Source organism: Coturnix japonica, chromosome 4 (assembly GCF_001577835.2).
Source record: "Coturnix japonica isolate 7356 chromosome 4, Coturnix japonica 2.1, whole genome shotgun sequence".
Lineage (NCBI taxonomy): Eukaryota > Metazoa > Chordata > Aves > Galliformes > Phasianidae > Coturnix > Coturnix japonica.
The window spans coordinates 2778867-2840213 of record NC_029519.1 but is presented as its reverse complement, the minus strand read 5'-3'; the positions used below and the strand labels follow the sequence as shown (position 1 = coordinate 2840213).

At 42.8% G+C, this 61347-nt stretch overlaps 2 protein-coding genes across 10 annotated transcripts in view; both read left to right on the top strand.

Moving 5' to 3' along the window:
- Positions 1-2034: 2034 nt before the first annotated feature.
- LRCH2 (leucine rich repeats and calponin homology domain containing 2) lies at positions 2035-36623 on the top strand. 6 transcript variants are annotated; one of them, XM_015860156.2, is made up of 22 exons: positions 2035-2365; positions 14462-14606; positions 16863-16989; positions 18303-18408; positions 18500-18636; positions 18845-18978; positions 19308-19395; positions 19715-19826; positions 20123-20220; positions 20311-20378; positions 20557-20661; positions 21627-21704; positions 24847-24915; positions 25870-25918; positions 26947-27063; positions 29881-29925; positions 30326-30376; positions 31465-31522; positions 32405-32517; positions 33004-33141; positions 33454-33531; positions 33951-36623. In XM_015860156.2, exons 1-22 carry the CDS (start codon positions 2077-2079, stop codon positions 34068-34070), a joined length of 2325 nt encoding a protein of 774 aa, XP_015715642.1. In that variant the 5' UTR covers positions 2035-2076; the 3' UTR covers positions 34071-36623. The 6 variants fall into 6 exon arrangements, with proteins under 6 accessions (XP_015715642.1, XP_015715640.1, XP_015715643.1 ...); XM_015860154.2 differs by having other exon boundaries at positions 19305-19395; XM_015860157.2 differs by lacking the exon at positions 30326-30376 and having other exon boundaries at positions 19305-19395.
- A 10281-nt stretch (positions 36624-46904) lies between these two features.
- IL13RA2 (interleukin 13 receptor subunit alpha 2) overlaps positions 46905-61347 on the top strand; it is a 14968-nt gene continuing 525 nt past the window's right edge. Inside the window, exons 1-11 of one of the 4 annotated variants that reach the window (XM_032444431.1) lie at positions 46905-47076; positions 47246-47305; positions 51806-52410; positions 53371-53544; positions 55753-55904; positions 57288-57441; positions 57582-57702; positions 58757-58941; positions 60021-60178; positions 60746-60890; positions 61049-61151. In XM_032444431.1, coding sequence (XP_032300322.1) covers positions 53430-53544; positions 55753-55904; positions 57288-57441; positions 57582-57702; positions 58757-58941; positions 60021-60178; positions 60746-60890; positions 61049-61151 — 1133 coding nt within the window. In that variant the 5' untranslated portion in view covers positions 46905-47076; positions 47246-47305; positions 51806-52410; positions 53371-53429. Of the gene's footprint in view, positions 47077-47245; positions 47306-51366; positions 51768-51805; positions 52411-52487; positions 53545-55752; positions 55905-57287; positions 57442-57581; positions 57703-58756; positions 58942-60020; positions 60179-60745; positions 60891-61048; positions 61152-61347 lie in introns of those variants that run through there. The other 3 variants (XM_015860256.2, XM_015860257.2, XM_015860255.2) reach the window with 3 other exon arrangements.

Genomic DNA, 61347 nt, shown 5'->3' with positions numbered 1-61347 from the left:
AGGAGGGAGGGGAGGGAGGAGGGAGGAAGGGGAAAAAGGGAAAATAGGAAAAGGGGGAATAAAAAAAGGTGGGGAATAAAAAAAAAAAGGGGAGGGGAAAGGGAAAAAGGAAAGGGGGGAGGAAAAGGGAAAGGAATGGGGAGGAAGGAAAGGAAAAGGGAGAAGGGAAAAGGAGGAAGGGGAAGGAAGGAAGTGGAGTGAAGAGGAAGGAAGGAAGGAAGGAAGGAAGGAAGGAAGGAAGGAAGGATAACCATGCAAAAATCATGTTAGAATGATCAGCTGAGGATAAAGTCCCTATGGAAAGAGCACTGCAAATCTTCTCATTAATGGATCTGCTGTTTTATTGTGGTCTGTACAAAAGACTTCTAAGAACAGCTACTGCTCACCAAAGCAGGCAGATGGAATCCTGCTTGCTTCTTTTCTATTGGAGCATCAGATGCTGGAGTATTTTGCATTATATCTAGCTCTTTCAAGATAGTGTTTCAGATAAATCACTGCCATTTAGCACTCCCAGTGTGGCACTTGCCTTTCAACCTATTTGGTTTGTTTGCTTTGCTTTCTCAGTGTGCCAAATGATAACATTTTAGTCTGGAATCTGTTTATTTGGGGATTGTTTTATCTCCCTGTGTAAGGCTGTGGACATTTGCAGGTCTTGAAGAGGAAGAGCAGTATCAGTTAGGAAGAGGCCATACACTGATGTACAAAGAGAGAAGAAATTGAAGAGCAGACAAGGAGATGGCGGAAGGATCATGTGAGTGCTGAAATAACCATGTGTGTGTTATCTCTGTGCCTCACACATGTCAGAGGACTGAGGCTCCTCCTAATGAAGCACAGCAAGAACATTATGAAAGCTTTGGCTTTTAATTGCTTAAAGCAAGAAAGACTCTAAAGGCTGAAAAGAAAGGTCAGTGCTGACATCTTAGGAGGATTCCTGTTGCCTGGCTTTGATGCCCTTATCCCTTGTCCAGGTCATGGATCTGACCTGGGATACGACCTGTGGGATGATGGAAGATGCTTCCAAAGGAACATGGCTTGGCCTCACCTTACCCAGAGCAACAGCAACGTAAATCTTGTGAGCAGCCACAGCTTGTGATCCACACTGAAAGCTGGGCAGATCAAAGCCTTATCTAGATCTCATCCCCGTAGGGCACTAACGCTGCCTCTTGATGTTTGTGCATGTCATCTCTTGGTGAGTTTCTATCTAGAGAGGATGTGGGTAACCACAAAGTCTTTCAAAGTGGAAGCTGCTCGTGGGAGTGGGGGGTTTGGGGTGGCTGTCAGTCTCTGTACACACAGCCTCTGTCTGTGGTGTGGCAGCACAAAAATAGCTCATCCTGTGCAGTCACACTGCAACATCTGAGCGTTGCCACATCTTCCTGGATGCCTTTTTGCTGTCGTGTCAAGCAAGAAAACACTCTCTGCTCTATAGAAGAAACCAAGGGATGGCACGGCCATGGCTTGCGGATCATTATGGCATGGGGGTCTGAGGAGCCTCCTGCTGCTGGATACATGGCTCTGGTTCTGCCTATTGCTGGTTCTTAATGTAAGGGAGAGCAGCAGGGATGGGAGGGAGGGCCCTATGGGTCAGCCTGCACGAATCTATAGCCGAGGAATGTGCACTGCTCTATTCCACACCGCCTACAGGGGCAGCTTCCCTTCGGTCACCATATTAGACACGATGCACGGCTACACGTGGAAAAATACTACATATCTTCCCATCCTTTTGAGATCCTCCTTTAGAAGAACCACAGCATAAAAGCAGGTTCTGCTTATCGCATTAAAACGCGGGTCTAGGAGGCTTTCTTAATGACGGCTGTGGAGGTATTTCTGACAGATGAATATGCAGCACCTAACAGGAGCAGATTACACGCTAATACAGATAATTACTCTTCCTATAGCATCTCATTAAGGCAGCGGGATCCACCGCATCCCGCTCCCCTACAGCGGCACCGAGCGGGCGCCGCCCCCCCTCCGCCGTCTCCTCTCTCCCCCCTGCAGGCCCGGCGGCGCATGCGCAGTGGCGGCGGCTGGCGGCCCCGCTGTTGTTATTGTGGGGCTGGGCTGCGCCGCGCGAAGATGGCGGCCGGGCAGGGGGGCGGCGGCGGTAACGGCGGTAACGGCAGCAACGGCAGCAATGGCAGCAATAACAACGGGCCGGGGGGGCTGGGGATCCCCGCTCACCTCACTCTGTCCTTCTCTGCCGGGCCGCATTGGGGGGCGGCCACCCTTCCTCAGCCTCACACGGTGCGCAGCTTGGACCGGGCCCTGGAAGAGGCGGGCAGCTCGGGTATCCTGTGCCTCAGCGGCAGGAAACTGCGAGACTTCCCCGGCAGCGGCTACGACCTGAGCGACACCACGCAAGCAGGTGGGGGACAAGGACAAGGGGGACAAGGACAAGGGGGGGCTGCCATGGGGCGAACGCATCGCTGCGGTGCTGTGGCCCCACGGCGCTTTGTTATAGCCGGGGTTTGCTTGCTGCTGCTTGCGGAATAACGTGAGTGAATTAACCCTCCTTGAGTGAATGAACCCCGCGTTAGGGTGGTGGTGTTTTGTTTTGGTTGTGAATGGCTGCGTTATTGTTGTGAGTGCCGCCTGCCCATTGTGGCACCTGATCCAGCTCTGTGCTGCTGCTCCATCACATCCGCATTCTTGGTGGGCTTTGTTGTGGGCTGCGTTTGGTGCATGGAGTTAAAGGATGCCGCCGTCCTTGTGGCTGCCGTGGGTATAAAACACGGGAAGGGTGGGTTTATTCACCCCAGTCTTGTATCCATTACCTTGCTGATGGCTTATTGGCTTTTTTTTCCCCCCCTCGGTGTGTGTGATGCATCCCTATGTGCACCACAGAACTGGGGGTAGGTAGAAGCGTGTTGGTTATTTCAGAATGCAGGCATGAGGTTAAATGAAGAACGTGTCCCGAGGAATAATAGCTCTGTCCCCACTAAACACATTCAGTATCACAGTGGGCCGATTCGCCGGGTAAATAAATGCTCGCTAACCAAAGCGTTACAATGACACGTTCTATACAGGGAGCATCACTAACAAAAGACTTTCTGCATCCTGAAGCAGGTGCATCGAAGATCCCGTGTTTGCTTTGCCTCTCGTTGCATCTGGGTTTAGTCTTTAGCTCTGGTTTTGGGTGTAGTTGAGTACAGTGTCTTTTAGAAGGCAGCAGGGCTCTCTCAGCACCACCACCTTCGTGAAGGACATTGTATGAAAACACTCCAAGGCAGCATCTGACAGGGGTAGCCGTAGTGCTGCAGCTTCTGCAATCACTCATTGGGCTCACAGGCGTGAGCCTGTGCGAAAGCATTTTCACCACGGCACTGATTGATAGTAATAGTGATTTGCCAATTAAATCCATGCAATATGAATTTTAGGTGCCTTTCAGAAGCTCGCTGGTGAACTGAAGATGTGTAGCCTTTATTTTGACGTCTGTTGGCTGGGTGGATGGGGCTTTTCTTTTGATAAGTGGGTAAATGATATTCTGGTGATGAATCACTGACATACTTTACGGTATCAGTATGGCACAGATCTTTGGATGTAGGATCAGCTGCTGCCTCATAGGCAGTCATTTGTTGGCATTGTAATTAGTTATCGCTCCTTCACAATGCAGTGTATCCATGAGTGAGGTTGTAGGTGCAGGCTGAGGTATGGGGGGGCAAAGCCTTGGGTCAGAAATACTGCCACCGTTTCACTTTCAGTTTAAGTCATTTCAGCCGCTGAAGTTCAGTGGCGTGAAACAAACATTATAGAAACAAACAAAGCCTTCCAAAAATACAGGATGCCTCTAACAAGTCTGGATACAAAAGCTGATTGTACATATCACAAGTCTATGGAGTAGCATAGAATCATACAATGGGTTGGGTTGGAAGGGACCTTTGGGATCTTGTAGTTCCAACCCCCTGCTATAGCAGGACACCTCCCTCTAGCCCAGGTTGCTCACAGCCCCATCTATTCAGCCTGGGAGGGGGCACCCACAGTGCCAGCGCCTCCCCACCCTCACAATAGAGAACTTGAAAGCATCTGTAGCATCGCTGTAAATCCAGAATGTTCCACCTTCATGACAGTAAAATAACTAGAAATTACTTTGTTGCTGCAGTTCTTGGTGAGTTTCATACCTACAGAGACATACGTGCTTATAACGCATGGCTGCAGTTGATGTGTATCCTCAGAGATACCCGTGGACTTGTCTGGCCATACTTTGACTTACGTAGTGGTTTGCCAGTCCATCACTTGCAAATAAGATGGTACATTTTGGGCATCTTAAATGATGTGATCAGACTTAATGCTGGGCTGTAAGTATGGCAGCCTGTATCTGGCCGTTCAGCTCAGACCTTACATGTGTCTCCTGTCTCACGTTAACCCTGAGTTTCCTCTCTGGCTGTTCAAACAAATCTCATGCATCTGTTAAATGCACTTCTAGGAGGAGGGGAAAAAAAAAGTCACAAGATATCAGGAGATGTATGAATATTCCAGTCACTTTATTAACGTGTGTGTAATTTTGCTTCTTGCTGTGTGAGCAACATTAAGCCCCTGGCAGTTAAGTAATTGAGTAATCACATCAATGTAATCACTGTCTGCTTAGCTGAGGAGTTGTGTGGTTTCTGTTCTGCTTTTTTTTCCCTGCTAGGTTCCTGTGCTGTATTGCCGTCCTGACCCAAGGCTGCCTTTGCCTTTAGGAATTGGCTTCTTTCTTTCGTAAGCAGTGCTTCAAAACATGAGCAAAGTAAATATGAAATGTATTGAAGTGACGGCTCACTAAACTATTTCTTTACTCCGGATAAATGCACAGATGCCCCAAAAAGCCCTCGATTCCCAGGTTTTAATGCAGGAGGAACCTCGGGCAATTGTCATCAGCCTGTAAATACATTAACTTGGAAATTTCTCCTTGCTCACCACCTGCTGCCTTTTCATATGGTTGAGGAGGAACACCAGTCTATTACCAGTATGGCTTGAGAACAAGGCCTCCTGTCATGGCTAATCACCATCTTATTGCCAGCAGCTCAGTTCCCAATTGTGGTTCCTGGTGGGGCTGGGAGAAACATGCATGTCTTTGGCAGTACCACTGCCTACGTTAAGTGCACAACTTTGCTTTTTACATCATATTTCTGTCCTTTCCGAGGCATTTAGTCATCCGTGCAATGACAGTTTTAAAGCAACAGAGCCTATGGGTTAATAATATTCAATGTCTATTGCATGGGAATGATATTTGCACTGCTCTTCTGCTGCATACGCTTCTAAAGCAATTCTGTTTTCCTGTGTGAATGAAGCTGTTTGTTGCTGGTACCAGTGTTGGTTAAAGTGATGGCAAGTAATTGAACAACACCGAGTCCCACTTGGAATTTAAGAGACATACAAATATGAGGTGTATCACAAATGTAGGTTACCTTCTAGAGATCAAACACCTTGAAAGATGCGGTTCTTCAGTACTGACTTCTTCACATTTGAATAGGAACAACCTCAGGTTACATGGGTTTTTTTTGTAGTGCTGTTTTGCTCAGACCTGCATCAGATGCAGGAGCTGGAAGTGACACCACTAATAAGAAAGCAGACATGGAAATTTCCCTCTGTGGTTTGTGAGCCTATCCAGTGCTTGGAAAAAGGCAAGATGAGTTATGTATGCTCTCTGAGGCTTTCTTGCTGAAGCCCAGTAATAAGAATGCTTGTTAAAGATGCTTATTACTATAGACAAGCTGAGGAAGTTCTCAGCTCAATGAGATGAGGTTGAAACAACTGCTTGTTAACCTGCATAGCAAATTGCATTATGAATAATACAGCCTGTATCTTAATGCTGTGTCAAAAGAAATCCGTGTTACATCTTCATCTGGGATGTTGGTCTGTGTAATTAAAGAACGTGAAACATGTAATTTTGGGGGGGACTTTTTGTATTCTCCATCCAGTGAAATTGGATTTGCCATGACGTTGTTTGTGTCTTGGAATAGCAGGAAGGTTTAACCTGTGAAATACTGCTTTCAGTTGGTCTGAAGAGCTTTTTGTGATACCTTATAAGTAACTTCGTTATTTGTTATTAGAGGAAGTGGTCAGTGGATTTAGGTCATGAATTGGTGTGCAAAGCCTGATGCAGTAAGAAGAGCACTAGCCTTTGCTTTTGCAGCTTCGTTGTCCTGTGACTCATGAAGGTTTCTTGGAACTGATTGGGAACTGTATGTTTGTCCTGCTGGCAGGGCTGGCACTTAATGCTGAGATATGTCCTTAGCAATAAGATAACTGTGCAGGGGCAGTTGGAGTGCTGCACAGTAAATGCAGAGCTACTCCATAGTTATGTTAAAGAACTATGTGTTTATTCCTTGGCCGGACAGGGTTATTACTGATATGTTCCCAAGCACTTGGAAGGTTCAGTTTGCCTGTTGAGTCAATGTGTAATTGCCCAGCAAAGATGAATTGTATGTGGCTGAAGGGAAGCCCTCATCTCAACAGCCCCACTTGTTCATAAGCTGCTGGCCAGCAGGTGTAACTTGCACGATGCAAATCCTTCACCATCTGTGTGCTGGAACAAGCAGTTACCTGGATTTGTTGCTATGTTATTTCGTTTCAGCTGGTAGAACCAACGAGCAGCAGAGAAGTGTTGGTATTAAAGATGAAAAAGCCACGTTGATTTCAAAGCAGTGTACTGGGTCTCAATCTCAAGCTTCTCTTGTAAGAGAGCTTCTCATTGCCTGCGCAACTTTTCCGCTCTGCATTATGAGGATCTCTAATTACGTGGCCATGTATGGTTCCTTCCTGCTTTGCTTTCACTGCGTGGCTGAAATTAGTGGGTAACCACAGAGCAGGTATTTCTGAAGTTATTGGATCCAGAACCCAAACACCACTTCCTATCTCTTTTTGGTGTCTTTTTCATTATATTTCTTTAACCCATTACTTAATCACTACATTTGCAGCCCTGTGTTTTTACTGAAGGTGATGTTAATTTACTGTGTGCTCAGTTGTCTATTGCAGGCTGGAAAAAACCTGTTCTGTGTAGTCTTCTCTTACATGTGCTTATGTTCTCTGTATGTTTTGTGCTGGATCTTCTTGGAGACAAGCTACACAGTGCATACAGCATCCAGGTATGGGTGTTCCCTGCTCCTGGCATTGTTTTCTGCCTTTGGGCTTTCAGAACTTAAAGATGGAAAGTAATATGACCACATCAGTGTGAGCTTTGAAACGTCAGTGTGTTCACTTAGTAGTAGTTAAACAACATACTGAAGCTGGAGAAGGACGTGAGAGTGAAATACTATAAACTCCTTCTTAACCAGGTCCTTCCTCTATGAAGTTTATTTCTTAAAATGATCTTGTCTTCCCATAGAGACTTGAAGCGGTTTGTTCTTTCAGCACGTTGGTTGCACGTTCAGATTACATTACTTGCACTATTTAATGAGTTATATGGAGCTTTTCTAGGTGGAAGTTCAAAACTTAATGTTACCTGCAGGCATTCAAGACAAGGCTGGATGTGGCTCTGGGCAGCCTGCTCTGCTGGTTGGTGACCCTGCATATAGCAGGGGGTTGGAACTGGATGATCACTGTGGTCCTTTTCAATCCAAGCCATTCTATGGTTACAGGTGATTTGCAATTACATTTCAACCATGGCAATGTAATAAAAAAAAATCCTCTTAGGGCTTTTAGATGGCATAAAATGAGGTACACAGGCTTAAATTCCGAAGTTATATCTGTCTGCTGTTTAAAAGGAATAGCAGTTCTGCCACTGCTTCCTATTTATGGGGGAGTCTGTGCTGCAGAGTGAGTCCTGGTGTTTGTCATTCAGTCCTGAGTGCTCACCGCCATTAGGAGCCAGTGCTGAGGTCTGGTCTAATCTTTACCATTTTACTATGTGTGTTAAAATGTGGAGCAACCACAAAGATCAGAATAGAAACAAAGATAGAAGAACAGTCTATCTTCATTCTGTTTTATTTGCCTATATGCGCCAGATAAGCATCCATTTAAATCTTACTACATAAACATTTAGCAATCCATTTGAAATGGATTTCAGTGTCCTTGTGACAGGGGAGGTGTGCTGGTGAGTTTCATTTCCTGAGCGATAAGTTATTAGCACATGCATCGAGCTTTCTTTTCTTCTGCTATGTGACCAGTTTGAGGAGAGCCCTTCACCATAGCTCTTAGTGTTGGAAAGCAAACAGGTATATTGGGGTATTAAATTCATTAAGCTTAATACAAAAGAAAAACCCTTGGCAAGTGTGTTATTTAAAAAATAATGATGTTATGTTTTGAAGTTGAAGCAGTTGATGTTTATATACACACTTGATGGTCTTGAAGGCCTTTTCCAACCTGAGGAACTGGGAGGAATGAGGAGTTTCAGGAACCTTGGCTTGTAAATTGTTTGAATGTTAATGGGAAAGGGTAGGCAGCCAATGCAAGGGACTTGTCATCAGAATCCCTGCAAAAAGTTCTCTTTAATCTGTTTCTTCTTTTATCCCTCCAGATGTAGATTTCAGTTTCTGGCTTAGTTGGTTTCGCTTTTCTTTCTCCCTCCTCCTATAATTGGTAGCAGCATAGGAGCACAGCTCTTAAAACACAGAAGGGTTCCATTTTGTTTTGGTGAGGTGGACACCTAAACTCATGTTAACCCAAAGATGAGTATGAACTGGGATTTTTTCCCCTTCCATATACATTCCTGGTGAAGATGGGTGTTTGCTTAATGTTGCCATGTAAATCAATGGCTGTCATGGTTATTAGGATCCTCTGTACCGTGGGTGTCCAACCTTTTGGCTTGCCTGGGTCCCACCAAGTGAAGAGGAATAAATAAAACCAGTGGGTTGGGCGCATATGCTGTGTATGAAGCAGATATGTATTTAGGCACACTTAGCTTTTATAGATGCATCGTTAATTGTCCTGTGTATCATCTGAATGGGCTGATGTTTGAAATAGCCAAACAGTGCTAAGATAGTTACACTTGTGTCATTCAGACTGCAATTTTAAATCCCCTAATAAGGTTGAAAGGGGCCTTCATAGGTCATTTAGGACAGTGTTGTGTTCGGAACAGGTCCAAATAGAGCAAGGTTGCCTGGAATCTCATCCAAGTCTTGTGCGTCTCCACTGATATTTCCATCTTTTTGAAAAGCTTTTTCATGATTATCATAGAATCCTCTGTTCATTTCAGTGCATTAAAAGAGGAGTGGCCAGCAGGGAGAGGGAGGCGATTGTTCCCCTCCACTCAGCTCTGTGAGGCCCCATCTGCAGTGCTGCATCCAGGCCTGGGGCCCCCAGCACAGGAAGGATGTGGAGCTCTTGGAGCGAGTCCAGAGGAGGCCTCTAAGATGGTCAGAGGGCTGGAGCACCTCTCCTATGAGGAAAGGTTGAGGGAACTGGGCTTGTTTAGCTTGGAGAGAAGAAGGTTGTGGGGAGACCTTATTGTGGCCTGAAGGGAGGGGGAATGGCTGTTTGCAAGGGTGAATAGTGATAGGACAAGGGGGAATGGTCTCAAACTGAGGTTTAGGTTAGACATTAGGAGGAAGTTTTTCACGCAGAGGGTGGTGACACACTGGAACAGGTTGTCCAAGGAGGCTGTGGATGCCCCATCCCTGCAGGCATTCAAGGCCAGGCTGGATGTGGCTCTGGGCAGCCTGGGCTGCTGGTTGGTGACCCTGCACATAGCAGGGGGTTGAAATGAAATGATCATTGTGGTGCTTTTCAACCCAGACCATTCTATGATTCTTTGATTTTGTTCTGATCAAAGAAAGCATCATTGCTTAAACACTAAAATTGGTTCTTTCCTACAAAGTGCTGTTTCTGTGGTTAGTAATAAAACCAGATCTTTTCCTTTCTTGGTTTCTCATCAAACATGTCAAGGAGCCTTCCAGTTTTAGTAGATTGTGAACTACACATTTTCCTTCAGTTTTCTTTTTTTACATGCACCACTTGTGTCTTCAATATCAGGCTTCAAAAGACATTGTTTTAAGGTTCATAAATTCAGCTCTTACCCTCGTGTATCTTCTGACTCATGAAAGCATTTTTTCCCTGTCCTAGAATGCTCACATCACTTAGACATACTTACATGATTGCTCTGAGGATTGAAACAAGATAGAAAATGAGGAAATTATTAGTGCCAACAGTGATGACAAATCGTGTTCCTGGATGTAGTTTTCTGGTATGGGAAGAGCAAAACAGAAGTTGGCAGCTTTGCTTTGCTAATAGAACAGAATATATCCGCTTGTCTTGCTTTTTGTTACCTTTTTACTTATCAAAGGAGAAAGATGTAGTACAGAATGCAGTACAAGGGATTTCATTTCTAAAGTGACACACTTAAATGCTTGTAAGGTGCTAGCTGCACTTCAGGGTCTTTCAAAGCTTAGTACTGGCAGAGTATTAAAATGAAAGATGGTATTTTCAGATACAGATAACTCAAGTTTCATGTGAGCTTATCAGTGCTTCTTAATTGCGTTTCTGAGCATCTGCATTTAATTGTTCTCAGTGAGGAAGATGGCAAGACTAAAGGAAATGTGGAAATACAGTTTGTGTAGTGTTAAACACATCTGAAGGGGAGATGTGCAGGCTTGGGATGCTTTTAGGTCTTTTTATCTCAGAAGAGACATGAAAACGGAGATATGGAAGAGGCTGCTGGATAAACTGTCATAAGTCCAACTTATTACAAATACATAGTTGTGGTGGGAGTGGTTGGGTGACAGATTACTGATGACTTTAAAATCAACAGAAACTCATGGTGGTTACAGTGCTGGAATAGTGTATGTAATAAGAGATCTGCTCAGACTTGGAAGCATTCTTACTCTTTGTGAAAAACAAATGTCTTGCTTGAAAGATGGGCGCAGACTGGGGTGTGCTCTGACATTCAGCAGTTATTTAGGATGTTGGTGGGAGGAAAAAAATGGGGGAAAAATAATCAAGTAGGACTTAATGCTTCTCAGTGATGCCAACAGATGGACGTATTAAAGTGACAAATCAACACAGTTTGTATTTTGCAGGGTCTGACTTGTTGATTTCCTGCTCTATCAAATTCTTTGTATCAAACTGTTGTGCATGAGCTGTGTAATAACAGACACTGGAAAGAGCTCCTTCGGATGGAAATAACGCACAACTTGATTGCGGTGTGTTTGCTCAGTCACGATTTGTGCTTAGCTCTATAAAAAACAGCTCCGTGCTTTTGTTTTAGCTCTACATTTGCAGATTGAGCTGTAGATTGCTGCTGAAAACACTGAAGAGTGGATAAATGCAGGTGGGTGTGCTGTGCTCACTTGTGGACATATAGCTGGCCTATCAAAGAGCTGACATCCTTTTCTTCACCGACAGCTACACTGCGAGCTTTCAGATTTTCTGAGTGATGATCTGTGGTCTTGTAATTATTAAAGTAGATGAGAGAAGATAGAACTCTATTAGCAAGAAATCTCCACTACCAGCATAAGAGATGCTGGAGCCTCTGTAAGCATTTTTCCTTGCATGCACCAGGAAACCAAGCATTCTTAAAACATAATAATTCATCTCATTGTCATACATTAATTATTCAAGCATTTTGTAATAGAGCATCATCCTGATATGTAAGCACTGTAATAAAGTTAAATGTTGATGCAGTCTAATTAAAACAAAACCCTCCTATTCCTAAGCATTAACAGGACTGCAGGTGTGGAGTCTTCTGATGGTGGTATTGCCTAGCAGAGGTGTTGCTTGTGGAGATGGAGTGAAAGGGAGATTACTCCTTGGGACTAGGATTTAACCTGTTTTCGGTTGGTGTAGAAGCTTGTAACGCTTTGGTATTTACTAACTCGTATTTGCATGCTGTTATTTCACTACAAAAGTCCATTTACATTTTGCTTTAAATCATGTTATTTCTTTCTAACTGTATAGTTGGAATAATACAAGTATAGTTATGTATAGTTGGAAATAGATAGCCAGAGGGTATCTAAGGAAAAGACTCACCACCAACTCTGAGGCCTTCAGTCAAGATGGATAATGTTGAGGCTTATCACAAGAACTCCACAAACGAGCAATCTCCAGAAAGAGATGCTGCCTTAGTGGCGGTCAGCCCTTAAATGGGATCTAGGAGAGGTGGAGTCAAGCTCTACCCCTTCCAGTAGCACAGCTGAATTACCTTCACCCGTGCTCCTGCGGCTGACTTGTTGCTTGCCTCAGGTGGTTAATCAGAGAATAAGGCTGTGATCAGCAGTTTCCCTTACACTAACTCTTAAAAGACTCTGACTAAGTATTGAAATCATGTAACTTACATTGTGTTACACCCTAAAATAATGCTTGAAGGTAAGAGTCACTTGTACTGTTTCTAAGGCTAAAGAGAGAGAATCTTTCCCTCCTCTTCCTTAGCTGCTCCAGTACAAATAGTGCCCATTGCTTATCGTGGTTAGTTGTGAAGTTAAATGTGTTTGAAGCCTAACATCCTTAGAGAAGGTAATGTTAGCAGAGCCTCAGTCTTGTCTGCGGTGCTCATATCGTTCTTGGACTCTATCAGACAGAATGAATATCAGTTTTCTCTTTGGCAGGCTCTCCTCAAGGCAGGGGCTTGTCTTCCCATTGGGGATATGACAGCAAAAAGGGATAGGGTTGTTTGTGTAGTAGAACAACAGTTGGTAGCACATGTATTCATAGGGTGGCTTTGGAGTGCTGTGCTAAGTAGTAGCATTTGCCTGCCTATATGTCTTCAGTCAAGTGAAGTAATAATCACTGTCTGAATTATAATTAAACCTTTTTTATGCTGTTATAGTTTAATTAAAGCGTTAGCATGACAGATTGCAACTGTTGGTCTCCAATCCATGTTCAGATTGGCTATAAGTAAATCTTTAGGATGAGGTCTTGTATGTACAGTTTAGTTTCAGTCATTAATTCACTTCTGTGTTAGTTGTGCATATGTTTTTTGTAATGCCTGGGCTATATTAAAGCATTACTATAAAAATGGATAGAATTTTTTTAATGTGCTTCAGATTCAACGCATCTCATGCAAAGTCAGGATATAAACATGAGTGCATTGGATTCAACAGCTTTCCTAGCTTCTCCAGTCTTACGCGGGTCTATGTGCGGGTGATTCTCATTGCCATTGGTCGGGGAGATCTAACTTGTTGATGGGGCACATTCTGGCTGGCACCCCAACCCTCTCGCTTTGAGTTGCCTCTTCTCCCTCTCTATCTCGATGTCATTAGCTTACAGCTTGTTCAGCCTTCATCCAGCATTGATCCCTGCATAATGCCACTCACAACTGCTTGGCAGGTTGCACTTAAAGCTGGTGAGCTCTCTCCTTTGAGCCTGAAAGTGACCTTTAGCCACTTCTCCAGCCACTTTCTAGTCCACTTCCCCACTTCATTACAACAGGAGAAACAGTTTATTCTGCTACTACTATTACAGGGGCTAAGCAGAAGGCCAGTGAAACTGAGAACTAAAGCCTGGAATAGCAAGAGATCTGTGTTACTTCTTTCTTTAAAGAGTTTGTTCAGCGTTTTTGAGAAACCACATCCTTTTGAAACATCTTGGGTTGCCAGTGAATTTCAGAAAAGCAGGCTTTCTTTCTAGAGTAAATTCCTATTTTCCATCAAGAAGGTAGTTTCCAGGGCCTGATGGCACAGGTTTTGGTAGTTAAGTGAATAGATCCTGAACTCAAGGTTCGTATTCCACTTGAACTCCTTTATATATATACATACACACACACACACACACACACATATATGTATATACACTCCTTTGTATATGTATCTTTGAAGATTACATGCAGTTAGAGGTGGTCTGCACTGTGTTCTTCCAACTTCTGCATGCAGATTGTCATAATGCATTCATACATCGTATGAATAACCCTACTTAAAGTATTATATTGCTGTTGTCAAAGAGATGGCTGCTTGCTGCTCTTAGGCTGGGGTAAATTGCAGCCTTATTTTTACAGCTATGTACTTCTGGCATCGATAGTGTGAATTTATCCTCTTTTTAGCTAAGTCATAAATGTGCAACTGGAGAATTTCTCAGTTACTGTGCTTACAATAAAGGATGCATTTTTAGATGAGAATGGTAGCTCTTGAGCAAAACAAGCAGGGGTTTCTTTTGCTGACTTTGCTTTAGCATTGCAGATATTGTGCACAACAAAATTAGATTGTAACGTAGCTGTCAAGCAGGAAACATTTAATGTTTACTGGGCTTGTTCCCTTCTTGGCTTTTAAGCCTAGAATGGGGGGGGGGGAAAAAGCAGTTCCATGGGTGACTGGTAGTACAGGGACAAGAAGTGAGATTCAGTTTCATTTTAAACGTTCTTAACTACTAGTGGGTAAAACATCTCTTAATTCCTGACTTTTTTTTCCTATGTTCTGTTATGAATGAGTATCAAATAACACTATTCAGTATTTAAGTCCTCTTGGCCGATTAATCATATGTAATAACATCTGCTAAAACTGAATTATTTTATACTTGGATTTTTTTTGAGCATGTTAAGAATAATGGTGGTTTTTTTAATCTTCTCTTATTGCGGGCAAAATTTTGACTTAAAAGGTTTTTTTCCTTTTACTTCCAGATCTTTCCAAGAACAGATTTACTGAAATTCCTCCTGATGTCTGGCTGTTTGCACCACTGGAGACGTTAAATTTGTATCACAACTGCATCAAATCCATTCCAGAATCTATAAAAAACCTGCAGATGCTGACCTACCTGAACATTAGGTGAGTAATGCTTGTCTTATTGTTTGTATTTTGTTGTTATTCAGTTTCCCTCATTGCAAAGATGGCATCCTGCTTCTGTGAAACATTGTCCTCGTGGCTGTGTTTCTGTCCAGGTAAACACAATAATTGTGCTTGTTGTATCCTTGGTGTTTTAGAGCCAGCAGTTCTTCCCGCTTCCTTTGTGGGCAGGAATTGGCTGCCTTGCAGAACTTCTTTAAATAAACTGTGGTAGCTGACTGCAAGGAGAGTTGTTGAAGTTCTCTTTGTTTTTACTGTTATTCTAACAAACGGTTTAAAATCTACCCTTAGAAATTTACCTTTCTTTGGGGTAAATGGCTCTGGCTGGATCATCCTACTCATTATGTACATTAGTCACATCCATTCTTACTGTTAAACTTGGAAAGCGCCCGGTTGGTTTTTCTTAGAAGAAAAGAAGCTCAACTGGAGATTGTTCAAGTTGTTCTGTGAACATACTGCAGATGGAATTGGCTGGAACCCTCCTTTACAGAGCCCTGGCCTTGTTTTCCACAATATTCCTCACACTTTGAACACTGACTATCTAAAGTCCAGATCAGTTTCCTCAGCTGAGAGCTGTTTAACATGTCAGACTTGATTCCAGGGCTTATTTTGAAATAACTCTGTGAATTAAACTTGGAAAAGAGGAGGGGAAAAGAAACAGCCCCAAACCAGCAGCCCACAACAATCTTTAAACCTCCAATATCTGTTCTTATAGTGATTAAGTCATCTGTATGTGGAGATTCTCCAGAGGATTCGTGATACAATAGAACTGCTGCTGGTGGTGTTGGTGGTTGTTTTTGAAAGAAAGATTTCCTTCATAGGAGCAAAATCCCATTTCTCTTTGGTTGGTAATTGAGGTGTTCCATGCAGAAGTGCAGTAGCATTTAGTTTGAAATGGGTGTTGTGTGTTATTTCAGGAGTCACCTTACCTGAGGTCGTGGTTGTTTCAGTTCTGTTCTTCCTTTTTGTGCTAATATCTGAGTGCTTTTTTCACAGCGCATGTGGTTTGCAGTGGTGAACAACAGGGAAACACTGCCAGACTAGGTTAAATATTTCCTTACAGAAGAGAACCACGTGATCTCCACTTCTCATTTTGTATTTAAAAGACTGGAGGGAGACTGGAGACAGTTCCAAGTTGGCTGTTCCTTTCTCAAACACAAAACAGCCTCAGTGACTTCAGATGAATTTCCAGCGTTTCACTGCTGATGAATTACTTTTTCATTGCCAAGTTTCCGCAAATAAAAGTTTACTCGTGCATGGTATCTCATTCCATCCCACCATAAAAAGCCCGTCATATCTGCCTGAGATAGAAACCCCATGCATGCATCCAAAGCTTCCTATGTTCCACTTGGTGTTAATGAAGTAAATACATTGTTCTTTACAGAGATACTGGTGACAGTTCACTTCCAGTTTGCTGTTACACTTACAGTGCCTCTTTGGAACTGAAACATTTTTGAGTTTTTGTAGGAAAAGAACATTAGGAAACTTTTTTTGACTATGGAAACAGTTGTTCTAATATGTATCCATTGAACAAAAGCAGTTAATATGATTTATTTTTTTCTGACTTAAAGTAGAGGCAATTGATGACATCTTGTAATTTTTTAGGTATGAAAGGAATTGCTTTCATACCACATCTGACCACGGTTCTTTTTTAATGCCTCTTTCCTCAATGTACAAGTATCTTATGAGAACAATTATATGCACTGCTGGCAGTGGCACTCAACAACTACTAGATTTCCTGATGCTGACTTAAAATTGTCAGAAACAATATCTATCTTGTTACCAAAGCAGACTTAAGCTGCTTTGAAGAAGTCAATGTTAATTAAAACCTACCTGTTTATTCAATGAAGTAATAAATAGGTGTTGAGAGTTTTGGTAATGGCATAGGAGCAACACAACCAAATGGCATGGGAAGCAGTGACTTTGTTTAGATCCCCCTGGTTGGGCTTTGATGAGAAGAATATAACTGGTAGACTCCATCAGTTTGGGTGGTCAAAATTCAGCTGTAGTACATTCTCATTTATCCAAATAAAAAGGAGACCTACAGTGTATGTGTTTTAGTTTTTTTCTGGTGAGGAGTTCATGATGAAAATTATAACTTACTAAAGCTTAAATGAAATGATAGCTGGTGGAGAACGTTGCTTTAGAATAGGAGAAAAGCAGCATCTGAGACTTAACATCAGGCTTCAAGAGAGTATTATGATCCAGCCTTGCTTGTTCATTTTTCTTTCTTTCAAGTCGAAATCTTCTGTCAACGTTGCCAAAATACCTGTTTGATCTTCCGCTTAAAGTTCTGGTTGTCAGTAATAATAAGCTGGTCTCCATTCCAGAAGAAATTGGGAAGCTGAGAGATCTGATGGAGTTGGTGAGTATTAACTGTGTTAAGGAAACTATAAGGACTTTGTTACAGCGTAAGGAAAAATATAAATCAATAATGACTTTAAAGTAAGAATGCAAAGTTCATTTATTCTTTAATAAAGATTAAGATTAATTAAATTATAAATAATTTCATTTATTCTTTCCTGTTTATTTAATTCATACTCATATAGAAGTTATGCCAGCCCATTATTGTTGTCCCCTTATGCATTCCAAGGCCACCCCAGCCTTTCCTCCTTCCCTTGCTTTGGTAAGGTTGAAGAGAGTGATTTGTGCTATTCCCAGTTCAGGTGTATCTTGATCACTGCAAGTAAACCATATCCTGTTTTGGGAGTAGGTGTGTATGCCCTGGAGATCTTTTAATGTGACCTAATTTATGAGATAAGACAACATTTCTTTCTCAGTTTACAAGTAATACATGATTCTGATTGCGAGGCTTTTTTTAATGTCTTCTTCTCGTCAATTTGGTGAGAAGTTTTCTATACTTCAGTGTTGTAGAGATTCAGCATCTCATCAACAATTGATGCCAAGCAGCCTCTGAGGTATTATGATTTGAGGTATCCAGCTGTGTGCAGTCATCTCTCTTGCTAACAGCTGAAGTTTTGGAGCTGTGTGATGGGGAAGGAGGCTGGCTTAAGGCCTGGCTTCTGGTTGAGTCCTAGCTGAGCGAGTAACTAGAAGCTAGCCTTCAAAATCAGCTTCCAATTCTTCATTATGTAGATAAGTATCTAAAATGTACTGGTATTTAGTCTAGGAAATGAGTCACTGCAGTGTATTTTATTGAAATTATTACTGGAAATAGAAAAGTTTAGACACTGCTGATTATATCAGTGTGATTATTGATTACGGACCGCATAGATGGTGAGTTGGAGGCAGAAGTAGCTGTGGGCTGTGCTCATTTGGCACTACTTTGTTACATTCTAGGGCTCGAGTCCAAAGTACTGGTGAGCCTAGCATTACTCTGTACATTTTTGTTGCTTTGATTGAAGATTTTTAAGGAAAAAAGTATTTTTATGAAAGGAGCAGATTATAAATCACTTGCCTGCAGTGATACAAGAACTTTGTAGCTGACATAGAAACTGCAGCAGGATCCTTTGTTTCCTGGGGTACAGTTTTAGTTTCAAAACCAGTGTTCCATCATTTGTTGTTTTAACCTTTTGAATTGGATTTCAGAAACATGAGTCACTAAACAGTGAAGAAACGACGTGAGATCTGCCGTGGATGCTTTATAACAGATCTCATAGCAGTTTGCTTTTGTTTCATTTCATTACAGATAATTTGTTCATTGTATTTTTTATCTAGGATATTAGCTGCAATGAACTTCAGGTTCTTCCCCAGCAAATAGGAAAACTGCAGTCACTTAGAGAATTAAACATAAGAAGAAACAATCTCCATATGTTGCCAGATGGTAAGCTGCTCATTGCCATTTCTTGAATGTAGCTAAATGAGGTAAAGTGTTAATTGGATATCTTATTCTTTTTTTCTTTATCCCCATACAGAATTAGGAGACCTTCCATTGGTAAAGCTGGATTTTTCTTGTAATAAAATTACAGAAATTCCAATTTGTTACAGAAAGTTACGTCACTTACAAGTCATAGTTTTGGATAACAATCCAATGCAGATACCACCAGCACAGGTTAGTATGGAAAAATTCTGCTTCAGTAATTGACATTAGAAGAGTTTCCTCTTTAAGGTCCTAACTTAATACCAGTCAGGTTTTATTTCTTGGCTGTATTTCTGCTAGTAGGGATTGTGAGCACAAACTCATCAACGTAGGAAAGAATTTGTTGGCTTGCATTTTCTAAAGACATGCTATGTAATTAAGAACTATTTTTTGTTTCCAGATATGCTTAAAGGGTAAAGTACATATATTTAAATTCCTCAGCATTCAGGCATGCCTCAGAATAGATAAAAAACCAGATTCCTTGGATCTTCCATCTCTGGGTAAACGAATCCCCTCCCAGCCGCTCACAGATAGGTGAGTATGGGAGTTTTGTTTTGTTTGATGCTTTCATTTAAATTTATTGTTTAGCATTTGCTATGCAGTGGTCTTTGGGGTGGAGAAATGAATGTAAAACACTTATTCTTGCAGTTCAATAGCTGCAACTTCAGTCATAGAATTTACTTTTTGAGGTAATATTTCTGGAGTCTTAAATTGGATCGGAGTTACTGAAAAATCTCTGTTATGTCAAGTAAAGATTTACAGATGAATATATAGAAAATATATATAAAAGTATGTTTATCTTCTTTTCTAAAAGCAAAACTACAGTTCCTTTCATTCATTGTTATTCTTTAAATTTTAAGTAGCATAGAGGACTTTTATCCCAATAAAAATCATGGACCAGACTCTGGCATTGGAAGCGATAATGGAGATAAAAGATTGTCCACAACAGAAGTAAGTGTATTTCACTGGTGAATTTCTGTAACCTGTTTTATAGAATTTTCTTTGCTTCTCTACTTCTTATAGTTTGGGAAATGCTTAACAAAGTACACTTAACACCCTTTAAATGTTTGTACAGGTTAAACCATTGAGCTGATAGTATCAGTCAGTGTTCCCTAAACTGTTATTCTCTTAAAAGAAATAAGAAGTTTCTGTGTTGGGAGCTATTCCTTGTGATATGGGTGTGTCATGTTATAACTCGTGCTTTATTAGCAAATCATCTATCAATGTGGTTTATATGCAAATTCTGTATTTAGTGTGATTGTCTTTGCAGCCATCTGATGATGATACAATCAGCCTTCACTCCCAGGTATCAGAATCAACAAGGGAACAGACAGTGAGGAATGACAATCATGTAATGGGGAGTAAACTCGATCCTCAGAAAGGTAATATCTGTAGTGCTTCTGTCACTTTAAGTAAAAGAACTGCTTTTCTTAAGATAATTTGGGAAAATGGCACAAAATGATATGAAGGTATATTGGAATTCTGTCTTTGTCAATTCAGGAAAAGAAAAAGTAATAAGAATCATAAATGAAGGAAGATGGATCAGGGAGATGTGATTTAATTGTATTATCTTTATCTGTAATTTTTCATTGGTACTTCTGACTGTGACTTTTCTCTCGGCATTTGATTAAGAGAATTGTTAATACTATCTTTTCTGTTCCTAATCAATCTTCACTAGACCAGGAGGTGTATGATTACATTGATCCTAATGCAGAGGAGGGAGCTGTTCCTGAGCAGGGAGATGTGCAGATTGGACCATTGTTGTCTTACATAAAGGTAGCATAGCTTGATTCAAATCTCAATCAACAGACTACTTTGTGTGTGTGCATTAAATTGAAGTCTAATTTGTTTTTCATCCTAAACCAGGAACGAGGAAAACATCCTGAGAAATCCCAAAAGATAGAGCACAATGAGGACTGGGGAGATGAAAAAAGGTAAATCTTTACAGTCTTTTTTGATGAGGGCTTTTACTTATAAACTCATTGCATATAGAAGTCTGTTAAACACAGAGCTCATCTTCTTGAGCAGGAAAAACAATGAGGAGCTGCTTGTTGCTGTTTCTGTATCTTGCTCTACTAAAGTCAGGCAAGTCACTGATGTTTAATTTTTCAGGCTCCAGAAAGAACAGCTGCTGGCTGAAGAAGATGATGAAATCAAGGAAGTGACCGACTTGAGAAAGATAGCTGCACAGTTACTGCAGCAAGAACAAAAACACAGGTATTAACAGTGTTAGTTAACTGTGTTACAGTTAATGTCTTTTTTTTAGCTCATCTTGCACTTAAAAGTTCTTTGTTCTGGGAACAGTTTTGTCCAGTTGAACAGCTGAAGCAATAGGCTGTCCCATGTTTCTTTTAATAACATTGCTGTCTTAAAGAAGGAGTGATATCCCCATGTGGAGAGGAAGACACAATAGGGAAAAAGTGTCTTGATTTTGATGGTTTGTATGGCAATCTATTTTTTCTTTCTCTGACCAAGATAGCATGGCCAGATGTCATATAAGTAGACTATTATCTGCATTTAACATGTGGACATATATCTTCTATAATGCTTGTGTATATTGCATGTGTGTCTTGTCTGGTTAGCTTTAGAATGTCTTGGTTATTGAGTTGTTTGAAATTCTGAGCCACTGGTATGCTTCGAGTTAAGCTTTGTCATACATTCTTCTCTCTTACTGCAGTGACCTTGTCAAATGTTTTACTTTGCTCTTAAATTGATCCTGTATGTGTGATCTCAGTAATTAAATTTTACTTCTTAGTTTAGGCTTTAAATATAAAGCTTGCTTATGTATCTTTAGATATATGGGGGGCAAATCTCCAATATAAAATAGCATTTATTTGCAATTAGTAAAGTGAAACTTAGACCTGATTTTGTACCTGTGGCTTGTGGATTTGTAGCTTCTTGCCATAAGCAGCAGAAAGAATAACATTTCAAAGTTGAATTGACATATATTTGGGTTTGTGGAGAACTTGTAAAGCCTGAGTAAGCAAAATGCTCAGAAAAGAGCATCGTGAAGTAACTCCTTACTAATTGCATTCCTGTTCGTTCAGTGTTTGCTTTTAATATTACGCAGTGTTTCTTTTCTTTTTGCTTGCTGTGCTAATGACTTCCCTGTCCTTTCCCATCAACCTGTTCTGCTTCCTTCTTCCGTCTTTGGCTTTGATGTACATGAAATATGAATACAGACGAAGGCCATTAAGCTATAGAACTTCATTCAGTGAAAAACTCTTCCAGAGGACGAGGGCGGCAGGACGTGCATCCAGGTATACAGTGTTTGTAGAGCATCAGATTTTCTAAGACAAAGTGTGGAGAGCAGAAACGTTTCTGGCCATTTTTGGAAGCAAAGCAGAAAACAGGGGCTAGCTATGTTAGCCAGGTTGCAATGTATTTATTGTTAGTTGAGTTGAAACATTCTTTCAGGAAATATTTAATTAGGCAGCTGTGCAGAGCACATTTAAACGACCCCTGACTAGAAGCCTGTTTGTTTTGTCCCTATCACATACTTTATCTCCTTTGTGTTTTTCCCTTTTGTTTTTGAACCTAACAGCTCTTGTATGGAACCTCAGGGAAAAGGTTTGTTTCTTCAGAGACCTCTTGAGTTTAGTGATTGCTTTTATATTAACGTGACCGATGAGAATTTGTCTTGTATTTGTCAGCCGTGAGTGAAGTAACAAGTACACAAAACTCACAGGAACTCTGGAATGGGACTGGGTAGGTTATACTGAGACATGTAGGTGATGAACTGAGTTCTTTCAGGTTTAGTCACCTTAACAGTTAACTGTAACTTACTCTGGATGCTTTCTGCTGAAGCAGACCAGGAGTAGGATAATTAATTAATTGAAATGATCTTCTCTGGTACTGAGTGGGTGCGTTTCACTTCTTGTGAGCGTTGGGTGTAGGTGCTCCCCTGACAACAGGAACTGTCTGAAGCTTTAAAGAGCAAAGCTTACAGTGACAGCATAATACATGAAGGCATTAGACTGATCCTGAATGAGTGGAGTCTTTCTCTTGAGTTTAAAATCTGTTATTTTGTCTTACAGTGAAAGATTTCTACTGTCTTTGTGAGCTCAATAGACCCCCAGATAGTTCTAGTATTTTAAACATAGTGATGGCAATCCTTTAAGCACCAGTAGCATCATTCGCTTCATTTGATTTCCTTAATTGCAGTATTGTGTTCATTTAAAATATAAACAAAGACAGTTGAGAAGATGCTGCTTTATAAACTCTCAGACCTTGGAAAGTATTTTCCAGTAACGTAACTGAACTATCAGATCTTTCCCATCTCCTCAGCAGTTTGGTTAGTTGTTAGTTTGCATGATTTACAACTAGAAAAATGAGTCAGCATCGATTTTTGAGCTTAATGTATATAAATATGTGTAATTGTGCTCTTGAGTTTTCATGTTTCACGTGGTGTATGTTTTATAACCCTTGCAAAGCAGGAGATGATCTGTGTAATAGCGCAGTGTCTGTGGTCAGTGGGATCTGTAAGTAGGAAATGAACTGCAGTACTCATGCAGTTCTCTTCTGCACATTCTTACACTGGGATTCAATATGAGCATCAGCAAGTCCATTGCCTAATCATCTGTCCAAATCTTTGTGTAGCTGAATTTTGGTAGATGGCAAAAACTAAAAGCAATTGCTGGGCTCTTTGTGCCATTAACATTGCATGTAGAAGAGTATCATGTTAGGATTTGTCCTTCCCTTTTTCACACACTGTTTTGTATTGTATTTCCTGGGAGAAAGATGTAAGCTACCAAGTTTGTATTTTTTCTCAAGATAAACTATTTTGCTATGAATTTGGGAGTCTGTAGTTCTCTAAATTCATATTAATTTAATATGAATTATGAAGTACATGTAGGTTTGGCATAGGTAGGTAGCATATGGCATAGTTTTTCCCTAACACTTCCTTTAATGCTTATGAAGAGGAAATAGCCTTTACTACGTAGAATCATTGGGTTTACAGGAGTTAATCTCAGCATTGGTGAAGCAGTTGCATCAGTGTGTTTGGATCACTCAAATTCCTACATCTTTTCATCTCATCTTAATGATCATCTTATAGATCGCATCACTGCGAAATTCCTCTGAATTTCTTATTGCCTTCAGTTGAAGAGGCAGTGCTAAATGACAAGGGAATTGATTCTAAATTTAATGACTGTAGAGCAGTTTATTTCACGATGGTCGATGCATCCTGTGCTCTGAATGTTAATTTTTGGATGAAACTTGCTTCTGTCTGGACTTCTTTAAGTTCTGGAAGGTGCCTCAAGGTTGTTTCCGTAGACAAAATACAGGGAGCACATGCTGCAAACTGTGAGTTATCAAGTTTTTGAGGCTTAACTTGTCAGTCCTATTAAACTGAATTTCACACGCTCAGATTTGAACTGAAAGAGTGATGAGTGACCTCAGAGTTCCAGCAGTAATCAGAAGTCTGATTAGAAATTAGCCATCATTTGAAGTTCCTTGTTTTACTGCCATACGTAATGATAATAACATATAAAAAGAAGGTGCCTGCAGAATAGTTGATTTTCTTCCTGGTTTGGTTTTTTTTTTCCCCCTGTTCTTAATAAATTCTCCACATAATTTGATGTAAACCTCCTTTGATGTCCGTCCTCTCCAGCACAATGCTGAATTCAGTGTTGGTTCATAATGTCGATACCTCCAAGAATTCATTAATCATTCCAGTTATTTTATCTGATGATGGGTGTGGTATTTTTAACATCTTAAACGTCATCTCCTTCCCATGTGTGTAACCCAATTTAAAAATAATAATCTGAATCTATATGTTAAGATTTTTTTATTGTTTAGAATTGAGGAAAGTTGAATTTCCATTGTTTTTTTTAGACTTAGCTTAGTTCTTAGCTTGCGTTTCTCTTGTTCTCCAGTTTCCCCCTCTCCTTTTCTTGCATTTCTTTTGCACTTGCAATCTTACTCAGCTGCCCTCCTTCCTCCTGCTGACTGATCTGTAGTGCTCAGCCTGTTGTTTTTCTGTCTGCTGTAGTTTGACCATCTTCTCTTCTAATTTTAGCAAACAGTGGGGCCTTTTATGTGGAGGGTGGAGTGGCTTCACACAGCTGCGAGATCAGCTCAGCTGGTAGATATCTAAGGAGAAAAGGGGAAGCTGCAATTTGGTTTGGATTATGATCAATGTCAGTTTGTTAAAAATCAGAACAGAAGTATTACATAAGCTGAGAACTGTGTTGTTGATTTGAATGGGAGCAGGATTGGTCTTGGATCTCCTATCTGTGCGTACACACATACGTACTCCAACTCAATGGAAAATCCTACCTTATTGTTTAAACTTTCATTTTCAGGATAAGTTATACTATGTAAGTAATGTGTGTTCTAAGAAAAAAAAAACATCAACTACAAAACTGTTGTATATAATGCTTTTTTTTTTTTTTCCTATAGGCTTCTTAATCATTCAGCCTCAGTAAGCACAAGGAACAGGCCAAAGCAGCCAGTGGAGTCTGAAAAATGGTATGAGTCTATTTTACTTTATCATAGCTTTTAATATTTTATGAAACTAATTCTGCTATGCTTTGTGTCAGTACTGCCATCTTCTGACCTAGTGTTTTAGCTCAGGATGAAACAACAGGAACAGGTGTGTACACAAAGTACGTGGGTGTTACAGACTATTTGTTGTCTTATTGCGCTGACATACAGGAACTCCAGTCACTTGCTCTGTAAGGAATGTGTAAAGATAATAGAAATACTAATGTATCCATAAGGAATTCATGCATATAGACCGTGTAGTTGCTATAGATACATACTAACAGCAGGACATGATTATTTGTTGTAGCAGTTCCTGCAGTTCTCAGCTGTATTGCTTAACAGTCTAACAGATGTGATTCAGACAGGTCTCCTATGTCTGTCAGCTTTACAAAGCAGATTAATTGGTTTGAGGCAAACGTGAAGAAAAAGGAATAGAAAATACAGGAATTAAGAAATGAATTTCTGTGCCTGGTTACTTTGGGAGCAGGTTTTGTTACCATTGCACGCAGTGCTGATTCCTTGTGTTAAATCAGCTGTAGTCTTTTGGTATACTGCACAGCTTCTTAACTCGTGTTTACTTCAGCTGTCCGAATGTGAATGGAATGGTTGTTGGTAAGCTGATGGAGCTCAATTTCACAGAAGCTCTGATAAGTTTTAGGCACCATCCTTGGCCTCGAGAGTCTTTTTGAGATCGTGCCATTTCATTGTCCCATCTTAAAATGTCTCTCCCTTCCATTGTTAGTGTAAGCTTCTACTTAGCCTTATGGAGCTAACAATGAAATGAAAGCTGTGAGTTTTCCCAGTACTTAAGAACAGATGTTTTGTCAGCTTTCAAGTAATGTTGGATGGTTTGCTTTGAGAAACAAATAATGGATCATAGCAACTTCTTTTTGTGTAAATACACAAAAATGTAGTAATGGAATCCCTTTTGATTTTTAGTGTCTCAACAGATGAAGTGAATTCTCCAGTGTCTCCGTACAGCTGGCAGGTAAATATCCAAATGCAAAAGGTTTATTTGCTTCGTAGTTAAGTCATTTTGTTTGTTTACTGCAGAAAATGCGTCAGTTTGGTTGCTTGCAAACATAGTATACATGTAATCGTGGAAAATGGAAAACTTCTCATCAACTTTGAGATGGTTTGACTCACGTTGTGTAATGCAAGGCTTTTTAGGAGGTGTAGTAACAGCTGTATGATCTTGAGACCGCTGAGATACAGGTTTAATTGTTCTTTGAATTTATTTGCATAAAAATAAAGATCATGGCAAATCAGTTAAAAATAATTTCTAAACGATTTGTATTATGTACATCTTTCACTCCGTGCACCTCCTCCAGTCTTGCGTGACATGAAATTGCAGTGAAACTGTAAAGGGTATTTAATTATTTCGGGTCTTAATCCACTGGTTACTTACAATTGCTAAGTGGCCCAATATAATACAGATGAATATTTGAAAATGTAGATATTCTGTCTTAGCCTCTTTAAGAATCAGTCCCTTCAGCTTATCCATTGGTTTCCACAGAGTAAGCAGCTATATTTATTCTTCTTTTAAGAATGAATTTCCATTAACTGCCTCTATCAAAGTATTCTAGTATTCTAAATATGCCTCTGTATGCAGCATTCTGAGGAGACTTTTATACTGCTATTTGGCATTGGCACACAGATTCTTCTTATATTCATCCTCTTCCTGTGCAGTGAATGTTCATACTGAGAAATGAGATGTGCTGGTGGCTAACCACACTTCTGAATGGCTCTTCCAAGTCATGTATGATAGCATTACATGGCTTCCTATTGCACCTGTGAATATTAAGCTAGTGCAGAAAAGTTTGTTTTTCTCATAAGAATGATTTTATAGTTCCTTTTTCTCGTATAAAGTGTATTTTAGCATTTGGAGTTATTTTTTTTTTAAGCGGATAGTTGATTTCTACTAGAATTGCCTGTGATAATTCCGTGCCTTAAAGCTACACTGTGGGAGGCCAACTGCAGTTTATAATAATTAATGGTATTTGTAAACTTTCCTAGCCACTGGAAAACCAGAAGGATTCAATGGATGATCAGCGTTGGCCAGAAACACAGCCAATAATTTGGCAGAATGAAGAAAGGAGGAGAAGTAAACAGATAAGAAAAGAGTATTTCAAGGTAATTCACAGTGATGGTAATTGTATTTTTTTTCCTTTATCTTGAGTTGCTTCGACTTTCTCTCCTTTCTTTGCAAGCCATATGAGGTTGGAAAGGACCTTGAAGATCATGTAGTTCCAAGCGCTGTGCTACAGATAGATTGCTCAAAGCCCCATCCCCTCTGTTTGGCCTCAGTTAGAAGGCTTTCATTTTCCATCTAAGGAAAATGTGCTTTGTCTTTTCTTGCAGTGTCATTACAAAGGATGCGTGTGCATTTTGGTTCTCACTGCGTTTCCTCTGTATTGATTTTGCTATTGCAGTGAGTATCTTTGGTCAGCAGATGTCAGTGTCTGCTTGTTGTAGAATGGCTGAGAAGTAACAGTGCTATCAGGTTCAATTTGCTTTTACACACAGAAGAGGATCAGAATAGTTCTGACCACTTTTAAGTTGAGTTAAAATTTAATTTGTTAATTAAAAGTCAGTTTCTTGGATCTCTACAATCAAAGATGGTTATAAAATGATAGGGAATTTTAAAGAAAATAAGCTATAGGGGGAAAAAATAGAGTATGCTTTAATCACAAGGAAGTATCTGTATTATAAAGAAGCTATTAATTTTCTTCCCCTCAGGAACCTAGGGAGTTGTATCCTAACTTGAATTCCAGTGACCCCTTTCCAAGGTTTCAAAGAATCATAGAATGGCCTGGGTTGAAAAAAACAATAGTGATCATCTAGTTTCAAGCCCCTACTATGTACATCCTTTAATTAATTTCATCCTGTAGTCTTTGAGGGGATTGAGGGGAAAATTCTCAATCAGAATCTTGCCATTGAACACATTAAACTATCCTTGTTTAATAAGCATCCATATGGAAGGTTTGAATCAGTTATTTCTTATCATTTCGAAAGATGTATTTAAATGCTAATAGTTCGGAGCTCTGTGGCGGCAGCAGATGCCTGAAATTACTTTTCATACAGCTATTAGTATGTCTTAACAAGCTTAACTTATGTATCAGCAGCAGAAAGTACTGTCTCGCTTCATTCTCATCAGTTTCATTTGCAAAAACAAGGCAATAAGTAAAGGAAGTGAACCCTTTAATCCATGACAAATAGTGAGGGGAATCAACCAAACATAAGTGAGCTTCATGGCTGTTCTGAGAGCCAAGTCAAAGTGCAGTTCATAGTGTTCATATTTTCTTGTAAAAAAAAAAAAAAAAGGGGCATTGAATAATGTCTGTAACGCCAAACATTAATGACTATCTGAAGAGATTACACGTCAAGTTACTGCAATGGGTGTTATTAAACCAGGAGCAATTTACTTGGCTCAGCATCCTGAAGTATTTATAGAGCATCTTTATTATATAATCTATATAGTTTTATTGCTGCAATTGTTCAGCGCAGCTAAGGATGCCTGTGAGAATCAGAAGTCCTTTTCCTGTAGCATGTCTTTGAAGCTTGGCCAATATTTCAGATTTTTATTGTACTAAATATTATTGTTACAAGAACCTTTACCATCTAAGACAATTTTATGAACCCAAATGCAATGGAATAATTTATAGTTGGATTGTAGCTCCATCTAGGCAGAAATTCTGGTTAGCATACCCACAAGGGAAAAGAATTACTGCCTGTGATATGGTTAAGTATGGGGGGAAAAGCCTGAATGCAGAACTGGCTGAAGGCCTGCATAAAAAAAAAGAAGTCATCTCTAGACATCTACAGGGCTCAGAAAATTAAGCTTTGGCATACAAGCTCCCGAAAGAATATATATTTCCTTGCAAACACATTGGAAGTATTTCCCTTCAGATATACAGGGAATAACCTGAAGAAGCAAAATATCCAGACGTAGATGTGTGTGACACATCTGTATGTGACCCCAGGACTGCCCACACTGTGTACATGGGTTCTTTTTTAGAAACAAAAGAAGTTATTCAGTCACTCTTGAAAAGACATCTTCTTGGAGGAGGACTAACATCTCTGATGTTTCAGTTAGACACAGAACTTCACTTAACAGAATTATCTAAGGCTGCATATTTGTGAATGTTCAGAATGGGATTTCAAGTCAGTTTTCTCTTCTTCAGTTCTTTGAACCGTAACTTACAGGCAGCCTTAAAAATCAGATCTCTGAGGAGAGAGATCCTGGAACTGGATTCTTCCATTTCACAGTCAGATTCTCAATCTGTCATGTGTTTTATGTTCTGTCATTAAAGCAGATAGTGCAGCCTAATGCACTTAAAGCTTAGAGTTTTGTCGAGATGGAACTTTTTAATTCTACCTGTGTGTTCTTGTTTATTTGCATGTTTCCTCTAAACTCAGTGAAATACATTTATTTTCCATTCTAAATAGTGCTTTTGTAACTTTCTTTGCTTTGATCCCTCCTGCGTTCTCATTGCACTTCTCAGACCAGGAGGAGGGGGCAGGAGCAATGTGCAGAATTTCACAGACCTCCTGTGAAAGAGCAGTGGCCTTCAGTAGGTAGAAGTATGTGATCAGGCTTTGCAATTGTAAACGAAATCCATCTTAAAATTGCTTCTACAGTGTATTTTTGTATCTAATGCCGAAGGGTATAATTTACTGAGGTTGGTCTTCTTGAATCAGATGTTATACGCAGTCAGAATTCACATTATAAAAGTATTTTTGAAATGGGTTTGTTCTCATAGAATCATAGAATCACAAGGTTGGAAAGGACCTACAAGATCATCTAGACCAACCATCCTCCCATTACTATTGCTGCCACAAGCCACTAAACCATATCTCATATCTCCTCATCCAGACACCTCTTGAAGCCATGTAGTTGAAATGAGAGCCATGCTTCCATTTTAACGTTGATAATTGTGTGTTTTGCAGTATAAATCCTCCAGAAAGAGTTCAAGTGGAAATGAAAACGATGAGGTAAGAAATGGTAATTGTGTGAAATACATAAGAGAATTGTTTTATCAACATCAGTGAGCCACGTTTGTGGAACAGCATAGTGTTGGCTAGAGTTGGTGCAAACCACCTTTGCATTCCCAAGGCCGTAACAGGAATACATTGAAATAAATATACATGTATTTTGGAATAACAAACAGCCACCAAAACTGTGTGCTGTGGAAAAGGTATTACTAAAGTAATGCTCTACTTAAGTTTTCTTAAGCCGAGTTTCCTGTATTACCTGTCTTTAAATTCAGTTTCTACCAATGTGTGCCATACTTGACAAACGTGTGTCTTGTGTGCCGTGTATTTTGTTATTTCATGTGTTCTTGTTAAATCATAGTTTTCATTTTATAATCTCATCTCTTTGGTTTCTTTTTAGCAAGACAGTGATAATACTAATGTGTCCCCACAGTCTCCTGTGTCGTCCGAGGTACAAGTTTGTGGCTTTGTTTTTCATTCAACAAATGTTTCTTTGTGTACATGACTCGTGTCCTCAGGTTTGCTATGCAGACGAAAATTTGCTGGCTTACTTTGAAACTGGATTTAGGGATATTTCTCTGTAATGAAAGGTCAGAAGTAGAAACTGGAGGCATAACTTGTTTTTACCTTTGCAACTATCTGGTCTTCCATAGGTGTTGTTTTTTTTTTTTAATGTAATTGATTGATATGTGGAAAGACACATTACTTTGTCTCCATTATTTTCCAAATGAAAGTAGCTAATGAAGATTAATCAGATTTAGCGTACTGTGTAGTAAGCACTGTATGCACTGTAACTGTTCAGAGAACTTCAAGTAGAACTTGTGGTTCAGTTTTCAGCACGTTGCAGGGAACCCAGAGGTACTGACACTGCTGAAATGGTCTCATTCTTAGGACTTTCTGTCATCTGTATGATACAGCCTTGCAGCTTCATTCATCAGTTGCGTTGCTTTATTAGTAGCATCTGTACAGTCTCACTGTTCTTGCACTGATCTCCTAATCTGTAAACATACCATACCAAAGATAAATGTTTCCAGCTAATGCTGATATGAAGCCTAAGGGAGTGGAATGTGTGGAACATCTCCCAGACAGAAGGAAATTCATTGAACTAAGGATTTCTCATGTATGTACCAGATTGCTGAGTATTCTCTCTCATATTTTGACATGAGAAAAAATTATCTTCATAATTGAAAGTAAACATTTCTTTAAAAAATCAATTGTGAAGATGTCTGTTAGCTCACATCTGCATTGGAATTCAGTTAGCAGACTGCTTTGCAGTTGTTTGAAATGATTAAGAATAGATATTAATTCTTAGAATAGATCTTAGTTTGTCTGGTGCTGATTTTTCTGCCTTGGTAAGATTGGTTCAGTTCTGTTCCATTTTCTTTATAGTGTCCACTTCTAAGAAGTGTTTTACAGTTAAGCAGAAGGGCTAATTCTGTTCTTTTTTTAGATGAGAATAATTTAAACACTATCTTGATGGGAACAGAAGTTAATTATTGTAAGGAACAGAAGGAAACAGACTGTCTCTCTTTTTGACAGGATTATGAGAGGACTGACAGTAACACTCACGGTCCATTTGGTCTCAAACCGAGGTCAGGTAAGCTACCATGATGGAACAGGTTTTTATTCCCCAAGCTGGAGCAGACAATAAGGACACCAGATGCACAAGTTGGAATGCGCACAAAGGGAGGACGCAGCACATTTCACTCAGTGTACTTACCACAAGCATAGTTCTGGAAAAGACGTGGTTTGCCAAAGCAGCTGTCAAATAATGGAAAGTTCCCAGCGCTGCACAGTAACTTTTTTAACTTCACTGATTTATTTTCTGCACGATTAGTCATGGTGAAAGAAAAGGGAAACAGCGTGCAGTTGTTCTTGAGACGTGATGAGGCAACAGGGTTTCAAGAGAAGTAGTTTTATGTAATTTGTCCCGTGAAAGGATTGGCTTGTTGCATATAGGAGGGCATGACTGGCAGTGCATAGAGGAGGGAATGACTGGAGTTATCTGTGTCCTAGGCTGTAGGAAGTTGGGGTTTTATAGAATTCAGGAGGCTTGTTAGTTCTCCTTTGCCAGTATTCTATAAAATACAGTTGTCATTAGGCTTTCAGAACATGACGAATGAAGTGAATTGCAGTCAAAGTATTTACGAGACAGGCTTTCCAAAGAAGTGCTCTGAACTTGTTCCTTTCTTTAGCCTCCATGGAAATATTTTCAAAGCTGGCTTGCGAGATAAGCTTGAAGAAATCCAAATAGAAACATATACCTTAGGTGTCCGAATCCTGAAGAATGTTGTGTCTGTATTTTGAAGTAATGCACTTGTAGTTAAATAAGATGATTTATATGCTTTATTTGAAAACCAGGTCTTGTGGACAGTATCTGTCACTTCAGGATACCGATAGATCCCCCTTTCTGTCAGGTTCTGTAGCATGTTTTTCCCTGCTGTTATCCTTAATGGCTAACTTCAGTAATGTTCAATAGCTTTCAGCCGTGCAGCTCGCCAGGACTATGGAGCAATGGATCCTGGATTTACAATGAGGAGGAAAATGGAGCATTTGAGGGAAGAAAGGGAACAAATAAGACAACTTCGCAATGTATGTACTGTTATTTACTATGTGGGTGCAGTGCGTTTCATTTGCTTTGTACCACAATTGAAACCTTGGTAGTCTTTTACTCCTCCTTCTAGTAAACTTGTATATGATTTCAGCCCACAAATTCTGCACAGTAACAGCTGTGGAGGTATTCAGCCTAACATTTCTGCCTCTAAATTCTGTGCTTTCCTCTTATGAGCAGTGGGATTCAGCATATGGTTTTGAGCTGTGTTATACTAGTTGCTGGCTGAATGTCTGTGTCAGTGTATGTGACTGTGTCATTTAAAGGAAAAAAATAAAGCAAGAAAAGAGAATATAATCTTAATGCAGAGAAAAGAATAATTGTGCTCAGCAAAGTATGAATTGACTCTGCTTAATTCTGATATTAAAAATGCGGTTTTAAAACTGTCCACTTTAATACAATACCTTGTATTTAAAATGAGTAATTAGCTAATGTTGAAAATAACTCACTTATGGACTTTTTAATAGAATCTTGAATCAAGGTTAAAAGTGATCTTGCCAGATGACATTGGGGCAGCACTGATGGATGGAGTGGTTCTTTGCCATCTAGCCAATCACATAAGGCCACGCTCTGTTGCCAGCATTCACGTACCATCGCCAGCAGTGGTAAGTCATGTAGCTCCCTTTTTTGCACGTGTAGCTCCCTTTTTTTTTGCAGTATATATGAAAACAAGTTTTTAAAGTTGACTGCAAAAAAGTCACATAGAGTATCTACTGTAGTTGGCTGATCCCTCACTTCGATTTTATTCAAGAAGCATTAAATAAGGCTCTGAAGTTTAGTTGAAGAGCTATTTTCACATATTGGATCTATATAATTTGTGTTCTGGTTTGTGTTTTAGCAGCTGTTGCAGAATTTGCATCAGTTGTAAACAGTACTTTACAATTAGGTGATGGAAATATGTCATCTTCTCTTTACAGCCTAAACTCAGTATGGCAAAGTGCCGAAGAAATGTTGAGAACTTTCTGGATGCTTGTAAAAAATTGGGTGTTCCACAGGTATAGTAATTGCCTTAATGACTAACATTATCACACCAAAGATATGTCAGTAAATGTAGCCTACAACAGGGCCTACCCTGTGGGGGCAATAGTGATTATAACACTGTCCAAGGAGCTTAAAGATATGAAAAGAAGGGAAGAGTCCTGTTTCTGGCATGCGGCATTAGATTGAGGATGCTGTGTTTCCAGTTGGCACCCAACAGCAGGAATAATACTGAGAATCCAATCTGTTAGTGCTTCCAGGGGGTCCCAAGGGGAAAACTGTAAATTTTCTGCATGCAAACTACACGGAAAACTTAAAGCCAAAGATTTTTTCTATGCAGATGTCTAAAGTATATGCAGCTTCAGGGAGAATGCTTTTGTTACCTGGCTGGGAAAAAGTGGACGAAGCTTAATACATATGCTACTTTATTTTACAGGAGAGACTTTGCTTGCCTCATCACATACTGGAGGAAAGGGGTCTGGTGAAGGTTGGCCTCACAGTTCAAGCTCTGCTCGAGTTGCCCACGTTGAAAGTATCTCAGCTTTCCGCCATGTAACGCTATTTCGTGGAAGCTCTGGAGCAGTTCAGCTTCCTACATAGGATTCCTACCTAGGAACATCCAAGCCATCAAAAACTAATGTCTGTCCAGATGCTGTAGAGAGCCTTACTTTGGAATTATACATGAAGACCTTCGAGTCAGCTGATGTTAAAATACCATAATGATTCGTTTCCTTTTGTAGTTGGATGCACAAAGATGTTGGTAGCATCAGGTTCCCTTTCCATTTAAAAGTTAAAATTTTAAGTTCCAAATGACCATTTAACACCTCACAGTGTTACAGTTAAATGCTGGATTTCTTTTTCTACATTGGAAACGGTTTTTGAATTAATTCAGAAGTACAAAACCTGATCCTCCTTGCTTGAACTATGAAGGCCAACTATCTGATTTAAAGGTAAAGCGAAAACGTGGCGACGGTGTGACGGTAAAAACGCAGTGACTGATAGCTATAATCCACTTCCACTCTCTTAGAAACCTTAACATTAGTGTTCTCTCTTTTAATTTTTGCACTCCTGATTGTAACTTACGCACTTCCAACATTGCCAGTATTTAGTCTGAGTGTGTGGTGACGCAAAGCAATGGGAAAAAGGACACGCTGAGGTTTTCTTTTTCCAGTCTTCTAGGTTGGTGCCAAATATTTTTATTTCAGTTGTACTGTAGATTGTTTACATGTGAAGTGCCTGTGTAACTGATAACTCTTCATAGTCTTAAAACATTTTTTGAGATTTCTTTGTTGAAAATAGATAAAAAACGGGAATTTTTAAATATTTTAATAGTTTTTTTGTAAACTCGATATGTGGAGATTGAACTAATAACGCTTCACATTTTTTGATGTTGGGTGTTTTTAAGTTTGTTGCACAGTTGATTATGTCGTTATCTAATAATTAGAAAAGACTGTAAATACACTTTATTTATGATATTTAATTTGATAATACCTAATCGGTTCCTGTTTGTTTTTAATGTATTGTTGGATACAAACCAAGTTGTCTACTTTTCTTTGCTTGGGGCAAACAAACACACGCGGTGAGCATGACGTGAGGACTCGTGATGCGTACAGAGGAATTGAAGACATTTTGATAACGCTGCCAAAATCTCAGGTTTATTCGGTGAATTCCAGGACTTCATGTAATACTGCTCTTGAATTGACATTATGTTTTATTTACAGTTACCCATCATTTAGTTGAGGAATATCAGCATTTACCTTTGTCACGTTTGCAGGGTTTCTTGTGTGGTTTGCATAAGAGCGTGGCATAACACACAGATCAATTTGTACGGATGTCACTGAGATGTGAAAAAGCAGAATTCCCATCATGCTGCTTCTTTGTTTTTATCTTCATGTGTTCTGCACAGGTTCTCGGTATTTTGAGAGCATTCTGAAACCACGCACAGAATACACAGCTGAATTCATTTCCAAAGAGGCTGCGGATAATTTGGTCATTTCGGTGGCAGTTTGTTGAAGAGGTAGTTCATATGAATATTCTGTCTTAGGCTGAATTAGTTTCAACTGAGGGATGTGTCTGCCACGTGTGTAATAGGATTCAATTCTGTCCTTTAATGTTTCACAGCTCATTGAAAAGCTGGTGTAAAACTACATTTCCAAAGCCCTAGATCTAAAACCTTAACTTCCTTAAACAGAATACGTGTGTGATCTGTATTGTTTTGACCTTTTGAAATGCTGTAGATGCTGTATCTCAAATTAGTTTTTGTATCGTTCACACAATATTCATTTTTAACAACTTAAATCTATTATTTACAAGAGGCAGCATCTATAATTCTGTGACCTGAAGTCACGTAAAGACTAAAATGAGAAGGTGATATGTTTCATTAAGCAGATTTCTTGTTGCTGTGTGCTGCAGTTGAAGAACACAACCATCCAACAGGAGTAACTCATTGTCTTTCAGTTCCTTGCTGTATAGTATCTGATGGCTGTAACAGTTCTGTTTCAGTTTATTGGCCATTGGATTGCTGGCTGTGAGTTGTCACTTTATATTACTTGGTTTAACCCAATTCACACTGCTACTTAATTGTCTTTTACATTTTTTTTTCTTGATTTAAACACTTTTCATCCAAATAGAGCGAAACTTCTCAACTTGCCACATCACAGTGTAAACATTAAGAATCCTCTGTAAGTAATGTACCAGATGTTTTTCGGTTACATGGGATTAGCGTGTTGTGTCCTAGTACCATGATAACTAGATATGGAATTCATGTCCTTATCTTCAATTGTACCTCTGAAATTGAAAACTACAGAAATAACCCTTTGTAACCACTCCAGAATCCTTCCCCATTGAGTGTGCTGGGAACAACCTTGCTTTGATTTCTTTGGAAATTATTACAGCCTCCTTAATGCCTATGGGGAAAATAAGTCATGATACTTAGAGGATTTCCTTTTTAGCACTGCAAAAAGTTAAGAGTTTCCAGTATCCTTAAGAGCAAACTGAGTCAAGCTCTGCTGTACCTGAATGAATCTCTTCTCATTTTCCTGTAGCCACATTTCCAAATAGTACTCTGGAGCAATGCTACAAAAAAAAAAAACAATATGCAAAATGAAAATGAAGCTACATTACTTACTGCAATAATATGACATGCTCTATAAGCTGGAGTGAATCAGCATGCTGACAGGGCTTCTGCCTGCCTGTATTTGTTTCTTCCTGTTCTATGTGTTACTGGATGCAGCACGTGGATGCTTTAAGCAACGTTATTGTGGGCTTACAGCAGTGGCATTGAAAGGATAGCTGTAAAGGATGGGGGCTTCAGACACTGTGTTTCAGAAATGCTTCACGTCTAGTTTATAATGCTGCTGGTCTGCAATATTGGTCAAGGGTTGCTGGCTGTCCAGAAACCTGTCTGTACGCACCTATCTGAAGGTCTTTCAAAATAGAACCAAAAATTAAATTACTGTAAGATACAGAAGCAGACATTATGAACAGTGAATGTTTGACATGAATTGTAGGAGTGTCTGGGTAAAGTCCTGGCTTCAGTGAAGTCAGCGCATACTTTGATTTCAGTAGATTTTATCTCTCTAGAGGCAGAATGTGAGTTGTGTGACATGAGTGAAGCTGCGGTGTCAACTTCTTAGCTAAAGCAGTGATCTCTGGTTGTATATTACTGATTTATCTGCTTCATGCTAATGTTCTAATGTGCCATACAGTGTTAAGATGGTAGGAAAAAAATTACTCTTAAGCAGAGCTTTTGTACTATTAGAAGGTCTGTCACCTCAATAAAATTGGATAGTGATAGAACAAGGGGGAATGGTTTTAAACTGAAACAGAGGAGGCTTAGGTTGGATATTAGGAGGAAGTTTTTCACCCAGAGGGTGGTGACACACTGAACAGGTTGCCCAAGGAGGCTGTGGATGCCCCATCCCTGCAGGCATTCAAAGCCAGGCTGGATGTGGCTCTGGGCAGCCTGCTCTGCTGGTTGGTGACCCTGCACACAGCAGGGGGTTGAAACTGGATGATCATTGTGGTCCTTTTCAACCCAGACCATTCTATGATTCGTCTCACTTTGCTGCACTGAAAACTTTCTTATTTCAAATACTTTATTGCTTAGCAGCAGTCTTCTCAGCTTAACATAAGGCTGGCCAAATTTAAACAAAAAATGGAGGCATCTATTTTCACTAACACCAAATTTCTGTGCCTTCTCCCTATTGAATAGGAGTATGAAGGGTCAGCATTGTGCATGTGTGCAAATATTTAAACTATTTATTAAGGAAAGTAAAGTAGCTCTTGTGTGTAAAACGGGCGGTCTGCTCGCCTCCAAAGAGGTCTCTGTACCAATGCAGAGGTCTCTATGCTAATACAGAGGTCAGGTGTGCTAGTCATGTGCCAAATCTCAGTCAGGCAGTAAGCAAGACTATTCAGCGATAACTCAAAGCAATCTATATCTATTTTTAAACTCAGGAGTATGGATTTCAGCTGGACGCAGTAAGGGTGAGGTTTTTGGAGGAGTTCTTGGCACTTTTTGCAGACAGGAGGTAACTGTGTTGGTAAATGAAACTTGTTGTTTTTCTTCCCCAGATCAGACTAACACGTGTGTTTCTTTCAAGAGGTGCGTCTTATTTAAACACTGACCTTTCCTTGGAAAAGCAAGCTTGAAAACCCCACTCCTCTGCAATTCACACACAGCCTATGAAACATTTCCTGTTTACAGATGACCTTTTGGAATTAAAATAATAGTAATAATAATAAAACTCTGCTGATCTCAATTGTTAAAGTAGAGGGAATGTGATAAAGTCAGTGCCGGATTAATCTCACCATTACAGGAGCTGTTCTGCCTCCTTACGTGTTCCTTACGCAATAAACCTTTGCTTTATTTGCCTGTATGTATTTCTCGCAGTGCAGTTCGGACAGTGAGCATCCTGCAGTCGTGGTCACATGCTGGAGTTGCTCCATTGCTGCTTTTGGCATTCCTCTCAGATAGGAAGCAAAGGAGATTGCCGTAAGCAACACGATTTCTCTGGAAGGAATAAGAGTTGATGTAAACATGACATCATCGGCCATTTGTAGTTCAGATGTTTTATAGCCAACTTATACTTTCTAAGAAGGATTTTTATAGATATTTTTCTCATCTACACGCATCTTAGAATACTAATTTTCAAACAGACCCACTCCCAAAAGCCTTTCCAGGATCTCTTGATTCCCTTAGCAAACGTTAGAGGAGAAGAATGGTTTGAGCTGACAGCAGATGAAATCATCTGGGGTACTTTCCGTTGCCTTCAGTGAGAACAGAGTTTCCCTCAATAGAGGGAAATAGAGAGCTACACCACAAAGTCAGACATTGAGAATGAGTTCTTGGCACTAAGGAGGGATTCCTTGCTTATTCCAGAATTGCATGAAATAAGGAAAACTTGACTTTTTACCCCCTTTTGTGGTTATCTGAGGGGAGGTTATGAAGCAGCCAACGAGTGGATGTGGCCACAATGATGCTTTTTCATATTTTTTTTCTTTTTAAATATGCAAACGAATCAATGAAATCTTTCCAGAATTGCTACATATGTTGGTTGTGCTGTTCCTGGCTGGTCGGTATTGAAACCTTTTTCTGAAGATTGTGCTCTTCACTTGAACCAAGTGTTAACTTGGCTCTGTTCACCGAACTCAAGTGTTTCAGTAAGCATTGCTGCAGCTCTGGGGTTGATTTTCTTGTTGCAAGGATCGATGTCTCTCATACTGGCAGGTAATGAAAGCTTGCAGTGCTCAAGGGGGGCACGTGGAGGTTGGTGGGTTACGTTGGGAGTGATGTGAATACTTGTTACTATGGTGTGATGTGTAGAACAAGGAGAACGTGATTTGCTTTCGGTTATCCCTCGGTATTCAGTGACTTTATTTTGTGATTATGGAACTTAGGAAACGCAATGTAACCGAACGATCAGTATGTAAATGTGTGCAGGACGGCACAGAAGCAGTTCTGAGGCACAGCTGGAGGGCGATCATTTCCAAACTTAAATGGTGTACATACGTAACGTCTATTGGATAGCGCGTTTGAATTAATTCTGCATTCCCTGTTCTTGTAAAGCGCATTTTCCACATTTCCGAAGATTGTCTACCTGTATTATAGTGTACTCAGTGTTTTTACAGGACTTCCATTGCCGCTGGAGCTTCCAACGTGTATATGTTTCTTTTGAAGAAATGTTCCTACTGTTGGTTTGGTTTTGGTTTTGTAAATAGACTATTTTATTTTTATTTTATTTTGTATTAAATTTGCATGGATAAAAACCCACATTTCCAAAACGAGTGTACGTACACTCCGTGTATAAAATACAAACTGTTTCATAACCTTTGTGTAGGCAAGTTTATTCCCTCGGTTTCACTTTGGTCTTTGTGTTGGTGGTAAATAATGTCAGTTTGTGTGCTCTTTAAACGTGCTTGTTGTTGTGTTAAAAGATAACCCGCCCGGCTGCATATGGAACAAAAGAAATGGTAACTCCCATTCCACGGAAATCCAGGGGATGTATCTTAGGTCTTCTGGTTAATCAACAGTGAAATAGGGGAGGATATGGCGGTTAAGATGATTGCATATTAATTCAGCATGGAAACTCCTATTGATGGAGGTGATCCGCTTCCCTCCCCCACTCTGGGCTGGGTGGAGCAATAGCGCAGATCACGTTTTGTCTCCTTTGCAGTCGTCAGGTGCCAGATCCAGCAGGGGGGAAGCAGAACTGCTGGTCTTGCCATTAGCTGTTGTTAAGTTAGGTTATACCATCAAAGTTAAAATACACCATATGACAAGGTTGATATTTTGTTTCCCTGAATTTCTATCTTTTCAAAGCTCTATGCAGTTTCATTACGTTGGGTGAATGTCAGAAGGTTTTTGAGGGAGCTGTTGCTCTGTGATATGAATACAGTATGGTTTGGGTTGGAAGGGACCTTTAAGATCTTGTAGTTCCAACCTGCTGCTATAGCAGGGACACGTCTCTCCAGCCCAGATTGCTCACAGCCCCATCCATCCAACCTGGCCTTGAGTGCTGCCATAGAGGGGATATTCACAGCCTCTCTGGGCAACCTGCGCCAGTGTCTTTTCTGCACCACCCAGCTCTTCTGTGGTGGAACTCTTTAAAGCAGAAACTGCAAAGCAGCGTTGCTAAAAGTGAGCAACATCCCTTGACAAATAAAGCTGGGCAGTTGGGTTTTTAGTATTGTTTTTCTCTTAATTAGAGCTGAAGGGGCTGTTAGATTTCATTCTGAGTCTGTTGTTCAGTTTCCAGCCCTGAAGAAAGCTCTCCTCTTGCAAACAGGCATTCTGGCTCTATAAGAGTAGCAGCCACATCTGCCTCAGGCTGCATGGACCACATCAGTCCTTGGTCATCTGCATGAGAAAAGTCACTCTTCAATAAGAGAAGTACCAGCAAATAATTTCCATCAGATGTACTGAGAGAAATGGAGGACTTATGAAGTGGGTTTTTTTTAAGTATATCTATTTTTCTACATTTGAGATTGATTTCTTACAGCCCTTCCTTCGTGTCCTGCTTGCACGCTCATTGCACACCTTGCTGTCTTTGCCTGCTGTTTTGCTGTGGTTAAGGCCCTTGGCTATGGCTGCAGCCTTGCATCTTTCCTGCCTAAGAAATACCTGCACCAGCAGTGATAGAACTGCATTGCCCCAGGTCAGTACTGCTGTTCTGATGCTCTTCAGTTGCAGAGCTGTAAGAAAAGCAATTAGCTCCTCCTTCTTTCATTCTCAGAAGCATTCTGGCTTCAAAGCATTGGTTGGTGGCTACAGCTATTACTCGGATGGTTGTTATAAGCCCTTCCAGAAATGTTATCCAAATGACACTCAGTGTTGCGCATGAAGCCAATTTGCAGGGAAAAAAAAAAAAAGTAATTGGTTTTTAATTAGTCCTTGTTAATAAAGGAAATCTTGTACTAATAGTATTCTAATTATCTAGCCAAAGAGCAGCTCGTGATACAGTCTGTTTGTTTGGAATCCTTTTGCAGTTTATTTGAGCAAGGCCTACTCATCTCTTACAGTAAATATTAATTTATGTTAATGAGAACTTCCAGATAAGTGTGAATTCACAAGTGGAGGAGGCATTGTTAACTTTGGCCTTTTGCTTTTGGTCTCCAGGATCCTTTGTTCTCTCACAAACCCAACAGCAAGCACTATGCGGTGTGGCATAGGCTCCCAAGGGCTTCTGAAGAGTATCTGTTGAGAGGAGCCCTCCCAGGCTCCCCCAGTTCCAAATAAATCCAAGTAAAATAAAGAGGAATCTCCCAAGAACTTCCATCCGTATCATTTAGAAATGGGTAAGCGGTGCTGAACTCAACTACAAACTATATTTAGTTTAAAGCTATTCTGCTCCTATAATCAGTGACTGATGAGTTCGTTATCTGCTGAAATGGGAAGGTCGTGTTCTTGGTCCAGTGAGATATTTATACAAGGATGTAACTGAGATACTTCAGCCAACACTGATAATCTTGTGATGTTGGCTCTGAAACACAAACTTGTATTTCCTGGGAATATCAGTTAGCGGATGGCTGCATCGTTTCTGGTGCAATGGCAGGGCAATTATCAAACGGCTTCCTGTCCTCTTAAATCTCTTCTTTTGAAACCTTCAGAAATCAAAACTACTGCACTTGGATTCCTTCCTGCTCCCCGGCCCCCAGAAATCGAGCTTTGTTTGTTACTTTTGCATTCTTGCCTTTCCATTTGGTTCCATGCTTTGTGCTTGCCTGTCTACCAGTAGCACATGTGGCATCACTGGGCCTTTGATGTGTGTTTCGGGACTTCAAAACTCCCTCAGCTGATCCTGAACTTTTGCCAGTGATTGTGAAACAGCCCTTAATGTGCAGGGTCAGGTTGACAGGTGCTCTTTTGATTAACTTGTATTAAGAATTTCTTTGAAGTTCCTTCATTGTGAACTTGATAGTTATGTTTGGTACCTCAATTAAAATGGCAAGCCATGCTGTGTTTAAGACCAAGCACTCAATTTATTCCAGATTTACTTGACCGTGCTGAAGTTATTACTTGTTGCAAGCTCACACACATGAAAGCCAGGCAATGCAGGTGGGTCCAACACACAGCCTATAGAATCAGTGAGGTTGGAGAAGACATCCGAGATCACCGAGTCCAATCCCAACCCATCCTCACTGGAACAGGTTGCCCAAGGAGGCTGTGGATGCCCCATCCCTGCAGGTATTAATGGCCAGTCTGGATATGGCTCTGGGCAGCCTGGGCTGCTGGTTGGTGACCCTGCACATAGCAGGAGAGTTGAAATGAAATGATCACTGTGGTCCTTTTCAACCCAGGCCATGCTATGACCGAAGCAGATAACTTTTCTCCTATGACATCCTCCTTGTGAGTGACAGTTGATCAGCACATTGATGGAAGATTTATTAATGTATTTCTAAAGGTGGTCCCATGGGAAGCATCCACAAAAAGCATTGCTGCAGGAGGCATGTTCTTAAAAATAAGAGTGGGGAACCAACTTCAAACCAAGGTAGGCACCTGAAATTGCACTGGTAAGATGTGAGAAGTGAATTTACTTACCTTTTTTGTCCTCGATAGCAGCCAGCTCAGTGTTCCATTCAGCCCTCCGCTGTAGCTGTGAGGACGTTCTGACCTCAGATGAATATTTTCGGTCCCAGATGTTCACAGCGATAAAAACCTACAAGTATGGGAAAATTTTTTATTGGGCTTTTTTTTTTTTTTTTTACTTTTTTTTTTAATGCTTGATATTCTCAGGGCATAAATCAGGGAGCCAGCAAGGGACAGATGCTGTGGGCTGGAGGATGAGCTAAGGCAATTTCCTTTGTGAGCTGTTATATCTTTCTTTCCCTTGTGGCAAGCAACCTGCAATGCTGCATGTCCCCCTGCCCCCCAGCATCCCCAGGCCTTCCCTTTGCCCAAGGCAGGGTGGGCACAGGGCTGAACCAGCAGTTGTCTGTCTGTGTTAGTGAAGATGCAGCCATTCCAACCCCATTCCTACTCCTGCATCATGCCTTTATAAGAGTTTCCAATGGGAAATGCGTTGACCGCCATTCCTAGGCTTCTGTACCCCAGAAGAAAAAACAGATTTGTTCCTTTTCTCTGGTGGCAGGTGATGAGGCAGGGGAACATGTGAGTGCAGTTGGAGGTCAGGCAGCCTGTTCCCGACAGAACTTCTTCAAACCCTATTTAAATTCATAATTAACTCTATCGTAAGGCAATTCAGACAGAGCCAGTGCCCAGCTTGAGGACTTACTGGGAACTATGACTTCATTAAGAAAGCATTGGCAGAATGGCCCCAGGGCAGGTGGTGCAACTCCGGGAGATGCTTCAGGAGAAATCAGGGCTTTGAGATTAATACTCGTAATTGGATTAGGAGTGATCGTAAAGTCACTGCTCAGTCACTGGGAGGATATAAGGAGAGCATAACTCACGTCCAGAGGAGTCCAGGCTGCTGTACCCACCGGCTGGGGGTAAGTCCTTACAGATGCAGGCAGACTGCTGAGCTGTTTTCATTAAGGGTGGACAATGATCAGACAAGGGGAAATGGATTTAAACTGAGACAGGGGAGGTTTAGGTTGGATCTTAGGAGGGAGTTTTTCACCCAGAGGGTGGTGACGCACTGGAACAGGTTGCCCAAGGAGGCTGTGGATGCCCCATCCCTGCAGGCATTCAAGGCCAGGCTGGATGTGGCTCTGGGCAGCCTGGGCTGCTGGTTGGTGACCCTGCACATGGCAGGGGGTTGAAGCTATGTGATCATTGTGGTCCTTTTCAACCCAGGCCATTTGATGATATCCTATGATCTCCAACACAGATTGGTATGAGCAAACAATGGATGTAGCACAGAGAGACGGTGAGTGGTGAAACATTGTGCACCAAGTGGGGCACCTCGGTTGGTGCAGGTTTTTACACATGCAGCATGCAGCTCTTGTTCATTGCTGGTGAAAATGCACAGCTCGTGGTGATGCCCACATGGGAAAAGGGTGTTTCGTAGCTGAGAATGTCTTCTGTCAAGCAGTGCCACTGTGCTCTCTGTAGCTGTCGTCGTTTCCCTGGAAATGAATAGGAGGTATTACTTTTAGTGACCTGCATACAGTCATCTCTTGGTAGTGTAAGGCAACTTCAGTTACAGAGCATAGAACCAGTGGGAGTCAGAAAGGGAGCAAGTAGGAAACAGCATGATGATTTGGGGCTCAGTCCATCACTCCCACGGGAACTTTCTGCTTTTCGCAATCAATAGCCTTAAGGCCATAGCTGAGGTGATAGCTGATGTTTTTATCTAAACAGTGTTTGAGCTGGTTGAACCCCACCTGTGAGGTGAAACTGGGCCAGATGCTCATAGCCTGCTGCAGACTGATCTGCTATACGGCTGTTCCCAGCTTTGCTCTCATTTTTGGCAGGCTGCAGTTGCCTTTTAGCTTCCTGAGCATGAGAAATACCATAGAACTGCATTTTTAAAAAATAAGTACAATTCCTTCCCCTGTTTCCTCATTTTGTGTGTGGCCGTAACCTTTAATGCAGCAATGAGAAAATGAACATAAAGTGCAACGTTGTGCAGCTGACAGACTGCATCCCTGCACCCTGCCATAGTGCACAGAGGACTTCAGGAACGGGCACCTGCCACGTGTGCTTCAGGACCTCAACCTGCATTCATTCTAGGGACAGGGCTCTTATTCAGGCAGATGTGGGCATTATGTGGGCATAACTCAGCCTTCAGTTACAGGGGTCCTTGGAGGAGGCGGCTGCTTGGTGCTGAGCCCTGCTTGCTCAGCCCACTGGAAATGAAGGCATTTCTTTGGCTGGGAGCATTTTTGCAGCAGCACGTCCACAAAGAAGTGCATTAACAAATCCTTTTAGCTCTTCAGTAGTTCCTCAGTTCATCTTCGCCCCGGGCTGCTCACATGACATCACGTTTTGGCTCTGGCAATGTGGTGTCCCTTAATGCGTAGTAAATGGAATGCTGATGATTTGTGTGCAAGATGTTGCATCACTTTACCTTCCTAACCCAGGCTGAAGGGCGCTGGTTGGTGCCAGCACTGCTCTGTGAGCTCCTCCAAAGGGCCAACTCAGCACAGCTGCTATTGAAACGGATTGTACAGAGACTCATGTGGGAATGGCCTGGCCAAGCTGCGGCTTTGGAAACCTGTTGTGCTTTGTAGATCTGTGAGCAGTGTTTCTCTTGGGTCCTGCCATGCAGGCCCCTTCTTTTGGCAGTGTTAGAAATGGTTGCTACGTTATCTGGCAAACCTTCTGTCCCCCTATTGCTAGGACCACCTCTGGCCACAGTCAGCCTCCCTAGCATGGTGACAGGAGACAGTTACTGCTCCTCTGCCTTTCTCTTTGCTGTTATCTAGTGTGTGGAGCCAGCCTATAGGAGAGCATCCAGAAGCCCAACTGTACCTGTGAATTTAACTGACTCCTGGTTTCCCTGACCAACAACCAGAACATCCACATCCATGCTGGGCGAGAACATCCAGACATACCTGCACCTTGCTGGGAGCAGTCATACAATCAGTAAGGTTGGAAAACACCACCAAGATCCTCTGGTCCAACCATCAACCTGTCCCCTTTTGTTATTAGCCCTAACAGCAGCGCCTCGTTCAGAGCTGTGACTTTCAGCTCAACTGACAGCATCTTCTCTCAGGACATGAGCTGACCTCCCAGAGGGTGGATCAGCTCCATCCCAATAGAGCTGCTTCTACCTAAAGTCACTTGGGGCAATTCTTTTTCCTTCTGTGGTGTTTCTGTCCGAAAGCAGCCGCCTTCTGATCAGAACCTGATCGGAGTGGTGATGTGCTGGCCTGGAAGTGCTCCAGAGCAGTGAGGGACGTGGCACTGAGGGATGCTGTGATGGGCATGGTGGGGTGAGCTGGATTTGGGGATCTGAGAGGTCTTTCCCAACCTGAACGATTTTATGACCTTAGTCAAAAGATATTTCATGGGAAATAATGCAGAGGAGTTATCCTGTGGTGAGTAAGGAGCCTCACTCAGTTTGAAAGGCCCCAAGGGGAAGCGCAATACAGAATTTCCCATTGAATAAAAAGATGAAGTGGTTTGTTTTCGTGGGTTTTTTGTTTGTTTTTTTCCTTCTTCTCTTTATATCTTCTTCCCACAGCTGAAGCTGTTCAGCAATCAAAAACCCTCGCAGCCTCACCCACCCAATCTGGGCTGCAGAGCCGTAGTGCAGGACGTGCAGAGCCGCAGCAGCCACGTGTTATAGGAGCTGGGAGGTCTATGACCTCTGTATTCAGCAGGGTACTCATGGATTTTCCCAGCCAGGCCCCAGCCCTTTGCTTATCACAGGTCCCATAGCGTGTTGCTGCGATGCTGTCCCCATGCTGTTAGCAGCTGGCTGGCAGCCAAGCAGAACAGTGCTGGCAATTAGCTGGAACCAGTGGGTTTCCACAAAACCCTTCTGTTTGCACAAAGCAAGGTTCTCCTATCGGAATCCATCCATCTCGTGGCAGGAAAATCCCTCTGCTGCTGGTGTGGGGCTGTTTACTATAACCCACGTGCACAACGTGCTTGTTTTGCTGTCTGGGAAGGGATGTCGAGCCAGATTTCAGCAGCGGGCAGTGAGCAAGTGGGTGTTCTTCCTCTTTGTGTTTCTTCATGTGCATCCTATACACAGAGTGCTCCCAGGCGGGCTGCTCGGATGCGACTGCTTGAAACTCTCTCTCTAGAACTAGGAACAGATGTGAGGCTTTTCCTTTCATTTTCCTGCTCCATTTTTTTTTTCTTTTTTTTTACAGCTGGTAAATACCTTTTCCTCACACATTACCTGGCTCAGAGGAAAATCCGGAGCTGCTGCGGTAAGCTGCGATTGGCACTAAATATCACTCAGCTGCCTTTAAGCCCAATGGGAGCGGGAGAGCGTGTCTGCTTTGCGTCTTAATTCTGTGCTGTCGTGTGCTGTTGAAACTCAACGCACCTTTGCAGATGTAGGATGGAGTATTGATTTGTGTTTGCCAGTGCTCCTGTATGAATTATGTGGAAAAGCTTCCCCACACTCCTTGCTTTTCTTAGTGCTAATGACGGTTGTGTTCTTGAAATAACATTGGCTGCTTAGAGAGCTGAAGGTGGTGCTGGTGTCGCGGGGTTGAAGGTGGGCACAATTGTACTTCTTTTTGGTATTTACACCACTGCTGCTGGAAGCATCCCATCCGCCGTGAGCTATCCCCAAATCCTCCTTGTGCTCACAGCCAACATAGGGCTGCTCTCATGATATGACAATCTTCAAACAGCTTCCAGTATAATTAATGGTAGCTGGTCTTTTCCTAAATGAAGGTGGGCTCGCTAGGAGCACTGCCAGCTGTTGTTGCTGAGGTGTCTGTTTGTGGACAAGCAGCTCTTTTGGGTGCAGGGAGGTGGGTGCCGATTTACTGACATCTGCAGAGGGCAGAGCTATCCAGCAGTGTTTGAGTGCCTTCTTTATTATCATTATTATTTAAAGAACTCTTTTTGTTCGTTCATCCCTGGGCCAAACTTTGTACCTTTGATGAAACACCCAGTGAAGCACATTCTGACACCCGTGTGTGAGGTGCAGGGATTTGGGCTGCTGGTGGCAGTGATCATCTCTGGTCACTATTTGGGATACGCAGAGGCACAGAGAATGGTTCAGCACTCAGAAGCCCCAGAGCTGCAGGAGAACCACCAATCCCAAGGTGTATCTGTATCTCCAAGGATGCAGAGCTCAGGGATGAAAGGCCAGGCTGTGGTAATGGTGTGGACCTTGCAAGGTTGGGTCAGTGATAGCTGAGCACTGTGCATACAGCTCCTGCTGCATAGTGGTAGTGATGGGAGGCTGAGAGGGCTCTGCTTTTGTAACGACTTCTTCTAAAGTTTATATAATTCTCAAGCAACCCAAGAACAAGAGTGGAACTAATTACTGCTGTCTCAGTACACTGAGCTAGAAAGAACAAAGCATGCAGACACAATGCAGATCTGCTTCTGAGGGTAAACTGATGGGGGAAATAATAGGCAGGAGGGGAGCTGGGATACAGTGTGACACGGGGCAGCTTGTACTTACAATGGGCTGAGTTTGGGCTCAGCCATCCTTGACCCCAATTGGTCTTGAGTATGGGGCAGGGTGGGATGGTTCCCCCAGTAATTAGCAGTAGAATGCTCTTGGAAGCCTGGCTGCTGAGCATTGTGTGCTGCTCCCAACTGAGTGGAGAGAGGCTTTTATGGAGAGCACTGGTTTGCCCTGGGAACTGGGTTGACTGATGCCATTGCACGAGCAGCAAATTGTAGCCCCCTGCTGGAAAGCTGCTGCTCCTTAACACCAGGCTGGGGGACCTTTTATTGTCTAGCATAAATGAACCAAGTAACTGGATCAAATCCAAATGCTGGAGATAAACAAGAATTCAAACAGGAAAAGCTCATAACCCCAGGGTGGCTGCAGAGAGCTGGCCCAGGGGCGAGAGGAGCCATGCAGGCTGTCTGAGATCATGTTTTCTGAACATTTCTTGTTGGAGGGCCCTGGCACTGTGCTAAGCCTACTCCAAGGCAGCCATCATAGGGAGCAAGCTGTGCTGGGGTCAGGAAGTGCAGCTCAAGCTGGGTTCAGCTCCATCAGCACTATGTGCAGATTGCAGGCAGACTCCCTGCACCTGGAGGGACCTCCAGATGAGCTACACTCACAGCTGTAAAGCTGGAAGGCTTTGGGCTTTCCTAAGGCACCTCTTGATGGATCCTGCTCAGTTTTCCCCAGACATCCATCGTCCAGCTGCAGCATTGGCTTTGTCCCTTCAGCTCCTGCTGAAAGATATTGCAGAGCCTTCCAGTTCCAAGATGAATTTGTTTCTCTTTTCCTTTCTCCCTGGCTATCTCCCCTGTGCCCTGCTCTGTGCATTTCCCATTGCAGTCCTGGAGGCAAGGTCTGCAGGTCTGCTTTACATCGCTGATCCTCTTATTCTGGCGCCCTGGAAAGAGCTCTACTAATGCAAGTTGTGCAGCTCACCTCCCTGAAGCATGAGGCAATTAAGAGGCTTTTATAAGTCATTGATTTTCCTTCCTGCTGGCAATTGCAGAACCATCGCTTTTGATCAAATGAGATGCGCTGTTCGATACCCAAACATTCTGCTCATCGCTGGAGCCTTTTATTCTTTATTTCATGCCATAGGAAGCGACTTGTTAACATGGATCTGCATTGAAAACTTGAGAGCTTTTGTTCTGAGCTATCAGATCCCAGTGCTTTAACACAGGAAGGCAGTGGATCACCTGACAACTCCAATTTGGGAGAGAGCACATCAAATGTTTCAACCAGAAAGCAGTTAAGCTCTTGGCCCATTTCTCTGCATTGGCTGCAGCAATGAGATTTTGGGTTTCCAGCATCTCCCACTGCCCTGCTGGTGAGGGGGCGCAGAGCCAGGCTGGCTGGCCCAAGTCGCCCAAAGGAGCATCCCATGTTGAATGGCATCACCAAGAAACCGAGGGCAGCTGGCAGTGAGGCTGCCACTGCTCAAGGACTGCTGGGCATTGGGTGGTGGCTGGTGAGCAATTGCATTGAGCGTCACTTGCTGCAAAGAGGAGGACAGGTATATCAATGCCACAGCAAGTGAAGGAAAAGAGCAGCATCCTCAACTTGCAGGAGGAGCCAGTTTGAGCAGGAGGTTTGTGCAGATGCCTTTCAGCACTCCTGTTCCTCCCTGCGTGCTCCAGCACTGCTGAGCTGAGGCCAAGCCGACGGCTGTGCCGGAGCCTCTGCTATTGCTTTTTTCCAACCTAATTTTCTCAGGAACTGACCCAGTTCTGGCACTTTGGGAACTGGCATTCACTCTGCTGGTGAATACTTCTCATCTGTTTTGAATGATTGGTCCGGTGTGACCTTTTCTGCTAAAATAGCTTACACAATGAAAAATGCATCAGTGTTAAATTCTAACGTTGCATAACTCTGAAAGCAAGACCGTGCATTTACCAGCAGGAAGGAAGCTTTTTTTCCCCTCACTCCGTAGAAAGCGAGAAGGAAACAGCCAGAGATGTGTGACTGCAGTGAAAGGGGAACCCCCCCCCCCCAAAGCTCCCATCTCCTCCCTACAAAATCAAGGGGTGACACAGGGGTTGTACCACCCACTCATTGCTTCCTGAAGAAGAAAAGGTGCCATTCAGCTGTGGGGTGGTGGGCAACCACGAGCGAGACCTCACAGTTTTTGGGGCTGTTTCCCACTCCAGGACCAGGCATCTTGCTCTGTTTGCTCACTGCAGAATAGGGAAGATTCTATCTTTGCTGCTTTGGAACGTTCCCATTGACTCCAGCTAGGGAGCAATTCCAACAGCGATACCATCAGCTCTGAATAAGTGTTTTGAGGATTGTTTTCCTACCAAGAATCGCTCCTTGTTCCTGGTGCTGTTGCTCCTGTTCTTTAGGATGATTTCACCATTTCTCAATATTTCTAAATTTGGAGCAGGAAGATGCACGTTGTAGCCCAGGACTTGTCAGGGCAGCTCCGCATCTGAAACATCATTTCTTGTCCCACCTGGAAGGGAGCTGAACCACCCACTAATTACTTATCGTGACCTGGGCTGATCCCTCAGCACAGCAACAGGAATCATAAGGCTTCTTTGTTTTCTCCTAGAGGAGAGCACCACGTATTTGGCAGGCAGAGCTTTCATCAGGGGGCAAACCAAAGGTGATGGTGGTGGTGCCCATTCCCTGTAAGGATGTGCAGGGCTGCACATTTGGTGAAGTGCAGGACGGGCTGAGATGTGGGAGTGGTGCTGCAGTGGCACAGCTGCCCAGGGAGTGCTGGGGTCACCATCCCTGGAGGTGCTCCAGAACTGTGGGGATGTGGCACTGAGGGATGTGGTGATGGGCATGGTGGGGTGGGTTGGGGTTGGACTTGGGGATCTCAGTGGTCTTTTCCGATCTGAATGATTCAGGGCTGCCCTTTTGGGGCCACAGTTGGACTACATGGGCTCCGCATGGGGATGATGCTTGTAGATGCTGGGGACAGCCTGTACTCACATTGTGCAGTTTGTTTTTCATTTTAATGAGTCACTAAGATATTTGAAACACACCTCTGACCTACTGAGCTCAGTTACAGCAACAGTTAGCACCTACACTTCATAAATCCTGACAGTGTCCTGCCAGCTGCTGGCTTAATAAGGCCCCTGATCGTGTGGGAAATGCCATCACTTTGCAATGTGATATCTGATCCCTGAAGTGAACAGACTGAGCTCTTTAAAAACCTCCACTGCTGTAAGAAATGTGAAGTTCTGAGTGGAGCAGCCTCGGGGCTGCAAGGAGCTCAGTGCTTGGAGGCAGAGGTCCAGGTAAGAGCACATCACTCTTATGAAATCTTTCTGTACAGCTCATCTCTTTTGCCTTGCCTTATGAAACCATGTGAACGTGTTCAAATTAACCACCATTGGAAACCAAAATCTTCCTCATCTCGGACTCATGCTCAGTGCTTTGGATGCCGTAATCCATCAGAGGTGAGCTATGTCTGCTTCCTTCCCAGCTCTGAAGCCAGCTCTCATCACCATAGCACCCTTGTGCTGAATTATGAGACCTTTCAGAGGCAGAGACTGATGCCTGCATCCCATGGTAGGGTTGGTAAGGACACAAGCCCATGTCCTGTTTGGTATCCTACAAGCTAATTCCAGTCATTTCTTCTGGCAGGAGCTTGTTCTCTCTTGTTTCAGAGTAAAACAGAAACATGACCAGCACTGTTTACAGGCGTGTGGAGCGCTTGGGAGGGTTTGGTGTTTGTTTGAGTTGAAAATTAGCTGATGAAACCGTTGTGTATTTTTGACTGCTCCATGTGTTCCCAGTTAGGATTTCTGTTTAATTCAAGCTCCCTCCCTCTTTCCCTCCAGAGTGCCCTGATCCTCTTCTTCATGTTCCATGGGATGGAGTTGGGGTTGGCTGGGATCTCCCAAGCTCAGACCCTGGTGTTACATACAGCAGCTGGGGGTGAGGAGTGGGCATGGCCAAGGGCTGCCCCAGGGCTGCCATCAAACAGGGGGATGTGGGCTGCAGCCTGAAACAGCTGTTCTGTGTGCTCTATGCTTTGTGCACGTGCATCTCTGCTCCTAGCTAATCTGTTCCTACACTTGTACCTGTATGTAAATGTCAAAGATAGATGTGAAATTCTCCCCAGAAGTAATGCCTTCTGTTTCTTTCCATGGAAATAACAACAGATACAAAGAGCACAATAACTCTATTTGGTAGAGCACATTCTCAGCTGCAAACCACTCCTTATTAACGTAGCCACTGCTATTAGTTTGGTATTTTTGTCAGTGATGAACAAGAGCTGCATGTTGAACTTGCAAGCACCTGCACCAGTGGAGGTGCTCCATAGTCACTGTGCCACTGCACCTCTCACTGTGCCACAGCCACCGGTTGGGTGCCAGAAACACTCATCAGGTGCTGATGAATGTCAATGGGTGCTGTTTTTTTCCACATGGACAGGTTCATCCCCTGCTGCCATCCTATCAACGTCCACCTTTGACACCATGGGCTGATGTCACAAAATAGGAAGCATTACTTTCAGAGCAGCCCGGTTGAGAGGGGCTGAGTGATATCCATGTGTTGGAGAAAGGTGTTCTGGTTTGGGGGGTTTCTAATGGGAATGTGTCGGCGTGGAGGTGCTGTTAAGGGCTGTGTGCTGTTCTCCAGCTCGTTTCCCAGAGCCGTGCCGTGCACAGCCCGCTGACGGCTGATTGACTTTCGTTTGCAGAATGCTCTTAGCAAGCCAGAAACTATTTCAAACAGAGCCAAAATCTCAACCATGTGTTGTCATCCCCAGAATTACATTCATCAGGGAAGAGGGGGAAAAAAAAAAACCCAAAAACCATTTAGAAAAACCCCCTCTGGGAAATGATGAATTGGTAAACAAGTAAAAGGCGATTGTCATCTGTGTGCACCCTGCAGAGGGAATTCCACGGCCCCACCGCAGTCATTGAGACTTTCACCGCCGCGCTGCTCCAGCAATGCTGCACCAAAGGGCTCCTTCAGCAACAGCGACGGCTCTGCAGCCCATCTCCCTCCTCTCCCTGGTGTTGGCGTGGGGCTGCGTGGCATCCTCTTCCCCCTGGCACACAGCAGGTAAAGCCATTGGCAGCCTCCTGGGCTTGGGGTGGTGCTGGGCTCTGCGTGGTCTTGTTATGGTGAGGGGTGGATTTATGAATGGGCAGTTAATGTGTGGTGTTATAGCAGGATGTTTCTGCGAGCGGATCCAAAGGAAAGTGCCTTGGGTGAACAGTCAGCAGAGTGATTGATGGAGGGCTGGCATTTACAAACAGCACCTGGGTGCATAGTGATCCCAGCTGTGTGGGGGGGGAGGGGGAAAGGGGGGAGGGTGATGTAAGAAGTGCTGCTCAGTGAGCTGTTGGCCTCAGAAGCAGCACCTGAAGTACCAGTGCGGGCACTGCCCTTTAAATAGGCTCCTTGCATCGTGCTGGGATGCAACCATCCTGTGTGCCCATGGCTGCTGCAATGCTCTGCTTTGTTGCCATGAAGGTGATACTGCAGTGACCGCCAGTAGCACCCACGTGTGGGATGGGGTGTCTGTGTAATGGGGTGGCTGAAGGATAGGATGGATGTGTTACAGGGTGACTGTGCAGTGGGGTGGCCATGCAATAGGATAGATGGGGGATGGAATGGCTGTGCAGTGGAGTGATGGAGCAGTGGGTTGCCTGCAGGATGGGGGTGGCTATGGGGCAGGATGGCTGTAGGATGAGATGGCTGTTTGATGGGTTGATGGTACAATGGGGTGGCTGCAGAGATGTTCAGCACATCAGGATGTGATTCAGCACAGTGCAAATTGTGTCCAGAAGGAAGGAGTTCTGCAGGAAACACTGAGGAGCAGCTTTCGTTCTAGGCTGGATGACACAGTCCTATGCCCTGCATGGAGAGTATGAGACTTGTGCCTTCAATTGCATTGAATCATTAAGGTTGGAAAAGATTGCTAAGATCATCTAGACAAATCATTTAAGACTGTAATAATGAGAAATAATGAGAAACTCCGCAAGAATCTGCGCTGCTGTTTAAAACGGAGTTGAGTTCTGGAATGAAACATCCAGGAAGCAACATCCCAACACCAAGCTTTTCTATTCTCTCTGAACTTTCATTATTGTCAACATTTCTTATGGAAAAATTCCTTGCTGTTGTTTCAAAAAGGTGTGTCTGAGCCAGGATCGGGATGGAAACAAGTTTCAGAATGTTAGCATTTCCTGAGAGACAGAAATTCCACTTCAAACCACCCCCAGGGCTCTCGTGGAAGTTATGTCTGGATTCCCAAACAAAGGCAAGCCGCTCTATTTGCACAGCAGTGAGAGAACAACTGCCCATGCAGGACAAGGCTCCCAGCCCTGCCCACTACAAATGCCATGTCCCACTGGTCCTGCAGCTCCCACAGTCCCACTGCCAGTGTCTGAACCCTCCAGGCTGGGCTCAGAGCTGCTGGGAGGCAAAACATTGCACTGCTTATATAAAAATGCATCAAAGCTCATTGTTTTCCTCCAAATCATTAGAATCTATTGCTCCTTAACCCAGTGTCTCTCTACGTATGTTGCTGTGGTATCCGACATTGACACCTAACACAGCAGTTGGTCTCCCAGACAGAAGCTTCACACACTGGGAAGTGTGGAAGCTGAAGACTGCAATGGGTCTCACTGGGAGGGCTTCCTCAGAAGTCATCAGTGATGTTCTCTGCCAGCTTTCTAAAGAGGGCACATATGGTGGCAATGCTGGACTGACCCAGCCAAAGGTGGACTCCAAAGCATCACAAAGAAAACACATCATGCCACGAACACGGAGACACATGAATGGGTAAAACCACCTCCAGACAGTGCATGCAGAGAGGAAAACCACCTGTTACACACATTGACTTTGTCTGAACTGATAAAACAGAATGAGCTCAATGGCTTCCTTTGTGTGAATGAGGTTCTTCAGGCAGAGCTTGGAGGCAGCCTGTCTTATTAACCCCAAGCAAGTAGAGGACTTGAAAGGTCATGGTGAGACTATGGTTTTATTTAGAATACTTCCAAAGGGACTGACAAAGATACTGCGGCACTGTTAGGCCTCTTCAATGCTCATTGGGTTTTTTAGTGGACAGGAGGAAAGGTTGTGTGTGTATGGTTGAGGGCAGGTGGTTGCACACACACAGGACTGGATCTGAACCAGCTGTGTTCCCCTTCATAGCCACAGCATGCTTAATTCCATCACATTTACTATCGGTTTGTTGGTTTTTTTTTTAACGTTGTTATTTTTAATTAACATCCCTTTTACTCCCTGCTTTGTTTTCCAATGCAGTTGCTCCTCCACAAGACCTTCAGATCACTGATCCTGGGCTTTTAGGTTCTCTCGATATAGAGTGGAAACCTCCATCCAACACACAGACCTCCAATGAATGCACAGTGAAATACAAGTGTGAATACCGTAACACCGGTGACAGAGAATGGAAGGTGAGAGAACACAAAGCTTCACCCTCCTAGATTGCTATTGATCCTTTATTTCTGGCACGGGTTTATATATGTATTTAAAGCACCAAAAGGGACTGGTAAAGCAGCACTTCCAAGCGCCATTCCACAGGATCAGTGCTTGGAAGTGTTTGCCGAAGAGGAGCATGCTCTGCAATTCCTCAGCAGCAGCAATCAGGGTTGGAAAAGGGGCTATTTATGTCAGAAGTGTGCTGCTTGCTGCCAAAAATAATCCGCCAACATCCAGTGTCATCCCTTGTCATTAAAAGGCGCTGCGTGTTTTAGAAAGTCTTTGTTTATAAGGTCTTGAACTCAGGCAGTGTCACGTCCTTAGGGATGCAGCATGGTAAATAAATAGAAGATTAAGTTCCATTAATTATCCTAAACAATCCCTATATTCAGAAGAGTGTTATTAATCAGTGTTTCCTTCAGTCTTTTAGATAAGTTTGACTCCAGCTCAGTTCCATGATAAGATAGTCAGCCTTAGATCATAGATGTGTAGATGCAGATAGACATGGGGTTGCCAGAATGTTGTGGGAGCCCATGGGAGAGGAAAGCTGCCAGAGGGGCTGGAGGGAAGAGGAGAAACCCAGTGGCAGGCTGTGTGGTTGGTGCAAGGTACTGGGGAGCGCCAAGAGATATGGAAAGGATATGTGCAGATTCCTGCCTGGTGTTTGTAACCGCTGTTTAACACGGGGAAAAAAAGATTGTAGTTTAAAAAGAAAACAACAAAACAAAACATGTCAGAATTCTCTAGGTCATAATGGAAGTGTCTGCAAGGCAGAGCCAAAAGAGAGAAAATAGCACGGCTTGTACCTTGCCAAAATGCTGGAAAAGGTCACAAAAGTTGGCCATAAAAAACAACCCATGGGGTCATCAAGGAATCCATCCATGTGCATTGTCTGGCAGAAGGATGTGGCTCAGCAGGGCTCTGACGCTCTGGGACTGCTGACCAAAGCCTGAGTGTGGGCTGTGGTTCCTCTTGCGCAAGCACGTTGGCTCTGCATCCCATCGTTTCTGTCCTGGTTGGGTCAATTCTACCCCTTCTCCCTCTTCATTTGCTACAACTACCCCCAACTTACTTTTGTCCTGCATAAGAGAATGAAGAAGGAGCCTTCTCTGGGCCTTGATTACCAGTTTGGGCTTCCTTTTTCTGGTGTGGAAGGGAGGATTCACAGCCAGTGAGGATGGGCAGCCCGAGCAGCAGCACTGAGTTATACAAGTGCTGGAATAGTGCTGGGCAGGAGAAGGAGGATAGAAAAGGAACATGAAAGCAGCCAGATGAGCCTACCAGCAGCCGTGGTGCAGTGGTGGCTAACTCTTCAGCTTGGCAACAAGAGGTGCTTATAAAATCTGTCTTTCAATCAGGTTATTTTTACTAGGAAACTAAAACTCAGAGTTGGATTTGACCTCAGCAGGACTGCTGAAGTGAAGGTCCAGACCCTGCTCAAAGGATGGTGTACCAACGACGTGGAGGTTCAGAGTGAATGGGTTTATGCCACCTTTCGGGTCCCACTGCAAGGTTAGGAGCAGCCTTCCTTCTTTTTGACCCCACCTCCTCCTGTGATCATTTTTTGTCTTGACAAGGAGGCACACGGTTGTTCAATGATGTTTCTGTCTGACACTTGGCTACACAGTCATTATTTTCCTCTCATTCGGCAGGGAAAGTGGAATCCAAGGTTCAGGATTTTCATTGCGTCTATCATGACTGGGAATACCTGAAGTGCACGTGGCAACCAGGCATCCTTGCTCCTCGTGGTATAAATTATGGACTATTCTATTGGTACGTATCAACAAAATAAAACAATATCCAGTCAGCGATTGAGTGAACCACCCTTGGAATCACTCAGCATACTTGAATGCCATGGAAGATGCCATGGGGGGTAGCAATAATGCACGTTTCTCAGTTGTTTCTATTGTTTTTTTAACAACTTTTGTTTATTGCAAGAAAAACAAAGCCAGAATGATGTGTTTTGGACAGCCTAACTTATACTTCGTTTCCTGTGATGTGATGGCGAGAGTGATGGGCTGTTTTGTGACTTCAGGCTGTTTGTAGAGAAAAGCATAGCTGCAGCTATTTAAAAGCAGTTTCTGTATGGCTCTTGGAAATGTTCTTCAAAGCAGAAACACCAAATTTACAAACTACTTGGAGAAAACCATGGAAAAATTCACTATTTGTTACTTGAAAACAAACCAACCCCAAATCCACACACACACAAAAAAAAAACCCAAACCAACAAACCTGCTGTTGTTTAACTGCCTGTAACCAAAGCAGGCATTTGGATCTTTGTCCTGTTTTATAACAAGGATGGGCGGAAAAACAGCCTTGCTATCCTTTGATCCCCAGGAGTTAATGTTCATAGCACTACCATATGATTTCTTTCCCCACGTAATGACGTGCTTTGCAGGGAGACTTTCATCAGGCACAGAGTACAGAGGCCAGACCCAGCTCTGCCTCAATGGCAATAACCCAACAAGAGTCACGTAAGGTTATGGGAAGCCCCATGTGGCATTTCCAGCATGGGGACCGCATTGGGGAGTAACCTCCAGAGGCTGGAGGTGATTTGGATTGCTTTTGCACAGTCACTACTAACCATGAGACCCCTTGAGTTTCCTTTGCAATCAGCTGTTTTTTCCCCTCCTCCCCATGCTTTTCCCATAGCAGGAAGGATGCACAGCACTGTGCTTTGATGGGTAGGGCAGGCAGGACAAAAGGGATGCTTATTGTTTAGGTCCATTTGCTCCTGTCTAATAGTCCTTTAAAAAGATTAGAAAAAGGCTTTACCCCAAACTAACTTCCATTGCTTTGATGGCCTTTTTTAATGTTCTCCTGCTAGGTACGAGGGTCTGGAGCATGCGGTGCAGTGCGACAACTACATCCAGCATCATGGAATAAACATGGGCTGCGTGCTGCAAAACCTGAGCCAGGCAGAATACAAAGACCTGAGCATCTGTGTCAATGGGTCGGTGGCAGCCACCTTGCTGAGGCCGCTGTATGCCACCCTGCACCTTCACAACCTGGGTAAGCCTAGTAGGAGAGCAACAGGGCTTGGGGGACCTGCATGGCCACCAAAGGCTCATGGCTTGCATGAGGGGCTCAAACTAACATGTGTTCTTGCAAATGGAGAAGGGGACGTGCATTGCTGGACTCAGTTCTCCAGCAGTGTTTTAAGGAGGTGATGATGCTCAGTGCTCAGGTCACTAGGTGCTGCTGAGTGCCTTGCTTGACATTGGATGACTCCGAGTCAGTGGGCTGCTGGGTAAAGAGCAGAGCAGCTACGGGTTTTTATTTGGTCCCAAGCAGCACAAATGCAAATGTGGCTCGATTTCCCTCCTGCTGGAATTGAAACCACTGTTCTGCTCCTGCAAGCACAGGAGAGCTCTGCAGGCATAGCTGCTGAAAGCAAGCCAGGGGCAGGGGAGAGTTGGGTGCAAGGTGCAGTGGGGTCTGCCAGAGCCATGGGAACAAACAAAAAGCAAGGGTGGGTTTCAAGCCCCCCACATTCCCTTACAAATAAGGAAACAAAGCAAAAGATACAATCTGATACATATGCTAGCTCTTTGCGATGGGCACTTTCTGTTCTGATGCATTCCATTGAATCATTTGAGTTGGAAGAGACCCTTAATGGCCATCTGGTCCATCTCCTGCACTGAACAGGGACACCCACAGCTCCATCAGGTGCTCAGAGCAAAATTTACCCACACGTAACTGTCAGGGGATACATAGGTTATCCTCCTGGGTTAATTAGCAAGATTTCTGGATTCAATTAGGGGCGTCATGTTCTTCTATATGGCTTTGGGCATATGGCATAAAGGATGCAGCGTCAGGAAAACACAACAGCAATGATGCACTGCAGGGGTCCAGGCTGCCCTGTGAGAAGTGTGCCAAGCAAATCACTTGGCCATCAGCCCTGTCTACATAAAAACAAGTAACCCAGCCCCCATGTGGACCCTTTGCTCCTGCAGCATCATGGTGCTCCAAATCCCCATCAAACCCCATCAGTGGGAGTATGGGACAAAGCTTGGTGGTGATTAACCAAAGCCATTCCCACCAGGATGCAGTCAGTGGCACCTCCTGACTTCTTCTCTTTCCTCCCCCAGCCAAGCCTTCACCCCCCCAGCAGCTGGTGGTCTCCATGTCTGCAGCCGAGGAGCTCCACATGGCTTGGAGCCCACCTGGTGGCCAAACACCACCCCAGTGCCTGGAGTACGAGGTGCAGCTGGCAGAGGAGCAGGGGGAAGCCAAGGCTGCCTGGGTGGTAAGGAGAATGAACACGGGGCTGCCAGCAGCCTGCTGTGGGCAGAGGAGGTGGGGGCCTGTCTGTGCGTATGTATGGCCTCTACAGAACATGGTTTGGTTTGTTTTCCTGAATCTGATAGCATGACATGATCCAACGAAAGGGTGAAGCCTCCAAAGAAGCCATTTGGGACACAGCGTATGTTTATGCATAGGGCTTTTCCCTTCTGTGTCATTCAGATATGTTTTTAATAGCAAGAATCATTCAGCTGTGGGGAATGGTTGAAGGACACGTTCTTTCTTCTACATAAGAATCTCCATAGCTAGCTTCACAAGTGATCAGACACAAACAGACACCGGACTCTGTCTGACCGGACACAGAGAGGTCCCATGAGTGTCTGTGGTTTCAGGAGGTTCAGCTCCATAATAGCTACCAGCACTGGATGGCCCAGAGCTATTATGAAACCATCCAAAAGTGCCAAAACGTAATCCAAGGATTTGCAAAGCATGTTCAGCAGCATCAGGCCAGCATCAGAGAGCTACCTCTGGTTGCTCAGAACTCCTCACTGCTCTCCGTTTTCTTTCTCAGTCCATGTCCATCCAAGTGGAAACCACTTTCTCCATCTCCAGAGCAAATCAGAGCCGCATTTCTTGTGTCCGTGTCAGAGGAAGAACAAACAATTTCTGTGCTGATGAGGGCTTCTGGAGCGAATGGACGCAGGAGTGCTTCTCTGGTAGGGAACCAACAGCCATCAGTTTTTGTCTGTAGTGAAAAAATCAATGTACCTTGGATAAGAAATCACTTGAATGCATGGAGCCTGAAGTTTTAAGAAGCAACGCAACCTGTTCTGCAAGATAGGAATTTCTTACTTGCTGTAATTTCTCATTGCAGTGTCCAGAAAAGAAGTCAAGCAGCTATTTATCCTCATTCCAATCATCCTGGGGTTGTCAAGTAGCCTTTTAATATTTACTTTGATTGGCCAATGCAAGAAAAGGTAAGTGCTACAGCAGCCTGTCCATGCAGTGTGCTCCTATAGGGGAAGTCTCAGCCTATGGTTATAAATAATATACAAGATATGAAGAGACAAACACGTATCAACAGATGAGCTAAGATCAGCAGCTTATTTTCAAGCATGACCACTTCTGCCTCACAGCAAGCCATAAAAGCAAGGACTCAAATCCTGGTCATGT

What these genes read in the sequence shown, in the direction of transcription:
- LRCH2 (XM_015860154.2), top strand. Translation starts at nt 2,077, where the DNA reads ATGGCGGCCGGGCAGGGGGGCGGCGGCGGTAACGGCGGTAACGGCAGC. An exon ending in TGCAGATACCACCAGCACAG is followed by an intron (nt 18,637 to 18,844) that starts GTTAGTATGGAA and finishes TTTTGTTTCCAG; the next exon opens with ATATGCTTAAAGGGTAAAGT. An exon ending in TGTCTCCGTACAGCTGGCAG is followed by an intron (nt 25,919 to 26,946) that starts GTAAATATCCAA and finishes AAACTTTCCTAG; the next exon opens with CCACTGGAAAACCAGAAGGA.